A 72,089-nucleotide genomic window follows, 5' to 3' on the forward strand; every position below is an offset into this window, starting at 1 on the left:
ATATTATTAAGAAGCTTTTAAAATGTGGTGCTACAGAAGAATTCTGAAGATTATATGGGTAGAACACGTAACTAATGATGGCGTACTGAACTGAAGAGAGGAACTTGTGTCACAACTTGACTAGAAGAAGCGATGGGTTGGTAGGACAAACTCTTAGGCGTCAAAGGATCGCCAAAATTAGTATTGAAGGGAAGCATGGAGGGTAAAAACCCTAAATACGCTAACCAGCATCAGAAGGATGTAGGATGCAGTAGTTACTCCGAGATGAAGATGCTTGCATGGGATAGAGTAGCATGGGGAGCTGCAGTAAACCAATATTTGGACTGAAGGCCACAACAGCATATTCTTAATAAAAGACAGAAATGCGAGGCATCTTAGTTACATAAAGTGGTAGTTAGGCACGCCACAACTTTGGAGAATACTGCGACCCGCACGGCTCCTGTGGATCGTGACAAATGTACATGAACTGAGACAGAAACACATTAGAAACAATGGTCTCTTCTCCAGTCCCTAGTGAGAGCACCGATCAAAAAGTCTATGAAGGACCTTGGAAATGTAGATTCAAGAACTAAACCATTGAGGCACGCGTGTTCAAGAATATTGTGTGCGCACAGACGGGGGCACCGCGCGGAAGTTTACACCTCTAGCACTGCAGGTATCATACAGCTAATTTGTTGCAGTGCAAATCACGTATTTGAAGCTTAATCCCGGACAGATGAGCTGCGATCGTTCTGCCGCGAATGTCTTGACTACGGCTTAAGATAACTGTGTGTGTTTGCTTCCAAGGTGCTGGAAACAAAGATATACATCACGGAAAAGGCGACAGTTACTACTCTAGTGCTAGTAACGAAGTGATGCCTACCAAGAACCAGCAACGAAGAGAGACCAAGACGACGTCTCCCAATGGTTTTGTCTCCTCGGACGCCGCACAGCTGTGTGTTTGTAGCCAACCTGCCTGCGGGAATCAATGCAAGCGGTTACTTTGGATTTTTCCTGAGGGCCCTCCCGAGAAGCAGATTGGTGTTCCTGGGGAACCGACTTCGCTGTTCAGCTGCGAAGACTTCGCCACGTGCTGTAAACGTCTTCGAAAAGGCTCTATGTTGCGAGAAACGCTCAGTAAGTAGTGCAACACATTTTACTTTCCGAAAGTAGGTTGTTCTATTCAATCGTTCCAATACACCAAATGGATCCCCACTCTTTGGGGTACAATACCCAGTTTTTCATCATAATCTCAGTCCAATGTGACGGCCTAACGCCACCTTACTAAGTGGGCCTGTATACCCGCATAGTACCAGTCAATAGGTTGCCGCTGGACGCCAACGTGCTGCTGCATTAATAAGCTCCCCATCATCCACGTACTGCCTCCCGTGGAGTGTATCCTTTACTGGGCTCTCGGGCGCGCAGACTTATTTGAGGCCTTGCGTTGTCATGGAGGAGAAGAATTTCGTTTTCATTTTTGTGGTGACGAGAACTCTGAAGTATGTAACGCCGGAAATGCATATCCTCCTATTTCCATCTATTGTACTATAAATTTCTTTTCCTTATTTTTGTTACCTGAATATATGACATTTCTGTGTCTTTGTATATTGTAATTGTTTTACTATTTGTCTATATATGCATTTATGTCGATGTATAATTTGTTTGTTTTGTGAATATTATTTGTATTTATACGCTGGGTCTGGCCTAGGGAAAACTATACTGTCGAACGAATACATCGATAGGTAGTGTAGGGAACGAAAGTGTTTAGGATCTTTGGTAGTGTTAACTCTGCCGCGTAGAGCGCGGGCCGAGCAGAGGGAGTTTTGGCTGGGGCAGTGGAGTGGAGCAGGTGTGTTGGGTGACGCTCCCGCGAGTTGCCGCGCTTTCGGGGTTGGGCAGCATGTAATTGCGCTCGACATGCTATGATAGTTTCTGACACGGTGTCGCGGACGGGAAGCATTAGCTGGCGCACATCAAGAGCCCGTTTCGCCTGGTGACCGTGTCGAGAAGAAGGCGCGCCAACATCCAGCTTCTGCAACAGCGACGGCCGACAATGAGTGGCTGTCGCCACCTCCGCGATCGACGGCTTCAAACCTTCAATCAACCAACAAGGAAGACTGGAAGCACGTAAAGTTTTAGAACTGTATGGCAGACCTCAGCTTTCCAAACTGTTCACATCACAAAATTACAGCAACGTAGCATGAACCTTTGTTGCTCATTGTCCCAATTGCATTACCAAGCAGGGTCCCTTCCTTTTCCGGAATGAACCCGAGTGTCGTTGAAATTCAAACGCCAGCATCATTCGATTTCACTGCTTTAATTTCAAAGTTCAGTTAAGGAATTCATAGCTGGCTACAATATTTAGATTACACAAGCACAAATTAAAAGTGCGAGTTTTGTTACCGTATTTTAGTTACCTGTGACTGCAGCTCAGCTTGGGACGTACTAAATTTTACTATTGTTAATTGTTCCGAATCATTTAATTCAGGTTCAAAGTTAAATCTCTTATTTCTAAATTGCGTAGATTCAAGTAGCTTTTGAAATGATTGTTGAGGTAGTCCAAGACTAACTGAAATTCGATGCGCTTCAGAAAGAAAGCTCATTATTAACTTTAGTCACTAAATTAACTTTCGATTTTCCGGTTTCATTAATTCTTTTGCTAAATTAAGTCAGAGTGTAGCGAAATTTATTACTTCTGACAAACTTTCAGTTTTCACACTACACGCGTCAACCTTCAGTTGCCACGCTTCTGCTGCTAATTATATGTGTAATAACCTTTTTTTCAGTTACTATAGTAATTGTCCTTAGGACTGGCGACCGTAATTTCCCCCAAATCTCAAATATCTAATTACTGCTAGTTAATTGTTAACGTAACGGCCGCACATTTACTTTCCTTATTAACTTTACCCCTTTTCAAAATTAATTTCCAAAAGTTTCATTAGCATTTTTCCTTTCATTTAGATGTAACCCTTTCCTCCCTCTTTATCGACAGATTAACTTCGGTGACGATTGCTTTTCCCAAATTTCCATTAGGTACACGCGGTTTAATTTTTCACTGTCATTAAGGTCGATAAGTGAGGGGGAGGTTACAAGTAGTTTCTTACATTTCCTGAGAACTGCACAGTTCACTTCAAAGTTGATCGTTGGAACATCAGGGAGGACAATGAAGAGAATAATCCCTTCAGGCCCGCAGAAGACCGTCGGAATGACTACCCTCTGAGGGTGCAATTTTGAACTTTTTCTTCGCAGGAGAGGTGGTGTGGCGTCAGTCCGTAGATTGCAGTTTTGTTTCCTGTTTGAGGTAATGGATACATGTTTCATCGCCTGTAACGATGTTCGACAAAAAATTGTTACGACCAGTAAGCAATTCCACAGAGTCCATCTTTGCTCTTTATGGTCTTCTGTTATGCTGCGAGGAACCCAGCGGTCACACACCTTTGAGTACCGCAATTGCTGGTGGAGTGTGCCAACACTACCAGCAGAGACTTCCGGTTGTCTACTGACGTGTCTGATTGTGATCTGTCGACCTCCCTGAATGAGTGTGTCCGCACGTTCCAACATGACAGGATACACAAATGTGTACAGCCGGCTGGCATTCGAGAGAGCAGACAGTTTTGCGCAAAGCCATTGCGCTGACGACAGATACATCTCCCGACAACTCACGGTGCTTTGCTTTACTGCAAGGTCTCCGTAGACCCACTGCAAGTGCCTGTGAATATCTGCGTCGTTCCAGTTTTCCTTAAAAATGAACACAATGATATCTCTCTGCTTGGAACTTACCTCCGTTACAGACGCCACTTTGAAGGGTACGTATAACGCTTTCACCGATCGGAACTTCATGAAACTGTTGGGGCTAAGGCGGGAACATTCTACGATGTCTCACAAGTAATTTCGCATTTTTAAACCAACACTGGCCGAGAAAAGAAGGTGTTGCGTTACTAACTGAACGCCCCATGTCAGTGCGTTACGGCAGCCAGGACTTGTTAATTTGGTGTTGGAGAGAGATGCGGTGGAAAGTAATAGTAGAAACAGACGAAGATACCATTATACACTGAAGCGCCAGGTAACTGGCACACGTATGCTATTCAAATGTAGAGATATGTAAACAGGCAGAATAAGGCGCTGCGGTCGAGAACGCTTATAAGGGAAAATAAACAGTAGATATGATTTGAAGGTTGTGTTGTGGAGGGCTGTCATCTTGCGTAGTTCGTGCAGCAATATTAACCAGAGTGCTGTGGTAGTGTAACGGTTACCATTTCTTCCAAACAAGCAATAAGACGCTGTTTCGAGTCCCGGCCGAAGTACAAATTTTCATTCATTTGTTCTGTTTCAATCATTATGGAAGACAACAAGTGTCTGGCGCAGTTGTTAGATCGGTTACTGCTGCTACAATGGCAGGTTATAGAGGTTTAAGTGAGTTTTAACGTGTTGTTATAGTCTGCGCACGAGCGATGGTGCACAGCATCTCCGAGGTAGCGATGAAAGGCGGATTTTCCCTTACGAACATTTCACGAGCGTACCGTGAATATCAGGAATCCGCTAAAACATCAGATCTCCGACATCGCTGCGGCCCCAAATAGATCCTGCAAGAAAGGGACCAACGACGGCTGAAGAGAATCGTTCAGCGTGACAGAAGTGCAACCCTTCTGCAAATTACTGCAGACTTCAATGCTGGGCCATCAACAAGTGTCAGTGTGCGAGCCATTCAATAAAACGTCATAGATATGGGCCTTCGGAGCCGAACCGCCACTTGTATCCCTTGATGACAGCATCAAACAAAGCTTTACGCCTCGCCTGGTCCCGTCATCACCGACATTGAACTGTTGATAACTGGAAACATGTTGCCTGGCCAGACGAGTCTCGTTTCAAATTGCATCGGGCGGATGGACGTGTATGGAAATGGAGACAACCTAATGAATCCATGGGCCCGGCATATCCGAGGAGACTGTTCAGGCTACTGGAGGCTCTATAACGGTGTGGGGCGTGTGCAGTTGGAGTGATATGGGACCCCTGATAAGTCTGGGTATGACTGACAGGTGACACGTACGTATGCATCGTGTGATCACCAGCACCCATTCATGACCACTGTGCATTCTGACGGCCTTGGGTTATTTCAGCCGGACAATACGACACTCCACACGTCCGGAATTGCTACAGAGTTGCTCCAGGAAAACTCTTCTCGGTCTAAACACTTCCTCTCGCCACGAAACTCCCCAGACATGAACATTATTGATCATATTTTGGAAGCCTTGCAGCTTGGTATTCACAAGAGATCTTTACCCCCTCATACTCTTACGGATTTATGGACAGCCCTGCAGGATTGATTGCGTCACTTTCCTCCAGCGCTACTTCAGACGTTACTCCAGTCCATGCCACGTCGTGTTGTGGTATTTATGAGTGTTTGCGTGGGACTTGCACGATATTAGGCTGGTGTAGCAGTTTCTTGGGCTCTTTAGTGTATAAAACAATTGATTTCATCTGACAGTGTTTCATACTCCTGGTCCAGTCGGAGTTTTCACACACAGAACCGACGACGTATAGTCGGACTGCGTCGCAATCGCGTTGACACACGGCTCGGTGGGGAGTGGTGACTGGCATGGAGGTGGGCGTAGCTGTCACTGCAATACCGCTTGTAACACTGCTGCCGGGCGCTCTACACGCAACCTTGGGTGTTTTAGTTATCTAGAGATGAAACTATTAGCACAAAATACGAAAACATTAAAGATGGTATCAAATAAATAGCAAGTTATCGACATTTGTAACAAGTGCGTTGTCATATACGCTACGAATGTGCAAATCTCCTTCGATAAACGATATCTATCAAAGATTTTCAGTTCTGCGTGTGCGCGTGACATATGGACCATTGAACTCTTTCAAGTATCTAATACTACATCTACATACATAATCCACAAGGCACCGTACCATGTAAGGTGGAGAGTACCTTGTACCACTATTAGTCATTTTCTTTCATGTTCCACTCGCAAATGGAACGAGTGGAAAATGACCATCTACATGCCTCCGCACGTGCAGTAATTATCTTATATAATCCTATTGCGTCTCCACACTTGAAAGGTACGTTGGCAGTCAGCTTCAAATGCCGGTTCTCCAAAACTTCCTCAATAGTGTTTCGTAGAAACAACGTCCTATTCCTTCCAGGGCTTCACATGTGTGCTCACGTAGCATTTCGTGTGCTGATCAAACCTACCGGTCTCAGATTTAGTAGCACGCCTCTGAATTGATTTGATGTCTTCCTTTTATTCCAGAATGGGTCTCACCTTGTTCTATGCACGGAATTCTTCATAGAAACTGATCGGCATCGTTGGTCACGGTCCTAAAGCAGTTACTGTTGATATAATTTGTATTCACATACAATCATTGATAGTTTAGGATTCACATACAAAATACGTGTATGAAGATTTCCCAGAAACGTATACAAGCCAAGTTACATTATATGCCACAATGTTTGAAGTTCTGATTGGAGTACACAGTGGCTTCACAACAAAAGTGGTATCTCAAAGTCTGATTTCATGTTAAGGATGATAATCCCGATAGTACACGTAAGTGGTGCTACGACGTTACTTTCAGTCATATACATCACCCCAGTAATTTTGTGATTCGTTGGTGTATTTCTAGCTGCCGCTTGCATTCTCAGAAAAACGAGCGTACGGTAAATCAAAACAGATGTCTGATTCGATTGGAGAGTTTCTATGATACGGCGTGTCCATACTTTCTTGTAATTTGGGTCCTCAGTTTCTATAATATATTTTTTTTAAATGATGTTAACTCGCTTTAGGCTTTTAGAATTTTATTTTAGGATTGAAATTTCGTCATTAAGCCATTTTCAAACATAAGATTGTGACGTATGCCATTTTGACTTTGGTCAAAATGTTATGCCGAAATTGCAATGGTAAAATGAAATTGCAACAACTGAGAGCAAGATGTCATTATTAAAAAAAAGACAGTACGAACTCTCGAAAGAGTAATTTTCAGCCTTAAACAGTAATTTCGAGTGTGGCCCAAAGAAGTGTTACAGGACCAATAATTTTCACAATATAATACTACCAGCGGACCCATGCGAAACTTTCGCACTTCTATGGTTTTAAATTATGATCGTGTTTGGAGTACGTGTAGTCGTTGGGATAAGGGTAGCTCTGGTAATGAAGAGAAAAAATCTTTAAAAATGAACCGAACGACTTGAAATAATAATCATGGATTTATGATACATCCTTGTAAATAAATTTCCATGTTACCAAAAATATGGCTGTTATTCGAAACTTGCGCGGGATTAGGCGAGAGGTCTAGGGCACTGCAGTCATGGACCGTGCGGCTGGTCTCGGCGGAGGTTCCAGTCCTCCCTCAGTCATGGGTGTGTGTGTGTTTGTCTTTAGGATAATGTAGTTTATGTAGTGTGTAAGCTTAGGGACTGATAACCTTAGCAGTTATGTCCCATTAGATTTCACATCCATTTTTGGACATTCGAAACTTTTGTAACGGCTCGTAGGACGGTCGGAATTTAGAGACGTTCAGCAGAGCAACATAACCTGTAACATGACAAACATTTTCATTCTCAGTGAACACATTAGACCGTAGCAGCAACAGGTAAATTACAATTCAAAGCAACATTGACAAATATGTTTGTCATTTCGGAAAGTATATTCGCTTAGGAAAGTCAGCTTGTACGACGGGCAGTGGCAACGGACTACCGCAGTGTTATTATTTATGACAATTGTGTATACGAAGTAAGCAGTTGATAAGTACTATAAACAAATAAAATGGTATTCTAATAAGTTAATATGAAAAGGGAATCTCTTATTCGTGATTAATATGTTAGCTTCTAAAAATGTAGGTATGAAGCTGGGCGTCCATTATGCCCTTTTGCCTATGACGTTAAAAGTCTGTTTTACGATAAAAAGTTTCCGCAAATAGTCAGTTTTAGTGCAAAATTGGTATGCAATATTTGAAGCCTGTTAAAAAACCTTTACCTCATTCATTCCTGTACGATTAGTATGTGTTGAGAAAAAGGGATTTTGCCTTGAGAAAAATATATATGATATATAAATGGCATAGTGGGTAACATCGGAAGTTCCATGAGCCTTTCACAGACGATGCTCGTGCATACAGCAGAGTCACAACGCAAGAAAGTAACAGCGATATGCATGAAGACCTGTATGGATGACAGTTCACTTGATTCTCAACGTAAATAAATGTAATGTATTGAGCATAAATATACAGAAAAATCCGTTACTGCATAATCACAGGATTGTAGAATAATCACTGGAAGTAATCACATCGCCTAAATAGCTGGGAGTATGGGCATAGAGCGATTTAGTGTTGAACGACCACATAAAATTAATCGTAGGAAACGCAAATGTCAAACCAATTCTTTAGGTAGTATAGTCCTGTCACGAAGGAGGTAGTATACAGAACTACAGTTCGGTCAGTACTTCATTGTTGTTCGTCAGTGTGGGATCCGTAGCAAAGAGGACTGAAAGAGTAAATAAGGAAAATCCCATAAAGAACAGCGCGTTTCTTTTCAGCTTCATTTATGAAGCGCGAGAGAGCTACGAGGATGTTCAGCTAACTGTTACCCTAGATGAGAGGCTCGGGCATAGCGGTGTGGTTTAGAGCAAAAGATTCCGAGACCACACGTTTCTAAAAGATTCAGTCAACATATTCCTTCCTTCTACGTATACCTCTCGAAAAGACCAAACCCATTCATTGACAAATAGCACGGATTCAGAAAATATCGTTCTTGTGAAACAGAAATAGTTCTTTATTTCCCCGAAGTGATGAGTGCTATCAACATGAGATGGCAAAGTGATTTCATACTTTTAGATTTCCAGAAGGCTTTTGACACCGTTGCTCACAAACGACCTCTAATCAAATAGCGTGCCTGTTGAATATCGTCTCAGTTGTGCGACTAGATTCATGATTTCCTTTCAAAAATATCACAGCTGGTAGTAACTGACGGAAAATCATCGAGTAAAACAGAAGTAACATCTGGAATTTCCAAAGAAAATGTTATTGGCCCTCTGCTGTTCCTGATTTACAATAACGACATTGGAGACAATCTGAGCAGCCCTGTTAGATTACATGCACATGATGATGTTATTTACCGTCTTGGGAAGTCCTCAGACGATAAAAACGAATTGCATCACGAAATAGAGCAGAGAGTACTACGTACGCGAATTACGTAACAGTTATTAAAACATAGGCGTCTTTCATTACCGCAGGATGTTCTCGTGAAATTTGAATCAGCAACTTTCTCCTCTGATTGCGAAAATATTTCGTTGGCACCCGTTTATATAGGGAGAAATGATCATCATAATAAAATACGAGAATTCAGAGATCGCATAGGAAGACTCAGTGTTCGTTTTTCCCGTGCACTGTTCGAGAGTGAAACGGTAGACAGATAGCTGGAAGATCGTTCGATGTACACTCTGCCAGGCATTTAACTGTAAACTGCAGAATAATCATGTGGCTGCAGATGCAGAATCTGAAATATTCCAGTTCACAAGGACGCTCACAGGCAATAGTTCTTCCCGGTGATCATTCACGACTGAAGCAGCGGAGGAGGGCATATTACAATGGTGCATATGGTATACTCAGCCACGCATCATGAAGTGAGATGCGGAGTAGAGATGTAGGTGTAGAAGTACATGAATGATTTCAATAAATCTCTTACAGGGGACAGGCTAAATAATATGAACAGTGATGGTAATGGGATGGTTGTGTTTGAAGGTCAACAATTCAGTTACGTGTGTGTGCTCAGTACCGACTACGCGTCAGCGGAGGTTGTTTACGAGTAGCGCTAACTTCGTGTTGGCATTCAGAGGCCGAGGTCGTCGTGCAATGAAAGACTTAGAGTTGCAAAGAGGACAGATTGTGGGGACCCGATTAGCTGTAACATCAATAACTAAGAAAGCTAACTTACTGAATGTTTCGAGAGTAACTGTTTCAGCAGTCTTGACAGCCTACACAAAACATGGTAAGACGTCATCGTGTAAACGTAGTAGTGAGCACAAATCAAAAACAAATGACAGATATCAAAATGGCTCTGAGCACTATGGGACTTAACATCTATGGTCATCAGTCCTCTAGAACTTAGAACTACTTAAACCTAACTAACCTAAGGACAGCACACAACACCCAGCCATCACGAGGCAGAGAAAATCCCTCACCCCGCCGGGAATCGAACCCGGGAACCCGGGCGTGGGAAGCGAGTACGCTACCGCACGACCACGAGATGCGGGCTGACAGATATCGTCGTACGCTAACACGAATTCTGTCCAAATATACAAAACTACGGCTGCTAAAGTGACTGAAGAGCTCAACAACCATCTACGAGACCCGTATCTATCGATACTGTCCGCAGAGAACTCCACAAAGCGAATATTCGTGGACGAGATGCTATAGCGCAACCATCAGTGACGATAGTGACGACAACCAACGCAAATAAGCGTAAGAGATGGTGTCAGGAGCAAAAATGCAGGGTGCCTGATCAGTGTAAACACGTCATATGGTCCGATGAGTCAACATTTCTGTTATTTCCAATATGTGGCCGGGTTTTCGACTGGAGAAAGCAAAAAAAAAAATAAATAAATAAATAAATAAAAAATAAAAATAAAAAAATAAAAATAAAAATAAAAAATTATAATAATAATAAAAATAAACGGTTCAAATGGCTCTAAGCACTGTGGGACTTAACATCTGAGGTCATCAGTACCCTAGACTTAGAACTACTTGAACCTAACTAACCTAAGGACATCAGACTCATCCATGCCCGAGGCAGGATTCGAACCTGCGACCGTAGCAGCCGCGTGGTTCCGGACTGAAGAGCCTAGAACCGCTCGGCCACAGCGGCCGGCTGAGAACATCAAAAGAAGAGCTTGATCGGTTGATTCCAATGATTAAGCATGGAGGTGCAAGTGTGACGGTGTGGGCAGCCATATCATGGTATTCTGTTGGTCCCAACATTACTCTCAAAGGCTGTGTTACAACCAACGATTATGTTAACATTTTAGGTGATCAGGTGCATCTCATGATTGAAATGTTGTTCTGCAACAATGATGTCACCCTTCAGGACGATAATGCATCCACTCACACAGCCAGGACAGCACAATCGTGGTACGAGGATCATGCAATTGAACCGCAGCGTCTTTCCTGGCCAGCAGAGTCTCTTGTGGGCGTTATTGGAAGGCAGATTCAGGGGCAGATTTCCGCTTCCCTCGTCCCTGCAGGGTTTAGAAGAGGTTCTGATCGAAGATTGGCATAACATTCCACTGGAGACTATACAATCATTATTTGCCAGCATTCCAAGACAAATCGCAGCTTTATTACGGGTAAATGGGGCCCAACCCCATATTAATAAACCATTTCCAAGTACGTACAGGTGTTCACATTACCTTTCCTATCCCCTGTATCATCACTGTAATATTCGCTGCAGTGGAACGTCATTCTTTTCCTAAACTTCCGCATCGCAGATTGTAACTCTGGCTGTGCCTCAACTTCTACACGGCGGTCCTAAGGCGCGAGCTCCGGCTAAGCGTGATGGGCTACCGTCAACCAGCGGCTGCAGTATACGGCGAGTGTAAAACGGACGCCGGCCACTGTAAATCAGGGCGGAGCGGGCTGCCGCCGGCGAGGCGTCGTAAAGACCCGCTAACGGCGGCCGCTGCTGCCTGGCGCTGACGCCCGCGCCCCAATGCCCGCCAACTTCGGCCTCAACTTCACCGCAGCACTTCGCAGTTCGACACCTCACCTGACAACTTGCCGAGTCGGACTTTACGGACTCGCTGACCACCAAGGAATTCGTTTAACTGTTCCTCTACCGTCAGGAGACATAAAATACTACAGACATTTGACTTCGTAGCTAAGGGCCTGAAAGGAAAGCAGTGGATGAGACGGGAGAGAGAGATATATTTTATTCAATGTGTATGTTGAGCAAATAGTAAGAGGAATGAAGAACATATTTGTAAGTGTAAAAAGAAATTACAAAAAAATTGAGATTTGCCTATGGCAATAGATGAGATGGGAGAGATGAATACAAAGAGAGAGAGATGTTATTCATTGTGTATCTAGAGCAAGCACTAAGGCAAATCAAGAATAAAATTGGTAAAGGGAAGAAGAACTTCAAAAGAAAATATTTAGATTTTGCTATTACTCCGTAATTCTGCCAAAAATGGTAAGGGATTTGCAACATCAATTGAACGGAAAGAATAGTTTCTTGAAAAGACATTAAAAGATGAATATCAAAAAATGTAAAATCAGGTCTTCTGTGCTTCTTTGTGGTCATCGGAAGGTTTGAAAGTGCTGTTTCATAAGGTGACATCGCACTTTGCAGCTCTTCATAGAACTATGAATCGAAATTTTCAGTAATGAATCGGCGCAGTCTATTCAGCGAATCTTAACAGTTGGTTTTTAGTGCGATGTGCCTGGGATTTGTCTCACATAACGATAAATGCATGGCTAAGTTTTAATACACTGAGGGGATAAAAACCATGAGTTAGCGATATGCATTTATACAGTAGCGGTAGTATCGAGTTCACAACATACGAAAGGACAGCGCACTCACGGAGTTCTCATTTGTACTCAGGTGATTCAAGTGAGAAGATTTCCAACTTGATTATGGCCGCACGACGGGAATTAACAGACTTTGAACGCGGAATGGCAGCTGGAGGAAGAAACTTTGCACATAACACTTGGGAAATCGTTAGGAAATTCAATACTCCGCTATCCAAAGTGTCAAGAGTTCGCCAAGAATGCCAAATTTTAGGCAGTATTTCTCACCACGGACAACGCAGTGGCGGACGGTCTTCACTTTTTGCCAGAGTAGCGGCGTTTGCATAGAGTTATCATTCCTAAGAGACAAGCAACTCTGCGTCAAGTAACCGCAGAAATAAATTTGGGACCTAGGATGAAAGTATTTGTAAGGACACTGGGGAAATCTGCTGTTACTGGTCTATGGCAACAGACCACCGACGCGAGCGTCTTTGCTAACAGCACAGTATCGCCTGCAGCGACATAGGTTGAACCGTAGACGACTGGAAAATCATGTTCAGTTCAGATAAGACCGGATTTCGCTTAGTAAGTGCTGATGGGAGGGATCGAGTATGCCTCAGACCGTACAAAGTCAGGACCCAATTTGTCATCAAGGCACTGTGCAAGCTGTTGGTGATTCTATAATGTTGTGGGCTGTGTTTTCATGGGGACTGAGTCTTTGATTCAACTGCACCTATCATTGACTTGAAATTGTTATGTTAAGCAGGTTGGAGACCATTTGCTGCTATTAATAGACATCATGTCCCCAAAGAATGAGGATGACAATGCTGCATATCATCAGGCAACATTTGCTCGCGATTCGCTTCAAAAATGTTCTGAACAATTCGATGGAGTGATCTGGCGACTCAGACCCGACCCGACACGAATCCCATCGAACATTTATGGGACAAAATCGAGAGCTCATTTCGTCCACAAAATCTTGCACCGGTAGCACCGTCGTTATAGTGGCAACGAGTTGTTGAGTCCATGCCACGATGAGCTGCTGCACTACCCCGATCAGAAGGAGGTCCGACCTGATGTTAGGATGTATCCCACGGATTCTGTCACCTCAGTGTGATAGTTCAGTGTGAGCTACATCACTGGTGGTTTCTCAAATCAGTCTCCGTGTATAAAGATTAGTTTTCAGTCTAGAATGCAACCACGTTAGGTTTTTAGTACGAATGGCGTCTCCTGCTAGAAAACGGAAAAAGATCTGAAGAATCATGTGAGAGTGTATTATCAGTAATATACCGTGGGTATATACCTTCAACTTTAGCACGCTGCTGCAGTTCGTGAGTATAATATGCTGCAAGAAGGATAGGACTGACATAAGGTTCACTGGAGTCAATAGAAGAGTTGACTTGATTATGTCAGGAGATTGCTAGAAATCGTATCTCACGACACAAATGTGAGTCATATCGGAGGGTGTGAAAGAAGCCTTCAGTCAGCGACAGGCAGATGACTGCAAAATATGAAGCTTCACAGGGTAAGTGAAATGTCCTGACATTGTTAAGGCAGATTTGATTTGTAGTTGTGTAGTTTCTGCTTTTCCTAATTCATATTTCGTTTTGAGTCTCTATCGTAGTGACCGACCGGGACAGTCTAACTGAAGAAAGCGCATGCCGTTTGTGTTAGTTAAATGGTTTAAGTGATGGATGCAACGCATTGTAGACCAGTGGTGTTAGGGTCCGTCTGTTGGAGGATCATAGGACTTACTATAAACTGCACTACTACGGAGATCACAGGACATAATATACTCTTTTAAAAAAATATACGCAGATGCAGTAAAAACCACATGTGTACCAAATCTCGTGTTATATACACATGATATCTAGCATTCAATTCATGTAAGTGAACAGACTGATTGCGTGTGCCCAGATTGCAGGAGGGTAATCGACTGCACTACACTGACGATAAATAACCAAAGTACAGAGCACCTTAACAGGTATGCGGATGGATAGATGAAACTTTTACTAAGAGAACCTAGAACCTTATGTGGGATGGAGCGTGCTCAAAATATACAATTCTAACTTTTGGTGTGTCCCCAAGAAAGCGTAGTATGGTAAAGTATTCGTCAAACTGATACAGCAGCACCAACAAATTCTTCAATAACAACGCAATTCTGTACTGCGAAAAATCTTTGTTAGGTTATCATAGGAAATGGAGAATGACCAAGACGAAATTTTTCAGAAATGTGAAGACTGTTAAACGTCATTCTATGTCTACAAGTTTTAAGTAATGCCAGTAACGTAGAAGAAAACAAGTCAACTGATTATAGGCGCGTCCCATCATTAAAATACTCAGAGGTCGGGCTTAGAAGCGTTCCCAACCTCTGCTGCAGAGGTCACTGCGCACGCCTATGGGCTAACGTCCGACTCAGAGGCATAGGGTTAGAAATAAACTTTAACCGTCAGTATTTCGCCGGCAAGGAAAGGAGAGGTGGTGGTGTAATGTTACTGACCTTCAGAATTTGGGCCAGTGTCCTGGATTAACGTTCAAACCTCTCTGCAGTGTCCCACAACACAACAGATGACCGGATGTAACGAGACATATAGGAAAAAGGTAGTAGTCCTTGACACAAACCTACGTACGGGTGATCACGATAGTGACGATGAGTGTACAGATAGTGATAGCAAAAAGAAAGGTGACGACAGTGCAATAGGTAGTGTAAACATAAGAAAAAGTAATGGTGAAAGAAGAAGAGCCGCAGGTAGCAGCTCATCAGCCTCACCACCATTGAAGACGGAACAAGACACCACACCGGTGACATCTGCACTTCGAGATAAATATAGCGGAATCATCCCATATGTAGAAAAAGAGCAGAAGGGAAAAGTCGGCCAAACACCATGGCATGCTGACTACAACAATGTAGAACTAAACTTAAGACTAAGTAGGCTAGAATATAAGGATACTTTCATCACAGCACAAAGACTGCTAACCAGACTACTTCCCCCACTAGGCAGCTATGTATGCCTCCCGACCACTGAACAATCTGACAGAATGACTTTAAAGACCGCAAACATACCTACAGACCCAGCAGAGCTAGGAAAATTAGTCATACTAGCGTGTAGTCGGAGGGGGGAAACATATAATCCACACCAAGTGTACAAGGACCAAGTGAGGGCACATGGCAGAACTGACTTTGACTGCTCGAAAACAGGACACAAATTCTATCTTCATGTGAAACACCCATGAAAATAATACAACTTAATGCTAATAGAAGCACACTCGTTAGAGCAGAACTGCCGCGAGTAGCTCTGGACTTGCAGGCGGATATTCTCTGCCTGCAAGAACCTTATGTGACAACCCAGGGAAACTTAACTAACCTACCCTGGGACGCTGTCACAATCTCAGACTGCCATAGTTGTCCTCAGGCTGCCATAGTTGTCCTCAACAAAACTTTAAATATCACTAAGACTACGCAGCTATGTAACAGTCATCTGGCCACGGCAGAAATAACTAAGGGTCGAGACACATGGGTGGTCTCATCACTATACGCACAGTACAGTGACAACATAGAGCCATACCTACATATGATACAAGACATTGCTGAGTATTCTAGAAATAAGAACCTAATTATATGTGCAGATATCAACGCTAAATCCACACTATGGCACTCGGACAGAACGGACGACAGAGGACGGAAAGTCAACGACGACACCAACATACAGAGGTGCAGACGGATCTGCCACCAAAATCGATATTACTCTGGCGAATGAGAGAACATTAGGACGACTGCAAAGATGGACCATACACGACTCTTTGACCACAAGTGATCACAACATAATAGAAATAAGTCTCACAACAAACAATTATCGCACCACACACAATACAACACACTTCAACTTTAAAAGAGCAAATTGGGACAGACTACAACAAATTGTTCAAAATGAGAATATATACAACATACAGGGAAGCGTGGACTACAGAGCACACAAACTGACACAAATCATCCAAACAGCACAAGAAACAGCAATACCTACGCACACACACAGCAAACAACGGGAAACACCATGGTCAGACGAATTAACCAGACTCAAACGTGACATGACAAGGAAACGAAAACTATACCAGAGGACATGGATACAAAGAGACAAACTACTAAGACTAGCTGCATATATGGAAGCCAAAGAACTCTTCAAAAAGACATTATTTCAGACCAGGAAACAACATTGGGAGAGCTACCTGACCATACACACACAACAGAATATTTGGGGGGAACAATACAAGATCCTGACAGAAAAAATAAAGACCCCATTGGCATTAAGCACGCTACGGCAGGATGACGGCACAATGACAGTGGGATGGAGAAACACAGCACAATATCTGCTGAACAAACTCCTCCCGGAAGATGCCACAGACTCAGACACACAGGAACAGATCACACTCAGACAAGAACTTCATGAACAGTATAACACCGACGCCGTCACCTGTCCCTTTGCGCACGAGGAAGTTGCGGTAGCGATAAGAGAGCTAAAGAATAAAAAAGCACCTGGACCCGACAGGATCCATGCAGAAGTGCTTAAGAGGCTAGCACCACAGATCACCCCATACTTAACAGAACTACTAAACGACGCCTTAAGGCTAGGCCGTGTACCGACAGTCTGGAAAACCTCAAATGCAGTCATCATACGAAAATCATCAGACCAATATGCCTCATAAACACCATGGCAAAAATCCAAGAGAGGCTACTGTGTGACCGCTTGCAGGCTCACAGAACCCTACGTGGACTGAATCCCCACCAGTTTGGATTTCGGAAAGGGAAAAGCATCGATGATGCAATAAACAGAGCTTTAGAAATTACACAAAACACAGATAAAACATACTCTTTGGCAATCATGATAGACATCGCAGGAGCATTTGACAACCTGTGGTGGCCAGCACTGTTTCTGAGGTTACGCCAGATGGAAGTACCCGCAGCCCTATACAACAGTCTTTTAGACTACTGCAGAGACAGAATAGTGGAATGGCGCGTGGGCAACCGGAAGGTAATAAGGAAAATTACCAACGGATGTCCGCAGGGATCGATCTGTGGACCCATCTTCTGGGACATAATTTTTGAACCTCTCCTGCAACTGCTGGAGAAGGATATGAGGACAAACGGTGCTGTCGCCTATGCAGATGACCTACTGGTGGTTATCTCAGCAAACACAAGAGCCCAGCTAGAGGAGAAGGCGAGTGGCACACTGCAAACAATAACACAATGGTGCAACACAAACAAGCTCAAGATAGCGGGCAACAAAACAACATACACACTGCTCAAAGGGCAACTCAGACGCAATCCATCTATTAAAATACAGAACAACAACATAAAGAGAATGACGGTAACCCGCTACTTGAGCGTATACATAGATGAGAAGCTGAACTTCCATGAACACATCAGAACAACAACAGACAAGGCAGAAAAATTACTACATAAACTGGCAAGGATTAATTCAGGACAATACAGACTTCCTCTGTCAGTCACACGAACTTACCACTGCGCACTCTTCGAATCAGTGCTAAGCTTTGCGGCCAGTACATGGGCGCACAGACTCAACCTCGCCACAAACAGAACAGCGGTTAGGCGAGGGCAGAGAAGCGTCCTTCTGCGACTATCGGGAGCCTTCGGCACTACATCAGTTGAAGCACTGTGTGTCGTGCTAGGAATCTTCCCGATAGATATCACAATCAAATATCGGGCCGCTCTGTACTGGTTAAAGATGTTTAGACTAGACCAGGTCAACATATTGACTGGTTCCCCGCTGAACAATAAGCGGGACCTCAAAAAATGGAAAATCGACACATGGCAACAGGAATGGGGCACAAGTGATAAGGGACGGAGAGTCTATACATTTTTTCCGAACATAACGGAAAGGTTAAGAATGAAACATGCCGATCCTAGCCGCGGCATGGTGCATTTCTTGACTGGCCACGGACCTTATCCCACGCACTTAAATCGCGTGAGTCTTAGAGACACATCAACGTGTACATGTAGAGGTATGGGAACCCCCGAACACACAATCCTATTCTGCGGGAAATACAGACAGCACAGGAACACACCTGGGATACAACACCTACAGACAGAGGAACACATATACGATGCGATCAGAACACCTGAACTTTGGGACATACTCAACGCACTAACAGACAAAATTTCTGACGAATGCCACAAAGAGTACAGGAACAGAAGACCACACAGACAATAAACCTATATGCAGCACCCAGACAGACACCATAGTGTGGAAGAACTAAACTAAGTCTCAATATAAAACAACTGACATGCAATAGACTTACATAAGTAGACCTAAAACTGACAATAGATTAATGTATAAAATTAGACATAAACAGTGTCGGCGCACCGTCGCAATAGCCATCAGCTACTACGGCACTCTAAACCTGTATACAAGTAACCAGACAGAACATAAATAGAGATATCAAACGCCATAAATAGAATAGAATAGAACTTCCTAGGCTAAGGTAGGGGACTGAGGATCAGAGGCTTGAAGATAAATCCCAAGGCGCTCATCCTCAGTCCCCTACGGTGGTGGAACTATCATCTCTTCCTTTCCTATCGTCTTTTCTCCTCTTCAGTCTAAACTATTCCTTGTATTTCCTTCTTCTAATTCAAAATTTAATTTTGTAAAAATTTTGTTAAATCGGTTTTGAGAAAGCTGCCAAAGGAAAGAAAGAAATAAGAAAAAAAAAAATGCACAGGCCCGCCTCCACGTGGCGGGACACGGGCAACGGTGCGACCGGATGCGGGAACTGGTGTGAGTTTCATCAACTACATCATCCGCACACCGGTCGTAGCGGCCAAGTGGTCAAAATAGACCCACCTTAAGCACTTAGGTGGTGGGTCGTAAAATCAGGGCGGCAAGTGAAAAAAAAAAAAAAAAAAAAAAAGGTGTCCCACAGAGCGAGCGCATGCGACGCTAGTTGATGTTCGGTGAGTCGTATGGGGTTGTGAAGCCTGATGGTCCCACTCGCGCTAATCGAGAGGAGTGGAATATACACCGGCACGAGATTTCGTCCTCTACTTGTGCCGTCATCACATGAGCCTAACGTGACATCACACTTAACTCTTACACAGTGAGAACGGTGGCCATCGTGTGGGGAGGAAGGAAATCTTTCCCATTACGCGGATGAATCCCGACAGTATCATAAGGTTCCCTTGCATCACTGAGAAGAGGTGTGCAATAGGGCGAATGCGAACAATATGTAGCAAATTAGGTGAATGGAAGACTTGGATCTGTCCTGGGAAAATACAGTGAATCTGTAAACGAAATCACGTGCAAGACTATTGTGACCAATTTTAGAGAAGTGTTCTGGACTCCGCATCAAACTGGCAACAGACGCGCGCTTAAAATCATAACAAGTTGTATGAAAATGCAAAAGAGATGGGAAGTTAAACACGAACATTTGAAAGACCAATTTGTTCTCAGAAACCGTGATGGGCGAATTAGGAAGCCTTCATTCATGGAGGACTGTGTGATGATAGTACTGCAACCGTCCTTGTCCCGTGAATGACTATCAGGGGATTATGCTACTTCCAAAACATCCCTCGCTCAGTACACGAATGTAAACGCCTCCCCGCGCTGTACAGTGGCTTTTTGAGTAGACATACTGCTGCGAAATGAGCGGGGTTTTTCCTGACCCCAGCGCGGGTGTCCTAAGCCCCGATCGGACGGCAGCCCGCGCCACACGCGCTGGCCCAGCGCCCCTGCCCGCCATGCAAACTGCATGCGTCCTCCTCCCACATTACACGCCTTCCCACCGGCCGGAGACAAGTAGGCGGTAACCGCACTGTACCAGCCTCATTCACCATCGACACACCCAGACTTGCGTTTGGACTTCATGTTTCAAGAGGGACACATAGACCCATAAAGGATCATTCATCTAAGGTATTACAAACTAGTGGGAAATAAATATAACACCCCCAAGGATTAGATAATTTTATTGACAAGTGAAGTTATAAGATGGTTAATCGTTGTAGGAGGATATGATAACACATTCAGATCGTATGAAACACAAATGTCATAGTAAAGGGTGTCAACACAGTGGAAAGGCATTGACAGTCAGTATCCATTACACTTTACACAAAGCTCTGTGCATTAGTCAACTTTCTGCTCACAATGGTGCGATGCTAGTAGACACTTTACAAGATATGTTCAAATGAAAGTGATTCTAAAGCTTTTTAGCTTGTTTAAACGCAATTACAGTACTTTTCTCTGATGCTACATAGCAGTAGATGAAGCAAAGATGCACCATTATAAACCAGAAACAAACGTGCACTCCGCACATTGTATGACAAGCTGTGGCAGTGTACAAGTGAAGCAAGAATAATTATCGTTCCATGTGCTAGACAGGTTATGGCTACCGTTAAATGAAAAATTTTTCATTCGATATTCATGCTGACTAGACATTTCTACAATGGCTCAACCATCACTGATGACTTACGTTTCACTTCCACATCTTGAAATGATTAAATTTTTTTCTATTTTCTTGTATCCTTCTGCAGGAGTGATGCTCACATGGAATCTACTTCACGTTCGCCTCTGTGACAAGGCCAAAAGTTGTTGTAACGAATGTGGATTTGCAAGTGACTAACTCCAGTCAAGCAGGTAGTATTCAAGAACAGACTGACACTACAGGTTTATGGAAGGTTCTTTCGCTTCAGATAGAAAACTGCTTTGAATTGCAGAATTTGTAATATACAGGTTGATTCACCTGCCCCTACCGAAGTCGTTTTATGCAATGCAAAATGTTATATCTGTCCTTCAAAAACCACGTGCGAGGTTTTCATCTCTCTTACTTGTTATGCGCGAACTATTTATCGTACAGGAGAAAAATGAACTGGATCTTTTTGTAGGAAATTTAAAATAGTTAAGTTTGGTAAAGGTATACATTTGCATTAGAGGCCATACTTTTCGAGTTATTCAAGAAAATCATACAGAACTGACCTACAAACGCACCCCGTCTCCCCCAGTCAGGCCCCACCGGTCATAACTTCACGTGTGTTTTTCATGGTAGTGCCTCTTACGATGAGCCTAAACGTTGCGACTTCACTAATTATTTCCGACATTCAACTTATTTAGTCTTCACTGATTGGCCTTACAGTGCAGTTAAAAATTGTAAAATTGACATTTGTGTTTTACCTAAGATTTTGTGAATTTGAGCAGCATAAAATAAACAATCAGATTGCTCTATTCGTGAGGCCATCTGACTACAAAACTATTGTCTTTGTGAGGGTTAGGTTTGGACTGATGTGTCAATGCAATTAGTTTTAGCGTAATGTTAACAAAAGTCGTTTTTTCTTTCATTACACTCATGGCCACGCTTAAATTGATTACGTTGACAAAATAGCTTATTATGCTGGTGGCATAATTGTCCAGTCGATAGTGACCAAACAGGTCAAATATCGTGTATAGTTCACGTAGTTGGCAATTTTTGCACGGTTGTAAAAGTAAGTGCCGCCGTCAAGATACTAGAAGTCCTGACTTGTGAAGGAAGAATGTGCGGCTGGAGACGCATTTGCAGGTCACTTCTGTACGTTTTTGTGGAATAACTGGAAAACTGTGGCTCCCGGTGAAGACGCGCCCAGTACAAAATTTAACTACTTTAAAGTGAGAGGTTGCAGGGCTCTCTCACTTCCGATACGGTGTTACGGTGCTTAATGTTCTTAGGGAAGATAATCTTTATTACTTGGTTGCTATATTTGACCTCATCCATATGATTAAATGGTTGGCAGTAGTTAACGCTCTTGCTTGTGTGCTATAGTGAAGGAATAGTAGCAAGCTTTACCTGTGTTCGAAGGAAGAGGGTGCCGAGTTAATTGGCTGCAGTAAAAGCGTACGGCGGCTGAGCGACGGGGCGAGCGTTTCTTCTGTTGAACCTGGGCGAAAACGTTTGTGCACTGCACAGTCCCTTGGTCTCGTTGTGCAGACACATTGGATGGCACTGGTAAGTCGTCAGCCACGCCCATGTAGGGTGACCAGCGCGGAGGGGTCGCTGAAGCTTTGAACAGAGCATTGATGACCGGCAGTAAAGCAGAGGATGGGCCCTTGTTACGTAGGAAGCCGATGAGATGGCTGTGAGTGTCTGCGAATTTACGTGGGACAGGTCAATGGTACCCAGCTTCCAGACACTGACACAAAACGTATTTGTGAAGGCACGAGTTTATGGCCGTTCTTTGGAAAGTTCGAAACAGACGAAACAGGGGAGATAACGATGTCTTTATGGAGTGCTGAGGTTCCAACCAGGTCATGCTTTTACAAAGACAGGGTGTAAATGCAAGGGAAGGAGGCCACGAAGCTGAATCTTTTTTTATTTTCTTCCCAATTAATTTTTAAAGTCGCAGGTTGGCAAAATATGTGTATGCAGAGCAGGGGGCGGTCTCACAGCTTCGAATGCCACGCTCCAGCTAGTGATTGGCCGAGCTGCCGAGCTGGCGAGGAAAGCTGAGAGAATGAGAATGACACTCTTGTACAGGCGCTTCGCTAGTAATAAAGGGCAGGTCTTTACCTAAACAATGAGAGTTGTGTCCTTTGCTAGTGTGCCACTTAGAACCTGTGCCAATCACCAGTATGGGTGCTGATTCTTGCATCATGCACACAGAGAGTGCTGTGTTGATGTACTTATTTGTTTTGAGTCGGCTGTCTAAGCGTTTGAATTGTTCCGTCACTCATAGTCATGTCACAGTGTCAAATTTGTTTTGCAAACCAGCAAGTGGGTGGGTCCAGCTGCACACTGGATTCCACCAGGATTTCAGAGGCTCATAGGGAAGTACCTGCATTCCTAATCAGCCAAACCGAGACCGCATACTTATTTTTTTTTTTTTTGGGTGCGCGCCATTAATATAAGATTGCTGCCATCCATGACAGCAGTGGCCGAGCGCATGTTGGTGTGCCGCCGTGACCATCAGAAAGATAAAGTATTCGCTGCTATGGCGTAGGGCTCCAATATATGCGTCTCAGCACCCTGTTCTTTAGAACCATATTTTTATTTATTGAATAGTAGAGTACAGATACTTGATAGCAGTGTAGTTTTTAGGCCATACCACGGATTCACGTATATGAAGTCAGGTAAAGCGATTAGTTCTGGGGTTAATGTTGTCTGTTGATCACCAGCTGATCACTTTGTTCACTAACGACTGCATATCATTTAAAGCGTTTGTCAGATAAAAGCAAATGTTTGTGTGGTGTTTCTTTAGCCATCTTTTGTCATGTGATGTTGAGAATGAATAAATCAATTTTTATTTAGACCACAACTCCTCCCACTGATTAACATTACCTTTGCATTTTGTTATAACATTGATTTCTATAGAAAGATGGAAGCTTGCAAAATTTTCTACAAAAAGGTTGTGTTTACTATTTCTGTAGGACAAATAGTTTGCATGTAACGAGTGAGAGGGTATTAATGACTCGTGTGGTTTTTGAAGGCCAGAATTAACATCGCAGATCGCATAAAATGGCATCGATAAGGGGGGGGGGGCAGGAGGGCGAGTCACCCTGTATACCTGTATCTTACACCTCACACATTTTTCCATCACTGTATTAGTACAGAAAGTGGCAGCTCATTGTAGTATTAAGCAGACTGTACTGCCGAAGTAGTACTGTAAACTCTTAACACACACCGGAATATGTGACAGATGACAAGGAACCTTCCGTAATCTCGATGTAGTGTCAGTATGTGTTTTTATTTCGGTCACCAGAGGGATACTAGTTGGCTGTGAGTAAATTTTTGTTTCAACAACTTAGCTTTGGAGGTTCTGTGACGGATTCCTTAAAGTATTTTGTTCTGTTTTCTCTGTATCTCGATAATGTGCCACTGTACAATTTATGGATCTTTGCCGTACGAAATGCGTGTGTTTGTTGGAAGGATGTTTTACAGTCATCGTATCGGTCTAATTTAGCCCCTTGAGATTATACTTTCTGCATTACTTGAAGAAGTGGCTATGCATTCTTGGGAAAAATCAAACCATGTCTGTCAAGGTGAGTTGCTTATTTTTTCAGTTCGACAAATCGTCTTTTACTGTAGCTATTAAAAATTAGAAAGACATGGGATTTACCGGCTTAGTGACTTAAAAAAGTAACAACTTTTTTTCGTACGCAGAACTTTTGTTTGGTGTTCCTCTCATAGGGTACAGGGAAATAAACATCACAACGGTTTGGGATGAATAGTATTGTTTCTCGTCTAGTTCATATCAGTCTGAAGCAATGAGATGCAAAGTAAAGCTGCTCCGGAGGTCCAGTCTGCAAGTTCACGACACGTTCAGGAGAATACAAGTAGAGTATTGGTTTCCGTGAATCCATCACCTATCGACGCGGCCCAGCATGGGTAACTGACGCTGAAGTTATTACCAGCAGCAGAGACGTGGCAGGGACGATGAGATCGGACAGTGCGGCTAGCGTCCTCAGAAGCTGTTCGGGTTCGGCAGCGCCGGGGAACCCTCTAGGTCGGGGCGCGACGTAATTACGCAGCGCGCATGCGCCAGTCCGCTCACGTAGCCAATAACGAGAGCGGGCGTCAGCTGTCGCGGCCGAACGGCGCCAGGTTCGCGGGCGTCGCCGCCGCTTTGCATAATCCAGCCAGCCAGCCGACTGCTGGGGGCCCGCCACCGCAGAAGCCGCGCTACGTGCAGAGCCACGGGTTCTGCTGCGGCCGCAAATGTTTGGCCCCTGGCTGCAGATATTGGCACCGATGCTGCGTCTATTGCGCGATTTTAGTTCTTACCGGTACCGCAGAAAGCACCAGAATATACAGTGTTCGCTGGTGTACTAATTCACCGAAGCGTTTAGGACCACTCATTCCATAAAGAAGATGTGAATGTAGTCAGTCTAATACAGGGTGTCAAAAATATTTCCAGCGGAATTATTACACATGACACAGGATTATACATTCAGTACTTTATAGTTAACATTATAGATCCAAACAACTTGCAGCTTACACCAACATCTTAAGCTCATCGCAACTATTCTAAGCAAAGTCAGCCTCTCTCCATGCATCAGTTAATACAGTGTGTTTCGAAAACATTATTCTGAAAATAACTTTCTAAATCCAGTAAATTTAGGCATAACGAGTCTATAACCAAAACTGCACATTTCTATGGAGCAGATAATTTAATTTTGAATAGAAAGAGGGATGTTGGAGGAACTCGAAAGAAAGAAAGAATTTCAGGTAAATATTAGGCCTGAAAATTACTGATGGAGAAATTTGTAGGCTGGTAAGTTATAAGGAATTAGAAGAACACACAGACGTACATGGTAACAGGAGGAAACGAAGACTTAAATTTTATGTGCGCTTTAAAAGAATGGCATCCACTAGGTTGACAAAACAAATAGTAGAATTCTACCAAAACAGAAGTAAGGCAAAAACTGAGGCACTTAAATGGATCACTGTGATTAAGGAGGATCTTCAAGTAGCCGGTATAACTCAGGCGGGAGTTACACATAGAAAAAGATTCACACAAAAGATATTTGATTCGTAAGTTGATCAGAGGGAAATTAGAAAATAGACTGTAACACAGTGTTCTCAAGAAAGAAAGAGACTTCATTCTGAAAGGATGAAACAAATTTTGGACGCAAAGGAAGGCCAACCATCAAAAGCGACACCGATGGTTTGTATCTCGCGTGGTCCTAATGGGCCCATAGGTGAATAACAGTAATTCTGATTTCGCAAGGCTGTATCTTCTACATTAATGAAGGTGGATTTTTAACTTGTACATTGCACTTAAGGTCACTTGTCTGTAAACTCCTGGAAAAATACTAACAACTTTCATAAAGTGTACAGGGCTCTAAAGTCAACAATTAGTAAGAGTTAAAATTGTAGGAACTAGGAGTGTTTCTTGCTGAACAATTCGACAGATAATTACATTATTGCCACATTGACTTTATCAACATCAGTAAAATACATTTTTATATATTGGTCGATACTTGGAATCTTGAAACTTTAAATACATATGAAATACATGCTTATCTGAAAAGGTAGTCGTTTTAGCCGTAACTTCTTATTCTATAAATATTTACATGCGACAAATAAAATTAAAGTTTCATTTTATTATTAATTAGTACGTATTTTCTTCCTGTTGATAGTATATTACTGACTGTAATTTGCTTTTCTTCAAACAGTACCCTGAAACGTCCCATAAATTTCAGATCTCTAGCTGAAATAGATTTTCTGTTCGTAAAATGAACATGTCAAAAAATTTACTTCTCAGGAAATTCAAGTGAGTTATTTTTGACGTATAATTCACGTATGCTTTCCCCCAGTGGACATTCCACTTGCATAATCTCTTGGTTTACATGTTCATCATCCTCTCTCTTCCTTTGTTTGTCTTTCCTTTGTCATTCTGGCGTGTTCAGTTGCCTTAAAGACCCACTGTTCAGCTTCCGCCACTCTCATGGAATCAATTGCCAACACTGATTGTCTCGTATTAAACCCATAGTATATTCCCAGTAACTCTAGAACTTCACAGTTGCTAACTGCGCCACATTAAAACAAATTACAGACATAATAACTTTCAAGAATGAGAAAACAGCAGCAACTCAAGCTACAAGGAAAACAACGCTCTAAAACCGAAGATATACAAGGCAAACATAAGATCCAGGTTCGTAAACTTGAAAAACAGTTGTATAACAGGAGTTAAATGATAATGATAACGTATGAAAGCAGCGGAAACATGGGTGTGGAAGAACGCGGATAGATATTTAAGTTGAGGTGTGAAAGACGTCCTGATGTCCAGTTCAATTATTTTTAACACCACTTTGTTTAAAAAACTCAAAACATCAATTTAAGATGAAAAAGGGAAAATCTATTTTTACGCGCATTCACAGACAACTTACATTAAAGGCTACCTTGCTGCCACTTCTAAGTGTGAGGTTCGTGTGGTTGCTGGAAGATGTTTCTCCGCTGCTGCTACGCTGCTCGCTCGTTGAGTCAGGTTGGGGACAACCACAGGAACTAAAGCGTTTTCCATTGTCCGTTCTCCTTTTCAATAGAGTACAGCACTGTTCGTCAAGCGACTCAAAGCGCGGGATGACGCCACCAGTGGTTTCAGGAAACTGGTATTTTGTGTCAAAGGATATCCACAGCCCCCGATGTTTGCTCGGTCAAGAGTAGTGCGCAACAGTTTGTTGCACGTAATGCACAACAAGTCTTCTGGTCATTCTGGCTAATAGATAGCCATTCCTGGCGTATTCTGCTGCAACTTTTCTCTTTCGAACCGTACAGGGTTTATTTACTAAAAGTCCTTTGCTATAGTGATAATCAGCAACGCGTAAAGTTTTTTTCAATTCATTAAGAGTGTGGAGATAGCAAATAACAAGTTTCAAGTTTAGTGTTCAGTGATGAGCCTAAGTTCCATTTGAATGGAAAAGAGAACCTCCACAACGTAAGAATGGGGACAACATAACCACTACACACTGTAGTCGAATAAGACAGATATCCCGTTTTGGTTCTGGACAACACGCTTACACAAGTCATGCGGCTTTATCCAAAATTATGAGAAAGAAACGGGAAGAACGCCAATGTTCGAATACCGTACACCAAAGAAAATGAGAAACAGAAAAACTTAATAGTGTCGTACTGTAACAGAGTGAGAGGAAAGGATGTCGTCATGAGCTCGCAACAGGATTCTAATCCGATCTGGTGAGAAAATCGAAAATAAGAGGGACACTGTCTTTCAAGGAACAATATACGCAGCGACATGATAAGGGAAATGTACAGCAACGAACCGACTTGGCCACAAGTGGAATGATCATATACTCTGACACATACAAAGAAACGACGCTCCACAAAGGAATTATCCGAATGGAGAGGAAATCGGTAAATGCGATGTACATATACAGAGAACAGATTATACGATATCAGAAAAATTTGATGATTTAGTCAGGAGAGAGAGCTCGATAAATTCAGCAAGTTAGTAACTCGTTTGTCCACCTCTGACCCTTATGCAAGCAATTACTCGGCTTGGCACCGATTGATAGAGTTTTCAGACGTCCTCCTGCGGAATATAGTGCTAAATTCTGTCCAATTAGAGCCTTAGATCGTCAAAATCCTTAGGTAGTTGCTGTTCCGTGTCCATAATGCTCCAAATAATCTCAGCTTGTGTGAAATTCGGCGACTTTCCTGGCCAGTATAGGGTTTTGACAAACACAAAAAGCAGTAGAAATTGTCGCCGTGTTTCGGCGGACATTATTCTGTTGATATGTAAGCCCAGGATGGCTTGCCAGGAAGGGCAAACAAATCGAGGTGCAGGATATCGTCGATGTACCGCTGTATTGTAATGATGCCACAGATGACAGCCACAGGTGTCCTACTATAAAAAAATGGCATCCCATACCCCGGATGTCGGGATGTATGGCGGGCAACATTCTGTATGGTATTCCACAACTGTCCAGGTATATCAACCTGTGAAGCTCTTTCTCTTCAAGAAATGAGCTAATTTTGCTGCAATTGTAAACATTTGTTTGTCTATACATGTACATCACTTCTACAGATTTCCATCCCATTCGGATAATTCGTGCGTCGTTTATTTTCTTGACTTAGAGTGTATTAAAAGCTGATGTTCTGTTGGAGTTTGTGCCCATCTGACTTCTGACTGTAACACAGGTAATCGTAAAAATGATCTGTGTACTGTATGTGTAGTTCGTGTATTGGTATCGGGGCTATTGAATCAACCCCATTACCAGTACTTGCAGGTTGGCCCCTCCGACCACAGAATGGCATTTGCAAGATCTGCAGGTAGGATATTCCTGTACAGCGGTCCAAGTCAAGCCAGATTTCCATCTCTGTGTCATCCCTTAGCCCGTCACTGCTTATGAGCGGGTGCAGTGGATGAAACAGGATACAGCACTTGTTGATTACACTGGTTATGTAGAACCTGGAAATCAATCTCTTTTCTGTGGTGAGTCCAAGGTATTTGCCTGAATAACACAAAGTCATGTTCCTGCCACCATTTGTGAGTTAGCCATTGGGAAGTTTATGCCTGGTAATGAACATAGCTGTTTGGCACTTGTCACGATTAATTTTCACCTTCCAGACAGTACAACATCAAGTTATTCTGTTCAGACGCCACTGAAGGTGCCTAACGATAATGCTCAGCTTGTGGTAGCAGTTGGATGGCGCAGTAACCTCGACGTACAGGGCTTTTTCGCCTCCCACCTTTTTAGCGATGTCGTTAGTCTAAGTGGAATACATCACAGGAATCAGAATCGAACCTTGCGGCAATCGAACTATACCTGAATTCGTGCTGCTGCATGAATTATCATTGCCGCCGAAAAATCTCCTCCCCATCAGAAACGAATCAGTCATCTTGGGCCCATATCCTAGACAACCTATGGAGGGTATTTAAATAATAATCCATTATATCAGACGCTGTCAAAAATGGTTCAAATGGTTCTGAGCACTATGGGACTTAACAGCTGAGGTCATCAGTCCCCTAGTACTTAGAACTACTTAAACCTAACTAACCTAAGGACAATACACACATCCATGCCCGAGGCAGGATTCGAACCTGCGACCGTAGCGGTTGCGCGGTTCCAGACTGAAGCGCCTAGAACCGCTCGGCCACCACGGGCGGCTCAGACGCAGTCAATGGGCTTTTCCATAATAAGGAATACAACTCCAGGATTCTCTCCTTTAATCTTTACTGTATAAATGTGATCAACCATGACTTGGTTACTGTGAGAGCTATGCTTAAATGACAAGCTACCCCGTCCACTTCACACGTGGTTCGCTTTTGCAAAGATTTCCGTGACCCAGGCGTAAACCACAATCAGTGCAGTTCGAAGTAGCAACAAAATCTATGCTGGCCAGAAAGTTCAGCTCTTCGTCGCTGCTGCTGGCCACCGGGGAAACTATACATAGAATATACGCCGCAAAGAACCTGCACCTTATTTTCATCTTCATTGTTTCTGCTTGGTTAATTCAGTCGTCCATCTACTTTCTTTACGTTTTTACATTTTTATATATTAATTGGCACCAATATCAACTAATGCACCTTCTTGGTAGTCATTTCTTTATGTGTCACTACAATTTTGACCTCTTCTTTCTCATTACAGTGCCAACTTTTAACGTTTAAAAAATAGGTGAATGTCGACGGCGGTTTATTATTATAAGTTTCGCCTACCTATCCGTTACACGACGGGTTTCACAAAATGCCCCACCCACCACGCGGAAATGCCTGGTTCTATCAGCAATACAGTTGCTGAGAATATGTCTATCTTTTCACTTCGTTAGCGTCACTGACTCTGGTTTACCTGCCTGGTATCCTCTTAAGTTGTTTTGTATTTCGTCCCGATTGGCTTTTTCCCCATACAGGCGCAGGATTCATGTGCAAACAACGAATTATGCTAAGCTTGTAATTTTCATGCATTAAGTTGTTCTGAAAGCGGTGCTGATATTCAAGACAATAAAAGCGGGTTAAAAGCTGTGAGCTATCAGGGGAAGTTAACCTTGCATTACTGAGCAACTGTTTCACCAGGTATCCAGTCTAGCTTACCAAATTCCCAACCAGACTAACATTAGTTATAATCTTTTAATAGTAATCTTACGACAAACGGTGATGGATATATAAAAAGAGAATTAAAATAAAAAGAAATAAATCAGTTTATATTTGAACATTTATTTTAACATTGATCATTGTTCCGTTAAAATTTCGGAATATTAAACTTGATTCATAACTAAACTGGTGCCTTATTTAGGATTGTAAAAATGTGAATTTGTAATCTTACGGAACACATCAAATATGTAGCCAAGATTGGGAGACTGCATACAACACTGCATTCATAAAATAACACACGAAGAACGTTGAAACATATGCAAGAGGAAAGTAACCACAACCAACCAATTCAATTTTCACCCAAAGAAGTTACGTTCGTAGCGCAATCCTGTCCGTCATGTAATTACCACACACTGGTATACTAAATTCATACTATCTCTCTGTGAAATCTTCCCGAAAAGAATAGCTGAGGGCTACTTTGATGATCATACCACATGCTTCACGTGGTTAACTTGGTTTACACAAAGAGTGTAACTCAACAGTAATTTTGATAATTAAAATAAATTACATCGAAACGCAATTTACAAAAGAAAAACCTCAAACGAGTTACTATTGTCTTACTATTAATCTGATGGGTCAAACAATTGTATAATCACGTGGTACTGGTCTCACAAAGTACACCCCACGTGGCTTGAACATAAAGTAAAGCTGCTATAATGAAAAATATTGTCAAGAGGAAACACTATAATCTCATGCACATTCTCATTTAAGATTGATGATCTTAGTTAGAGTTACGGATCTTCAACACGTGGTTCCACTTTACTCACAAAGTAGTGAAAAAGCATCTACTGGAGGATATTCTGAACTTCACACTCGAGTTACACTGCATTGCAATTTAAGATAACATTAGAGATTTTAGATCTGAACCTGAAATAAAGGTGATTAAATTTTCAGTTAGGCTGAACTTAAGAAATTCATTGTCCTATGGACTTAGCAGAAACGTTCTTAGCCAGAGAACTTCCCACTTCAGACGCTCGCCGCGGACCGACTTCCGTGGGCCCCTACCGAGGGCGCTTCACAGATACAAACGGAAGTGACCGGAGAGGCAGCTTCCCATACCAACATGACTAGGGCCAGACAGGACCATAGTAAGAATAGAAACCTGTTTGCTTTTAGAAGGCGTAGCTACCTGTTCCGACGTTGGTCCTACTGTTCTCTAGCAGACAGGCTTGTCTGCTACCATCAAGCATGCAACTAGAAATACATTTGCTCATTCATTCTTTCACACAAGATGGAAGGTGGATGACAGTATCTTCTCATATAGAGTATATAAAAGAAAGCGGATGTAGGTTCTGTATGAGACTGTTTGACATGAATTACATATAAACTGTGTTTTAAAGTGCAGTAGTGTGACAGATCGTTCTTGTTTATGTGTAAAAGTAACACGTTCCACTGCTCAGTCTCCTCCCAGATAGAGTCAGAAACACCACAGTAAATTTAGAAGTGGAATGTATTCCGTAAATGATAACAGATTTAAGAAACTAACATGAAAGGAATCCAACAGAGACCTTTCAAGCTGAAGTGTCAGAGCGAGAAAAAATCTAGTGCTACAGAACAATGTTATCAAAACATAGGGTGGCATTTGATTTTTGTCCATTATCATTTAGCGGTGATCAGGAAACGTAAGTAAGAGCATGATCATGTTGTCATTAAATGAAATTCCGCGGAAGCTAACAATGTTTAGAGCAACAGAACAAGACACAGTCTAATGTGTTCACAATATTACAATACATTCAAATTTTCACACAACCCTTTCACCAAAGCACTATTCAAAACGATAAATGACTTTCGGTAACTCTATAGACTATACAGTCCAAAGCTCGTGTGGCGTTTGTTCATACCTGATCTAAAACTTGTAGTCAGTTGTTCCACACAAACGTTTACCGAGGTACTGTCAACTGCGACGAATAACTACTGGCATCGGAATTTAGCTTGACCATCTCAATACGTGTTGCCTCACTCGTACCAGCTAGGAGACTCCTAGCGCGTTGCAGCAACAGTATGGCGCCTCCTTATTCAATGTGCATCTCTGATAGGTCCATGGCCATCCACTAATAACGACTAACTTAACACGTTCTTCTCATTTACTTTTTACTTTTGTTCATGAATTTATTAAATTATTTTTAGCAATCTATCAGCGATACTAACGTTGACGGTATGGCTGGATGAGCGCAGCATTGTTCATATAACAAACAACGTTAATGTGTGATTCCCTGCTGCCTATACGGTGCTCCAGCACGATACGGACCCCGACAACAAGGGCGCCCCACGCTCTAAATGGTTCAAATGGCTCTAAGCATTATGAGACTTAACATCTGAGGTCATCAGTTATTAGGAAAGAGACATGTATCAAGCTATCAGGCATCATCCAACTGGGAACTAATTACATGTGGGGTCCCACAAGATTCCATTTTGGGGCCCTTACTTTTTCTTGTGTATATCAATGATCTTTCATCAGTAACATTACCAGATGCCAAGTTTGTTTTGTTTGCCGATGATACAAACATTGCAATAAATAGCAAATCAAGTGTAGTCTTAGAAAGATCAGCCAATAAAATATTTGTGGACATTAATCACTTTGTCACTAAACTTTGAAAAAACACACTACATGCAGTTCAGAACTTGTAAGGGGTGTCCCAGAAGTATATGTCTAACATACGATGACAAGAAGATAGAAGAAGTGGACAGTGTTAAATTCTTGGGATTACAGCTTGATAATAAATTCAACTGGGAGGAGAACACCACAGAACTGCTGAAACGTCTTAACAAATCTCTGTTTGCAATGCGAATTTTGTCAGACGTGGGGGATATAAAAATGAAAAAGCTGGCATACTATGCTTACTTTCATTCCATAATGTCATATGGGACTATTTTTTGGGGTAATTCATCAAGCCAAGCTAAAGTTTTCTGGGTACAAAAATGTGCAGTAAGAGTTATATGTGGTGTGAACTCAAGAACATCCTGCATAAGCCTGTTTAGGGAAATAGGGATACTAACTACTGCTTTCCAATATATTTATTCCTTAATGAAATTTGTCATTAAAAATATATCACTTTTTCAAACCAACAGCTCAATTCATGGAATCAATACTAGAAATAAGAATAATCTTCACAAGGATTTAAAGTCACTTAGTCTTGTACAGAAAGGTGTGCATTATTCAGGAACACACATTTTCAATAACTTGCCAGCAGCCATAAAAAGCTTAAATACCAATGAAATTCAGTTTAAGAGAAGCCTAAAGGATTTATTGGTGGCCAACTCCTTCTACTCCATTGATGAATTTCTTAGTAAAACCAACTGATTTGTATATAAGTACAACATAACTTCTGCACAATTTCAGTGCAGTAATGTGTTTATTGAAAATTTGTGTGTGTGTGTGTATGTGTGTGTGTGTGTGTGTGTGTGTGTAAGTATAATCCAACTTCTGCACCATTTCAGTGCAGTAATGTGTTCATTGTAAATAAGTATTGCAGTAGTTGTATTACATGTATATTACCTTATAAATAAATATAAAACTTTTTTTTTTAATTCAGTGCATTAGTATTTGTAAAGTGACTTAGTGTTCATTAAAAAATGACGATCATTCCACTTGGGACCTGTAGAATGGTACATTAGCTTATTTGTTTTAGTTGTAAGTATTTGTCATGTATTGTTGTTTTTCTGACATATTCCACATCCTGGAGGACCTCCTCACTACGGATCAATTGGAATGAAAGTAAATCTAATCTAATCTAATCTAATCTAGACTTAGAACTAGTTAAACCTAACTAACCTAAGGACACCACACACATCCATGCCCGAGGCAGGATTCGAACCTGCGATAGCAGCTTCAGCGCTGTTCCGGACAGAAGCGCCTAGAACCCCTCGGCCCCGCGTTCTGAAACCGTCTGCCGCACGACTTAGTGGCCGCCACCCTTTACCTGCCTTGCTGCTACTCATTGTTCGTGTTCGACTTAAAGCAAATGGAAGTAAAATAAAAATGAAAAGTTTGCGAAAAATGTGGCAGAAATGCCACACACTGATCTCATAAATTCCACAACTTATCCCGTAGCACCAAATTTCAAACGCTTCCAGTTTTGTCTTCTTTGTTTTCCTCGCGGTTTAGATGTAACATTTTACATCAAACGTGAAGTTTCGTCGTGCATTTCTCCTTCTACGTCACTATTTGTTGCTCTAAGATGAAAAAAGCGTTCAAAATCTGTACAGATTTGCTTCTTATCACTTTCTTAGACTTACAATTTTATGTAGCTTTGTGTTCCACAGGTACAATATTTTTTGAACGACTTTTCTGTTTAATAGGTCGTTGCGATTCTATTTACAGCTTTCCAATATTTGTTTGTTGGCGTTGTTAAACTGCCTGTCAATTCTATTCAACACATCTTCCAAGTCTTTCTTAAGGTCATCTAAATATTATACCGTGTGGCAATGTTTTCGTGTGTGCTATGCTATAGTACGTCTAACTGTGGGTAAACATCTAATAAATTTAAATCTCCACACAGACATTCTAGCTTCGGACACAAGTAACCTTTGTAAAGGGCATAATCCAATAGATATTTTACGTCAGAGAAGCATAGGATTTTTATTCTGTAGTTGGATACACGAGTCGAGTCAGCAGACACGGTGGTCTGCAGCGGTCGTTTCCGAATTCGCAGCTGCATATTGGGAAGTTCATCAAAGGAATCCGGTCATGCGGGTGATATAATTTAACGAGGTCGTTTCCAGCTAAAGCCAATTATTGGCAGTTTAATTGCTGAAATATTTGTCAGGTGATTGGCAAAATGGGCTCATCGACTGCGGAAATAATTGCTAGTCAGTTGGCACCTATTGCTGGCAGGTGGACACAGAGATAATGCTGCTAGGAGTAGCAGCTGCTCTTACTGCGAGATTATTGATGTCAAACAGAGAGATTGCGTGACACTACGTAGTATGGTAACGCAGCCAGAGCTATCGGGACGTCGCGAAAGCTGAAGATATTGCACGTTTTTCGAACTCTTTTTCTTCTAAGAGATGCCTGTGTGTGACACATGACAACTGCACTCAAAATCTTAATTAATCTCAATTACTTAATGACAACCGAGCGAGGTCGCGCTGTGGTTCGTTGAGTGGAGTCTCAATCGGGATTACAACGATCCGAACCCGCGTCCAGCCATCCTGATTTAGGTTTACCATGATTTTCCTAAATCGCTTCAGACAATTGCCAGAATTGTTCCTTTGAAAGGGCATGGCCAATTTCCTGTCCCATCCTTCCCTAACCCTATAGGACCTATGACCTCGCTGTTTGGTCCCCTTCCCAATATCAATCAACCAATATAATGACCCCTTCATGTAGGATCTGGGCGTTGTTCTCACAGAGTCGGTCATTGTTGTATGTTTCACACAATAAGCAAGGGTATTTTAGTGGCTACTAGACCGGTCAAATGCTATGATCCTTAACCGTCAAAGCCAGATAAAACCAAAGTTTGCTCCAGAACATTTACATAGTGTGTCGAGTGTCATTTCCTACAAATGAGAAGGGATTGTTGGATATGATCGAGTATGCAGTGGCTTGGAACTGTGAGAGTCTTGGAAAGTAGCCACTGCCTGCCAACGGGCCAACGCTTCATAGCAACATCAGCAGCAGCTTTCGGCCGTTTCCGCGAGCCTTCGGCCAACTCCAGCACAGTGAGTGACTGACGCATGACAAGAGCCGGACCCCGGTCAGTGGCCGATCTTCGAAATGTTTCGAAGCGATACAGAAACACAGCTCTTCCCCAAACTCATCCCCGGGCACTGGCTGTTTTTCTTTTTTCTAAGGACGAACCTCCTGATTTCTTACGATGAGTCTCGGTGGGCTTCTAACTTGTCACTCTCCCTTTGTGATCGGTGTCCAAGGCTCCATGGGCACAGGTTACGGTTCCCTCCAGCAGCCACATTCGATCGTACCGTTGTCCGTGTCCCACACCGTGGAGGTGTGTATCTTTTATTACCTTTCATTTTAATTCCTTTGTCTACAGAATTTTTGAAACTGATCAAAACAACGTAGATCTGAAAGAGAAATTTAAATTAATTTGTTTGTTTCCAAGAAGAATAAACCAGAAAGTTGGCTAGATGTCGATGATTTGTGACTGGCGGTAAATACCTCGGAATAAAAAAGAAAACAGTTAGTAATACAAATTGGACAAGCAGTACACAGAATCTGTTAAGTCAAACTACACTGCACTGCTGGATGGGAAACTGATTGGCCGCCACTAACAATTCCTTGTATTCTATTAGTAATTGGTTAATGATAGTCTCTTTCCTGTATTCCTGTTTTATGCCAGTGTATGTAATTTATGCGAAAATACGCTTGCATTTCCTCATATTGTCTTAACACAGTTGGGAAGAACGCGTTGCTTCTAACGCTCTTACTACTAGTAGTTACTTTCCTAATGCAACGATCGGTAATTTCTTAAAGTAATTATTTCCTGAAAGTTATTTTTATTGGTGACAATTTAATGAAAGTGTCACAACTTTTTTATCACAACTAACATTTTGTTGCGACAGTGTGAAGACTGTAATACAAGCCATTAATTCTTAAAAGAAAGTGTTGAAATTAAATCTTTTCAACAGTGAGCGCGTTGCACTTCACTAAAACTCTCATTTCCATGAAATGTATTCGAAGTTTAAAATACGGACAGCCATCTGCCGTTAATCGAATGACGATACTGAAAATTTGTTCCAGACCGAGTCTCGAACACGGTTCAATGTAGTCAAAGTACACTGCACTGCTGGAAGGGAAATTGATTGTTAAGAGAGTAGATGTGCCTGCACTTACCTGGGCTCAAAAAATGCAGCTGTTGAAATTTTCCCCAAAAGATTATTAATTCCTTTAACTTTACATACATGAAGATTTCAACACAACCACTTTATTGGCTCTGAGCACTATGGGACTTAACATCTGTGGTCATCAGTCCCCTAGAACGTAGAACTAATTAAACCTAACTAACCTAAGGACATCACAAACATCCATGCCCGAGGCAGGATTCGAACCTGCGACCGTAGCAGTCGCGCGGTTGCTGACTGAGCGCCTAGAACCGCGAGACCACCGCGGCCGGCACAACCACTTTATTCGTCGCAGAGTAACAGAGGGATCTATACGCTGGTGTGCGTGATATATTTGATTGTTCTACGTGCACTTCGTCCATTAGTCCGTACGGCTAGTTTTTAGAGTATGAGTTTTAGTTTGACATTTATTTCTCATACCTCTATGTCGCAGAACGACTATGTAAATTTTTCATACGTGTTAGGAGTGGTTCACTCGTTGAATCCTTCGTCTTAGAACTGGTTGTTACTTGAATCGTATTGTGTTACTGAATATGTTGCCTACTTTCTTATAGCTGTGTCAGTGCTGTTTCTGATGTGACGCCTTTGGTTTGGAAATCAAAAAGCTCAAAGTGTCTTGTAAAAGGAATGAGGTATGCTTTCATGGAAACGGGCATAATAATTTGCAGGGGAATGATAATAATCAGACACCAGGTCGTTCAGTTATAAAAGTCAAAACTTAATTCACTCTTGAGGATCTGCGGCGATAGTGGAAATATGATCTGTAATATAGATTTAATTTTTAAGGAAATAAAAAGGTGTGTAGATGGATTCACACAAAATGCTACTGCGTCAGTCTGCACGTAAATTTGGAAGATACGTCAAAGAACCGGATTTTTCAGAAGAAGAATAGTGCAAATAGGCAATATTGAGATTATACAGCCCAGTTGTCAACCGTGTGATTATTAGATTATAGCCACAAGACGTTTCGGGACAGCATTATCCCATTTACAAGTTGTGACGAGGCCTAATGGCATATAAAAATTTAAGCTCTTGAAAATGGCATAATATTGTCCCAAAATTTGTTGTAGCAACAATCACACGAGTGACGCCTGGGCTGAATATCCTCAATATTGTGTGAACAACAGTTGTATTGTGGCTTCACATCAGTTATAGTGCAAATATGGATTTGTGATACTTTAATAACTTTTAACGATGGAATGGAAGACAGATTAAAAGTTTGTGGGAGACTGAAAATACTTGTAGGGCAAAATATGAGATTTTGTTTCAAGGATAAACACACGAAGAGAACAAACTTTTCCAAGAACAGGGCAGAGTGATCCACCAAGGGGGCAAGGAAAGCAGGAAAGGAGCCAAAACTACAAAAAGAAGTACGCAAGCCAGGAGTATACTATTCACCTTGAAACCTTCCCGTCTCCTCTAGATCTCTTTTGTTACGCCACCTTCCCTAAAAGTGATTTGCTGATTATTTCGACGAAACATAGAATGTATCGTCGTCGTGGCCGTCAGTCGTTACCTGCAATAACCCAAAACTGTTTCTTACCTTTTTTACTGTGACTGGATTGCCATCCGACTGCTACATCGAACTGCGACATGAATATACTTTCAGTGTTTTGCTATACTCTATTAGCTGCTGGTGGGCTGCCATAATAAGTGGCTGTATTTATTACCAAAGCTGACTTTATTCTTTGATAGCAAAGCTGACGTTATTCTTTAATTAATTTGACTGAAGTTACGTAATTCATAGTTAAACTCTTTCTTGACAACAATAAAATTTTGCAAAATTTTTGGGATGGATTATAATCAGTAATGCAATATTGCTGGCAAAAATTAATTATATTCTGAATGAAATGATTTTACAAACGTTCAAATGGGACTTACTTTTTACAATAATCTTACAACTAGCATTGCGCAAACATACTTTCAGCAGACTTGAGTTTCTCAAAAAAATAATTCAACAGTATTAGTTCCTCTTATTATAATAGTTAGCTGATGTCTCTGTACATCCGTTTATAATCTCTTGTAAATCATAGCTAGTGGCTGGCAGGCACACCGCTCCTCTCAACCTTTCGCTTCAGACCTGCTACCGACTCGCTTCACATCTCGCTTACTACTGATTTCCTACGAACGCTAAAGTGCGGTCTCTCCTGCCAACAATGCTTTCTGGTGTAGACAATCCCTGCTACCATCACAAAATGTATCAATGCACGGTCTTTCCCGCTCTTTTCTTAAAATGTATCCATACGCGTTCTCTCCCGCCGTTTTTAAAATTATATCAATGTGCGGTCTCTCTTGCCAAAAATACTTTGGTGCAGACATTCCCTGCTACCACAATTATTTCCAACATGACATATATTAATTATTCCTACTTAACCCTATCAATAAAATATAAACATCTTTCATAAATTGTGGTTTGACAATAGACAATAGATATATACACGTCTTACAACCTGGGCAATTTTCGTCCACAGTAACATTAAAGCAGTTTTCAAATTTTAGAACTAATTTTCTCAATTCGTAAGCTCATAAAATGAATTCCCTGGCAACGTTTTGTCCAGTGCATGAATTATCCTGTAATTTTTATCCAATGCTCTACTTACGATGCTTTACAGCATACAGTGGAACTGAAGCTGAAGGCTGAAAACTTTTTAATTTGTGAATATTTAATGGATATAATTATGGCGGAAGTGGTTAAGGAATTCGGTTTATTATAAAACTATTTCCAAAACGAGTGACTCGGTAATGCTACTGGAAAGCTCTACCTATGTACACTACTGCCAAATGAACAAAGAACACTCTGACGCAAGTCACAAAGACATTCCACGCTTCCACGGGACAGTGTGGGAGGGCAGTTAATACGATGACCAAACGCGCAGCGCTGCGGGCAAACCAGAAACAGCACTATTAGCCGTGGAATGTTTGCGAGCTTCGCTGAAGTTCTTCACCGCCACAGCCAGCAGCAGCCGGTTTGCCACGGCATGCAGAGCTCCGCCTGTGTCTGCAATGTTGCTAGCGCGCCGCGTCAGAGTGGTTTGTGCAATTAACGGAATTTGAGCGAGACCCTGCAGTGAGTCTGCGGAAGACTGGATGGTCATACCGCAAAACGGCGCTACACGTAGGGCGAGAGGTCTCCATAGATGTCGCCACTGGCCAGCAGAGGTGCAGGTCTTACCCACAGAACGCACGCTGTGGCCGTCACATCTTACGATTTTCCGTATCGGAACACACCGTGACTTCACAACAAATTAGGGACACTGTTGCTCCATGGGTGTCCTAGCGAGGACCATTGGCAATCGTGGAGCAAAGCTACGCTACTGCGTGCCGTCAGGGCCTCTTCGGCTAAAGCCCCAGCATCGTGCATCCCGCCTCCAATGTAGTCGAGGTAGGTGCTTATGGATGGACGAATAGACACTTGTCTTCAGCAATGAGAGTCGCTTGGTGCCGAGCATGGCAGCCTATAACGTTAACATCACTTTGGTGCAGAGTCCCTGAATGTATTCTCAGTTCGAATACAATATACAGGGTGTTTCAAAAATGACCGGTATATTTGAAACGGCAATAAAAACTAAACGAGCAGCGATAGAAATACACCGTTTGTTACAATATGCTTGGGACAACAGTACATTTTCAGGCAGACATACTTTCGAAATTACAGTAGTTACAATTTTCAACAACAGATGGCGCTGCGGTCTGGGAAACTCTGTAGTACGATATTTTCCACATATCCACCATGCGTAGCAATAATATGGCGTAGTCTCTGAATGAAATTACCCAAAACCTTTGACAACGTGTCTGGCGGAATGGCTTCACATGCAGATGAGATGTACTGCTTCAGCTGTTCAATTGTTTCTGGATTCTGGCGGTACACCTGGTCTTTCAAGTGTCCCCACAGAAAGAAGTCACAGGGGTTCATGTCTGGCGAATAGGGAGGCCAATCCACGCCGCCTCGTGTATGTTTCGGATAGCCCAAAGCAATCACACGATCATCGAAATATTCATTCAGGAAATTAAAGACGTCGGCCGTGCGATGTGGCCGGGCACCATCTTGCATAAACCACGAGGTGTTCGCAGTGTCGTCTAAGGCAGTTTGCACCGCCACCAATTCACGGAGAATGTCCAGATAGCGTGATGCAGTAATCGTTTCGGATCTGAAAAATGGGCCAATGATTCCTTTGGAAGAAATGGCGGCCCAGACCAGTACTTTTTGAGGATGCAGGGACGATGGGACTGCAACATGGGGCTTTTCGGTTCCCCATATGCGCCAGTTCTGTTTATTGACGAAGCCGTCCAGGTAAAAATAAGCTTCGTCAGTAAACCAAATGCTGCCCACATGCATATCGCCGTCATCAATCCTGTGCACTATATCGTTAGCGAATGTCTCTCGTGCAGCAATGGTAGCGGCGCTGAGGGGTTGCCGCGTTTGAATTTTGTATGGATAGAGGTGTAAACTCTGGCGCATGAGACGATACGTGGACGTTGGCGTCATTTGGACTGCAGCTGCAACACGGCGAACGGAAAGCCGAGGCCGCTGTCGGATCACCTGCTGCACTAGCTGCGCGTTGCCCTCTGTGGTTGCCGTACGCAGTCGCCCTACCTTTCCAGCACGTTCATCCGTCACGTTCCCAGTCCGTTGAAATTTTTCAAACAGATCCTTTATTGTATCGCTTTTCGGTCCTTTGGTTACATTAAACCTCCGTTGAAAACTTCGTCTTGTTGCAACAACACTGTGTTCTAGGCGGTGGAATTCCAACACCAGAAAAATCCTCTGTTCTAAGGAATAAACCATGTTGTCTACAGCACACTTGCACGTTGTGAACAGCACACGCTTACAGCAGAAAGACGACGTACAGAATGGCGCACCCACAGACTGTGTTGTCTATATCTTTCACATCACTTGCAACGCCATCTGTTGTTGAAAATTGTAACTACTGTAATTTCGAAAGTTTGTCCGCCTGAAAATGTACTGTTGTCCCAAGCATATTGCAACAAACGGTGTATTTCTATCGCTGCTCGTTTAGTTTTTATTGCCGTTTCAAATATACCGGTCATTTTTGAAACACCCTGTATATCCTTCAAAGGGAAAATCTTCTGTCCACAAATCAGTACGGTGTCAAAAAGAATCTCTTGTGCGGCATTCGTGCGAACTATGGAGGAAGAGTTGCAGGCGTATGCCATATTTCTAGATTTCTGCAGAGCATTTGACACCGCGCCACACTGCCGACTGTTAATGAAGCTACAAGCATGCGGAATAGGTTCCTCGATGTATGAATGGCTCGAAGACTTCTTAAATAACAGAACCCAGGACGTTGCCCTCGACGGCTGGCGTTCGTCAGAGACAAGGGAGTGCCCCAGGGAAGTGTGATAGGACCGCTGTTAGTTCTATATACAAAAATGGTCTGGCGGCAGGGTAAGCATCAGTATGCAGCTGTTTGCTGATGATGCGCAGGTGTACAGAAAGGAGTCAGCGTTTAGCGACTGTAGGAGGATACAAGATGACTTAGACAAAATTTCTAGGTGTTACGATGAATGGCAGGTAGCTCTAAATGTAGAAAAATGTAACTTAATATAGAGGAGTAGGCAAGATAAACGCATAACCTTCGAATACAGCATTAGTAGCGTGCTGCTCCTTAAGTCACTGAGATTAAGTATCTAGAAGTAACGTTGCAAAACAATGTGAAATGCAATGAATATGCAAGGATTTTAGTAGAGAAAGCGTATGGTGGACTTCGATCCATTGGCAGAAATTTAGGAGAGACCCGCATATGGGAAACCAGGGCGACCCAATTTTGAGTTATGTTAAAGGGTTTAGGATCCGAACCAAGTCGGATTAAACAGTTTAGAAGTGGGCTGCTAGGTTTGTCACCGGTAAGTTTGAACAACACGCAAGTATTACGGGATACTTCAGAAACTAAATGGGAATCACTGGAGGGAATGTGACGTTCATTTCGAGGAGCACTGTTGAGAAAATTTAGAGTACCTGAGTTTTAGGCTGACTGCAGAGTGACTCTACTGCCACCAAAGTACATTAAACATAATGACCCAAGAAAATAAGATTAGACAGATTACGTGTCGTACAGAGGTATTAGGACAGTCGTTTTTCCCTCGCTCCATTTGTGAGTGGAACAGTAGTGGTACGGGGTACCCTCCGCCACACACCATACGGTGGCTTGCGGAGTTATCTGTATGGATGTAGATGTAGATGGTCGTGTGTGACGTCATGCAGGTGAGCACCAAATGTAATACTGCAACCCAGTGCCTCATGCACTTTTCAGCTGATTCATATCACGAGTTTAAAAACATTTTTTGTAACTATATGTAATTATGAATATTGTCAGTGATTAGTGATTATGACAACGTTATGCATCCTGAAAGAATAAGTAAGAAATTATGTCGAATAGTTGTTAAATTCAGGTTAATTTGTGTTCTACGAAATACAAAGAATATCTTTCGTTTAACAGTAACAAAGTTGGGGCGAGTGCGTGCAGTCGTAGTGGCGAGAACAGAGAGCGAGTAGCAAAACGTCTGTGGTGTGATACAGACGTGTGTGTTGGAGCGCGAATGCTAAATGGGGATTGTGCTGGAAATAGTGTTGTAACATGGGGCAAAGCAAAATATTAGTGATCGGGGAGTTAAAGTAGAGGAAATTTGTTCAAGGTGCTCGGTAATCTAGAGGAGCCTACTGACAAAAGTGAGTTGCATAATAAGTATTACATTGCACCACAACTAACTCATCCCACAGTAAAATTCAGCCAGTTTTTATAGCTGTGTAGTAGGCATACCAGCGTGACAGTAACTTTTTTGGATCATTAGCGTGGGTTTAGTCACAACAGAAACTTTGCAGTCCATGCGAACTGCGTTGTTTCGGAGTATGTATTTTCTTATCTGTAGAGGCGCGTTTCGCCGCACGCGCTCTCGCGGCAGTTTTCTGAAGCTTGGAGCCAACTGTAGATTGGCACCGTCTGCCCACGTAAGGGCTGTGTGAACGGCTCGGCCGTTGGTTTCTACACGCTTCTTATGGTGGAGGTAGAAAAAATGGTTGATATGGCTCTGAGCATTATGGGACTTCTGAGGTCATCAGTCCCCTAGAACCTAGAACTACATAAACCTAATTAATCTTCGGACATCACACACATCCATGCCCGAGGCAGGATTCGAACCTGCGACCGTAGCGGTCGCGCGGTTCCAGACTGTAGCGCCTAGAACCGCTCGGCCACCCAGGCCGGCGTGGAGGTAGAGCCACAGCTAGTCTGACTCAAAGTTTCACGTTCTTTCCACCAGAGAGCAGTAAAGCGCAGGATCTATAGGAGCACGATCTGCCATCTAGTGATCACATTAGAATACATCGGGGCACAGATTATTTACAATCTAGTTTGACAGTCTTCCTGCAAGTTATTGCTAATGCATTCCTAAACGCCAATTATGCGTAAGTTATCGAATTCAGAAATAATACACTTCAATATCTTTATAGATAGCTATATGTAATTTGAATATAATTACACCCTTAGATTTTGAAACTATGTGGCGTTACATAAGTATTGGTGTATTTCACAACAGCAGGGCTATTGCTACAGAACAAAATAATTAACGTATTCAACACATGTTGAGCATCTTTTTTCCACAAAAGGACACAGTATTTCTGTTTATACTCGTTATGTTCGTGTAATATAGTTGTGTACAAACACGTTGTAGTTATTGCGAGGTTAGGTAATTGACCTTATATAGCTATCTGCACATTGTTATCTGGAAGGGAAAAATTCAGTTAACTGTAAAAAAAGCAAACACGAACAAAGTAAATGACTTACTAATAACGCCATTTAGTGACAGGACCCTCAGGTAAAAAACACTAGGTAGGCCACTCCCAAATCCGAATCTGTAGCAACAAACAAATAATCGATGTTGTAAGTTCATTCCAGAAATTTACTAAAAGGAGAAATGGATTTGTGGTTGTGAAGAAAGGAACGTTGCTTTTTGTTTTCCATGTGTGTTATTTGGGGGGAGATGTTCATCAGTGTGAGACAAGAATCACTAATATTGGGCATACAAGGTCTAAAATGAAAGTACATGCAATGTCAAAGCGACACATGAATAATATGCTTAGTCTTTCATTTCTAGGCCAAAACCAACATTCAGTAGAAATTAGATTCGCAATATAGACAAGCAGTTGACAGCCACCTTGCCCGTGTGTGTGTGTGTGTGTGTGTGTGTGTGTGTGTGTGTGTGTGTGTGACTGGATAGAATTACCATTTGCGAGCAGTAAAATATGTTTTTGAAAACAGGGAAAAATCTTATTAGTGTTGTGGAAGTCACTGAAAGAAGTGAGAGCATAATTATATCCTACTACTGAAAAAACTTGTTCATAAAATCAAAGACAGCAAGATAATGAATTCATTTTCTGGCTATCATTTCTCTATAAGGTGTACTTTTTAGTCAGCTTCAGAAGAAGATAACCGAACCGACCACAGCAACGCCAGACAACCAGAACTCTTAAGTGGTAATTTGAATCAGAGATGACACTGACTCCATCCTTAATGAGATTGGTTTCGAAAATGATGAAACGATTCCTGCTAAGAAGCCACGGATTCTTGATGAGCATAAAAAAAGAGGTGCTTTGGAAGTGTGTGATGCCATCCTTTCTGAAATAAAACTACGTTTTCAGTTCACTGGACACATCAGTGCAGTCAACTTATTTGACGAATTGATAGTTTTCTCAAAGAACGTTGTAACACGGGCAGCTCCAGCTGTTAAACTTCTTAATGAAGGAAGAAAAATAAACCACATGACAGTTGTAGTTGGTGATTTCTTTATTGTCACAACGGGTTTCGCTGCATTAAAGTATCATCCTGAGGTGAACTACATAAGAAGAAAAGGATTCCATGCAGTACATGTAATTCAAATACTGTAAGAACCCTTTAAAAAGTTAGCTCGTTTGAGGACCCAATTTTGATATTTCATTATTTATGTCTTTAATTTTGATTAATTGTACTTGTGTACAGTTTTTTTTTCTCGTAGTGAGACACCGTACTATTCAACTCCATGTCCTTTTTTATTTATTTTCACGACTTCGCCTCTTCAGGGGTTTGATTTTTGATTACTTGGTGAGCTAATGTGACAGTGGTGCAAGTACATTTTAATTTAGATTTTCGCTGACTGTATTAATACTTTACACAGAGTCTATAACAATATTTTAAAAAAATTCTTAGAAGCGTCGAAAAAATTTAAAATTTTTTACAAAATTTTTAAAAGATTCTTGTATGTATTACATGAGATGCTTTCCTAGTTCACCTGAGGATGACATTTTAATCCAGCGAAATCAGTTGTGACGATAAGGAAATCATCAATTAGAGCTGTCTATTGGTTCATTTAACTTCCATTCATTATAACATAGTGTTGATTCTTCATAATGCGGTAGTGTATTGTAGCACTGTAATTCAACGGGAATAAATCGTAAATCGTAGATGTCCATCTTATTGCATGGACGAGGGACTTCAGCTGATGGTATATATGAAAGAAAGCACCACCACAGGTGTATCTGGAGAATGTATTACTTTTTTCCATCAAACGACAATTCCGGCGGCACATTACCGCCATCCATGGCCCCACCACTGCCAAAAGAATAATTGATTTCCTTGGCGCATTTACTGTGGGATCTTTGCTACTAGCACACGTGGGCTAGTTTCGTCAGGAGTCTATAATCGGCAGAATGTCCAATGGGAGACAACACTGTGTCGAGCATTGACTCCTGATGAAAGCTAGCCCATCTGTGCCATGCGTCAGTTGGAGACAACACCGTGTCGAGTATACATTGCCGATGAAAGCTAGACCTTGTGCGCTAGTAACAAGGACCCTACAGTAAATGCGGCAAGGAAAACAAGTACTATTTTGGCAGTGGCGGAGCCTACAGATGGTGGTAATGTGCTGCCGGAACTAGCCGTGTGACAGAATAAAGACATTCTCAAGCTTCAGCTGTGGTGGTACTTTTTCTCAAATACTTCGAAAATGTTTGTTTTCTGTTGACTTATCAAGGACGCTATTGAAACCAACGTTGTTGCAAGACCAAATTTTAATCGTTAACTAAGACATCTGTCTTTCTCATTAGGTGTTTGCACATTTCATCCCACAATAAATCATCATCATCATCATCATCATCATCATCATCATCATCATCATCATTTAAGACTGATTATGCCTTTCAGCGTTCAGTCTGGAGCATAGCCCCCCTTACACAGTTCCTCCATGATCCCCTATTCAGTGCTAACATTGATGCCTCTTCTGATGTTAAACCTCTTACTTCAAAATCATTCTTAACCGAATCCAGGTACCTTCTCCTCGGTCTGCCCCGACTCCTCCTACCCTCTACTGCTGAATCCATGAGTCTCTTGGGTAACCTTGCTTCTCCCATGCGTGTGACATGACCCCACCATCTAAGCCTGTTTGCCCTGACTGCTGCATCTATAGAGTTCATTCCCAGTTTTTCTTTGATTTCCTCATTGTGGACACCCTCCTGCCATTGTTCCCATCTACTAGTACCTGCAATCATCCTAGCTACTTTCATATCCGTAACCTCAACCTTGTTGATAAGGTAACCTGAATCCACCCAGCTTTCGCTCCCATACAACAAAGTTGGTCGAAAGATTGAACGGTGCACAGATAACTTAGTCTTGGTACTGACTTCCTTCTTGCAGAAGAGAGTAGAACGTAGCTGAGCGCTCACTACAAAGCTTTGCTACACCTCGCTTCCAGTTCTTTCACTATGTTGCCATCCTGTGAGAATATGCATCCTAAGTACTTGAAACCGTCCACCTGTTCTAACTTCGTTCCTCCTATTTGGCACTCAATCCGTTTATATTTCTTTCCCACTGACATTACTTTCGTTTTGGAGATGCTAATCTTCATACCATAGTCCTTACATTTCTGATCTAGCTCTGAAATATTACTTTGCAAACTTTCAATCGAATCTGCCATCACAACTAAGTCATCCGCATATGCAAGACTGCTTATTTTGTGTTCACATATCTTAATCTCACCCAGCCAGTCTATTGTTTTCAACATATGATCCATGAATAATATGAACAACAGTGGAGACTGGTTGCAGCCTTGTCTTACCCCTGAAACTACTCTGAACCATGAACTCAATTTACCGTCAACTCTAATTGCTGCCTGACTATCCATGTAAAGACATTTAATTGCTTGCAAAAGTTTGCCTCCTATTCCATAATCTTGTAGAACAGACAATAACTTCCTCCTAGGAACCCGGTCATATGCCTTTTCTAGATCAATAAAGCATAGATACAATTCCCTGTTCCACTCATAACACTTCTCCATTATTTGCCGTAAGCTACAGATCTGGTCCTGACAACGTCTAAGAGGCCTAAACCGACACTGATTTTCATCCAATTGGTCCTCAACTAATATTCGCACTTTCCTTTCGACAATACCTGAGAAGATTTTACCCACAACGCTGATTAAAGAGATACCTCTGTAGTTGTTACAATCTTTTCTGTTTCCATGTTTAAAGATTGGTGTGATTACTGCTTTTGTCCAGTCTGATGGAACCTGTCCCGACTCCCAGGCCATTTCAATTATCCTGTGTAGCCATTTAAGACCTGACATTCCACTGTATTTGATAAGTTCCGACTTAATTTCATCCACCCCAGCCGCTTTATTGCACTGCAATCTATTGACCATTTTTTCCACTTCCTCAAATGTGATCCTATTTCCATCATCATTCCTATCCCATTCTACCTCGAAATCTGGAACATTACTGATCGCATTTTCACCTACATTGAGCAACTCTTCAAAATATTCCCTCCATCTTCCCAAGGCATCCACAGGATTCACCAGCAGTTTTCCTGACCTGTCCAAAATACTTGTCATTTCCTTCTTACTTCCCTTTCGAAGACTGCTAATTACACTCCAGAATGGTTTTCCAGCAGCTTGACCCATAGTCTCCAACCTGTTTCCAAAGTCATCCCACGATTTCTTTTTGTATGCTGCAATTATCTGTTTGGCTTTGTTTCTTTCTTCAACATAACTTTCTCTGTCTACCTGGGTTCTGGTATGTAGCCATTTTTGATACGCCTTCTTTTTCCTTTTACAGGCTGCCTTGACTGTATCATTCCACCAAGCTGTTTGCTTCTTCCTACTTTTACACACTACTGTTCCAAGACATTCTTTAGCCACTTCTAGTACTGTGTCCCTGTACCTTGTCCATTCCTTTTCCAATGACTGTAATTGGCTACATTCAACTAACTGGTACCTTTCTGAGATCGCTGTTATGTACTTGTGCCTGATTTCCTTATCCTGAAGTTTCTCCACTCTTATCCTCCTACATATGGACCTGACCTCCTGCACTTTCGGCCACACAATCCCGATTTCACTGCAGATTAAATAATGATCAGTGTCATCAAAGAATCCCCTGAATACACGTGTGTCCCCACAATAAATTCCACGGAATTATATTTTAAATTTTTTGAGCAACAAAAATTTGAATACTGTGCGATAACTGTATCTACAGCTGTAATCACCGAGTTCGGCAGCTGCGTGTTCTTCCTGGAACCCCAGAGCCCCCAACAGCAATCGCTGTCTACTGTTTCGTTTGCACTGACCGACTGTTCCTCGACATCCTCGAAGCCGACCCTCACGGAGATACGGCAGGACTGCCTGCCGGCCGGCCGCCACCTCGCTCGGCGCGTCATTACTCTGGCAGCGACCCTGCACGGCGGTAGCCCCCCTCCCCCCTGCCCACAGCCCTTTCTAGGGCGGCGCCCTCCGCAAGCCGCCGAGTCGGCCGCACAGTGGTGCGCGCGCCTGCAGCAGCAATTCCGACGTCGCGGCTGCTCGCGAGCGCACGGCGAAATCTTATCTGCCTCTCCCCGTTAAATTGACTGTGAAAATCACATGGAAAGTGGAAAATTGTCTTTTACAGACGCCTGCCTGCCGCCCGCCTGGAGATAGGCTCGGAGCAGAGTGCCGAAAGAAAAGAGGAAAGCTTTGGAAAAGGCGGCACGGCGAGTGTAAAGGGTCCAGGGGAAGCTCGGAACAGGGTGCCGAGAGGAGAGGAGAGGAGCGGAGTGAGTAAAAAGAAAAGGGCCAGTCATCCTTTGCGGCAGTTTCATCAGCGCTCCCGCGGTAACGCCGCTGCCGCTACGGCGCGCGTTCCATGAGTGGGGGAAGTTGCGGGCGGAAGTCATTTGCTCTACAAGTGTGCCAGCTTAATGCGTCAGCTGTGGTCTAACTTCTAGGCCAAAGTTATTATAGTTTTTACACTGTAACGAAACAATTTATACCACAGGCAGATATACCCTGAGATAAAAGTTATGGGATAGTTACACTACTGGCCATTAAAATTGCTACACCACGAAGATGACGTGCAACAGACACGAAGAAGATGCTGTGATATGCAAATGATTAGCTTTTCAGAGCATTCACACAAGGTTGGCGCCGGTGGCGACATCTACAACGTGCTGACATGAGGAAAGTTTCCAACCGATGTCTCATACACAAACGGCAGTTGACCGGCGTTGTCTGCTGAAACGTTATTGTGATGCTTCCAGTAAGGAGGAGAAATGCGTACCATCACGTTTCCGAATTTGATAAAGGTCGGATTATAGTCTGTCGTGATTGCGGTTTATCGTATCGTGACATTGCTGCTCGCGTTGGTCGAGATTCAATGACTGTTACGAGATTATGGAATCGTTGGGTTCAGGAGGGTAATATGGAACGCCGTGCTGGGTCCCAACGGCCAGTCGAGGTGACAGACATCTTATCCGCATGCAGCCACGTCTCGATCCCTGAGTCAACAGATTGGGACGTTTGCAAGACAACAACCATCTGCACGAACAGTTCGACGACGTTTGCAGCAGCATGGACTATCAGCTCGGAGACCGTGGCTGCGGCTACCCTTGACGCTGCATCACAGACAGGAGCGCCTGCGATGGTGTACTCAACGACGAACCTGGGTGCACGAATGGCGAAACGTCATTTTTTCGGATGAACCCAGGTTCTGTTTATAGCGTTATCATGGTCGCATCCGTGTTTGGCGACATCGCGGTGAACGCACATTGGAAGCGTGTATTCGCCATCGCCATATTGGCGTATCACTCGTCGTTACACTTCTCGGTCACCTCTTGTTCGCATTGACAGCACTTTGAACAGTGGACGTTACATTTCAGATGTGTTACGAGCCGTGGCTCTACCCTTCATTCGATCCCTGCGAAACCCTACATTTCAGCAGGATAATGCACGACCGCATGTTTCAGGTCCTGTACGGGCCTTTCTGGGTACAGAGGACGTTCGACTGCTGCTCTGGCCACCACATTCTCCACATCTCTCACCAATTGAAAACATGTGGTCATTGGTGGCCGAGCAACTGGCTTGTCACAATGCGCCAGTCACTACTCTTAATGAACTGTGGAATCGTGTTGAAGCTGCATGGGCAGCTGTACCTGTACACGCCATCCAATCTCTGTATGCCCAGGCGTATCAAGGCCGTTGTTACGGCCAGAGGTGGTTGTTCTGGGTACTGATTTCTCAGGATCTATGCACCCAAATTTCGTGAAAATGTAATCACATGTCAGTTCTAGTATAATATATTTGTGCAATGAATACCCATTTATCACCTGCATTTTTTCTTGGTTTAGCAATTTTAATGGTCAGTAGCGTATATCGTCGTGTACAGATGGCGGTAATATCGCGTACACGAGGTATATAGGGATAGGTGGAGTTGTTATTTTTACTCAGGTGATTCATATGAATAGGTTTTTGACGTGATTTTGGCCTAGTTACGAAAATCAACAGACTTTGAACGCGGAATGGTAATTGGAGCTAGACGCATAGGACATTGCGTTTCGGAAATTTTTTGGGATTTCGTTATTCTTATATCCACAGCTCTTAGAATGTGCCGAGAATACCAGATTTTAGACATTAGCCCTCACCACGGTCAACACAGTGGCCGACAGCCTTCACTTAACGACGGCGTGGTGTTTGTGTACAGTCGTCAGTGCTAACAGACACGCAATATTGCGTGAAACTACCGCAGAAATGAATGCCGGGCGTGTGAAAAACGTATCCGTTAGGTCTCAGCGACGACATTTGTCGTTATTGGGCTATGGCAGCGGACGACATACTCGAGAGCCTTTGATATCAGCACAACATCACCTGCAGCGCGTCTTCCTGGGCTTGTGACCATATCAGTTGGACCATAGACGACTTCACAACCGTGGCCTGGTTAGATGAGTCCAGATATCTGGCAGTAAGAGCTAATGGTAGGGTCGAATGTGACGCGAATCTCACGAAGCCATGTTCCCAAGTCGTCGACAAGGCACTGTGCAAGCTGGTGGTGGTTCCATAATGGTGTCGATTGTGTTTACATGGAATGGACTGGCTCCTCTGGTTCAGTTGAACCGATCGTTGACTGCAAATTCTTACGTTAAAGCTACTTGAAACCATTCACAGAAGACAACAATGGAATTTTTTTGGATGAAAATGCGCCTTGCCAATGGACCAAAATTGTTCGCGATTGGCTTTAAGAACACTCTGGTCAATTCGAGCGAGTGATTTGGCTTCTCAGATGGGCCGACTTCAATCCGATCACAAATTTATGTGACGCAATCGTGAGGTCAGTTCGTCTTCGAAATCCTTCTCTGCCAACACTTTCGCTATGATGGACAGTTAGAGAGGCAGGACAGCCAATACTCCTGCAAGGGACTTGTAACCACTTGTTGAGTCCATAACACATCGAGTTGCTGCCCTAAGCCAGGCAAATGGAGGCCTGACACGACATTAGGAGGTGTCCCATGACTTTTGTCCTCTCAGTATATCTTCACCCATGAATGGCAACAGCTGTTACATAACAGCGACCGGTTACGTTCCTTATAGTTTCATGTTAAGGAGAAGAAAGATGGGAAAAAATAAACAGTGCTGTGTATATCTGAAGCTAAAACGATTGTAGTAAATAACAGATAAGAGTACTCACAGCCAATTCATATAAAAGCCAGACTGGGGTTAAATGGACAACTCAACACTCTCAGTCAATCGAGATAAGATGTCTGTGGAAGGGAGACTGTAGTTTCAATAATGCTGTGAATTTACTTATTTAATACATTTAATAGGAAAAATATACATGTTGCATTTATGGCGTGAAGTCCCCTTCTGTGTAATTCGGCCACATGCTGGAAACTCTTTTTATTTGATGCCGCATTGGCGACGTGAGCTTCAATGACGATGAAATGATGAGGAGGACAAAACACACACACACACACACACACACACACACACACACAGACAGAGAGAGAGAGAGAGAGAGAGAGAGAGAGAGAGAGAGAGAGGAGAAAAAAGAGATGAGAGGAGAAAAAAGAGATGAGAGGAGAAAAAAGAGATGAGAGGAGAAAAAAGAGATGAGAGGAGAAAAAAGAGATGAGAGGAGAAAAGAGAGAACAGAGGAGAAAAGAGAGATCAGAGGAGAAAAGAGAGATCAGAGGAGAAAAGAGAGATCAGAGGAGAAAAGAGAGATCAGAGGAGAAAAGAGAGATCAGAGGAGAAAAGAGAGATCAGAGGAGAAAAGAGAGATCAGAGGAGAAAAGAGAGATCAGAGGAGAAAAGAGAGATCAGAGGAGAAAAGAGAGATCAGAGGAGAAAAGAGAGATCAGAGGAGAAAAGAGAGATCAGAGGAGAAAAGAGAGATCAGAGGAGAAAAGAGAGATCAGAGGAGAAAAGAGAGATCAGAGGAGAAAAAAGAGAGTAGAGGAGAAAAAAGAGAGGAGAGGAGAAAAAAGAGAGGAGAGGAGAAAAAAGAGAGGAGAGGAGAAAAAAGAGAGGAGAAAAAAGAGAGGAGAGGAGAAAAAAGAGAGGAGAGGAGAAAAAAGAGAGGAGAGGAGAAAAAAGAGAGGAGAGGAGAAAAAAGAGAGGAGAGGAGAAAAAAGAGAGGAGAGGAGAAAAAAGAGAGGAGAGGAGAAAAAAGAGAGGAGAGGAGAAAAAGAGAGGAGAGGAGAAAAAGAGAGGAGAGGAGAGCAGAACAGAAAAAGAGAGAGAGAGGAGAGGAGGGGAGAAAAAGAGAGAGGGGGGGGGAAAAGAGAGAGAGGGGGAAAAAGAGAGAGAGAGAAGAGAAAAAGAGAGAGGGTGGAGGAAAAGGGAGAGAGACGAGAGGATAGAGTGAAACGATAGAGAGAGAGAGAGAGAGAGAGAGAGAGAGTAATGTAATGCTAATCATCTCTGTCTCCTGTCGCTGGTGGCATGATCCGTTCTTTTCCACTTTTGCACTACCCGATACGGCAGTATGTACGTCGGTAAACGTTGGTCAATTTTTTGTGTGCGACCACTTGTTATAATTATACTCGCTACTAATATGCCTGCTACAAACATTTTTGTATCCGTGTATTTATTTTGATCTCATGTGTTAACGAAGTTTACAATTCTGTGGTAGCGGCGAAGGTCGCATTTTACCAACGTAGGGTAGGTTATCTGTCATCATACTGTACTGTAATCTAGTACCTTCTGCAGGATTTCCGTGGAACAATTCAGTTGTCTTACAGCCTCTTTTTACAGTTTCCTGACTCATGTGGTTTTACCGGCTGTAACTTTTACATTTTATGACTGGCTTTATCTGAGCAGGACGCCGTTTCAAGTGAGCGACACGCCCCGACGGGGAGGCAGACTGCGTCGCTTCGGCTCGCGAGATGATGCCGCAGGTACGCAATCGTGAAGCGCGGGGAAACTTTTAAGAATCCATTGGCTGCCGCCAGCCGCGGCGGGTGTCCGCGCATCCGGCGCAGTGCAGCGACCTTACGACCGGCTCTCCATCGGCAAACCTGTGTACCCGCCCCTCGAAGGCCTGCCATTTGCCAGAAGCCAAAAGCATGAAGTAAATAGCGGGACGAGTTCCTGTAATGGCGCAGTAATCTGCCGGGGCACTTCCGCTTCATCTAAAATTAAAATCTCTTCAGAATGCTCCTTTAAAACGCGCGGCGGCCTGAGGGAAGTCGGCGGCTGCTGGGGCCTCAGGGCTGAGGGCTGCGACGCGGTGCCAATCTGCGACCGTCGGCGGCGGCGGGAACGGCGGCGGCGGCATCCACAAACTGATAGCGCACCCCCCGCAATTAAAGAACTTGCCCGCGCCGTATCGCGACGCGCCAGATAAAGGCGAGTTATTCGGGGATGAATAAATTACAGAGTCGTCGGTTTCGACGCCACTTCTGGCAGTAGCACCACTACCGTGAAGTGAACTGGCGGCGGAGCGGTTTCTCTGTGCGAGCTTTCGTCTCGCCGATGGGTGCACGCCAGTCAGAGGACTAACTGATAGATCTGAATCTTGGTGCCCAACGCTCCTGTAGGGTAATGGAGGAGGTCGGCGCACAAAAACCCAAAACCAGGAAGGATAGGAAGCCAAAAATAAATTTGGAATAAGACAGCCATTTTTTGATGATGTTATTGGAGGTGTTAATATTGATGAAGGAAAATGATATATTTCAAGAACTGTAGTCAGAGAAACAGATTTTACGCAACAGTATCTCTGTCTACAGGTCTCTGGAGTCGTAGAATCTTTGACAGTCAGTAGTGGATACCTGCAGAGTGCAGCAGAGGCGGATTTCTTTGCGTGTACAGTGCAGTGCGTAGACGCCCTTTTCGAAATATGCGAGTTCCAAATTTATTATGAAGAGGAATGATTACTCAGAACAATGGCTTGATATAGCATACGGACATAAAGTTTCTTAATGAAGAACAAGGCGTTATTTGATAATTTTTATTATTGTAGATTTCTACTGTTAGTCCACTTCACGCTCGTCATAGTCGAACTTTTGACAATTATTCTGTTGACTGATCTTCCGAGTTAATTGACTATTGTACCATGGAAGTTAATAGATTAAATGAATTTTCCTATTAGAGTCTATAATTGTTTTCTTTGATAAGTTCCCCCGTAACAGAAATTTTAATACTTAAAGGTTGAGTAATGTGTTTCATTGGCATTCTATGTCAAGATTATGAACCAATTTCCATGTACCAACAGTAGTGAGCTTTTAGCAGTACTTCTTAGCTGTTGCGGAGTATTGCTGTGTTGCGGTTTGCAACGGGACATCATCCTCTAGCATTATTTTTCCTCGATAGTAGTTGTCGATTCCACTATTAATTTTCGAATTTTGGTCAGGTCAATATTATCTCAGCTGCTTTTCTCAAAATTTTCAAGTCATTTTGTATACACTATGTAACATTTCAAGCTAAAATTTATGAAAACCAATTACTTTATTTTCGATGTTACAATCGATACGTACTAACTCTGAATGTATATTTAGAAATATTTTTCTCAGAAACACTTGAAATTATGAATTATATGCCGCATTTAAAATTTCTATTTTTAATTACGCAATTTAGTACTGTTTATTATATTTATTTCTGGATTCATTTATTAAACAGTAATCTAAATTAATAGACATTTATTTGTCAAGAAAAATTTCAAACCCTTTGGAATATTATTATTTCCGTTGAGTGAAGCAATAGCAAGCAGGCCTCTGATTTGATCAAACGCATTTATGAATTTTATGCGAGCAATGTAACTTCAGCTTTGTTAATGTGAAAATTCAAAAGATTGTATGATATACTAAAGTGTGACAAAATATATTAACGTATCAACAAAAATTCTGCAACAACAATCTTCAAATATATTTAGATCAATTCAACCATAAGGACCTAAAATGTGAGAATTTCAGCTTCAAGAATCAGACCGCTAGGCAAGAAAAACTCTACACGGAAAGCTAAGTAAACTAAAACGTTTATTGTAATCTTAGCTCCTCTCAAATTTTTCATAAAAGACTTTGCTTACTGTGGACAATAACTGGGATTAGGAACAAGGGGAGAATTACACGTTTCTGCCAGTACTTCACTTTGCAGGTGCAATTCGTAATACGTGATTATTGCGTTTCCTTTGCACAATGTAGGTTCTGTAATTTTTCTATTTTACGAGGGCCATATGTCAGTTCAGAAATTTTCTTGTGCTTCATGATACAATCTTATACGGGCTGGTTTTTTTTTCTTTATGTACAGTTACGTTTTTTTCCAAACAGTTTGCACTGACCAAGTCTACTGAGCTTGAAATAGATTGTTTGATTATTTATTTGCTTATGAATGACATCGGTTTTCACACAAACACAGACTTACTTTCAATTCCATGTAAGTGAAGCGGCTTTGAGCTCAGTAGCAGATTTAGGTTGTCAGTTCCCATTCCCAGTTTTGTATTTAATTATGATGATGATTATTAGTGTTTTAGGGCACACAACAGCTAGGTTATCAGCGCACGTTTCCAAAAGTTCAATTCAGAGCCGAATTGTGAGCGAATTGGTATTGTTTTAATTGCAAGATTGGACACAGCACATCAAAACAGAGAGATAAAACTAAAAAGAAAATAGCAGTACAAACAGGTAAAAATAATTAACGGTGGCTGAGTGACCACTTACAAATAATGGGTGACCAAACCACTGGACAGCACATTAAGACGTCAATCCCAATATTTTGGGAAGAAGGCCAGACATCACACAGAAACGTAAAACTATAGCGACACTCGCCTCATTATTAGTTAAAAGAGAGGGTAGGTCTGGTGGGAAACTGAAATCTTCCCTCAAACCCGCATATAAAACACACTCAGTTAAAATATGTCGTATCGACAGCTGTGTCCCACATGTGTGACACGTTGGTGGCTCCTCACGACGTAACAGAAAACCATGTGTCAAAGGACAATGTCCTATTCTAAGCCGTGTAAGGGCTACTTCCTCAGCGCGTCGTTGTCGGAAGGAGGTGAGCCACGGTCGGACAGAATTCTTCACCGCTCGTAACTTATTATCCCTCACGTCCAGCCACTGAGCCTCCCACCAACGCATGACCTTCCGAGTCACGAAAGACGTAATGGCCTGCAGGGGGACGGAACAGCGAGCAGGAGGTGGGATGGAGCAAGCCTCCTTGGCAGCCGCATCTGCAAGTTCATTTCCAGTAATCCCTACGTGCCCTGGAACCCAGCAGAAAATTACAGCCTTACCCTGCTGTTGCAAGAGCAGGAGTGCGTCCTGCACCTCTTGCACCATCCGATCTGCTGGGTACATCTGTTCAAGAGCGTGTAGAGCACTTTGGGAATCGGAGCAGATGATGAATTTCGTGCCACGATGTCGGCGCATATGCTCTAATGCTTGCAGAATGGCAAACAATTCTGCATAGTAAACTGAGAACTGCTCTGGGAGCCCTATCCGATGGACAGTATCGGGAAACACAGCAGAGCAGCCCATAAAATCCCCCTGTTTAGACCCATCCGTGTAAACAGTAATAAAATCTGAATGGCGTTCTAAAATCTCAGTAAGTTTAATTTTAAAAAGGTGGTCCGGGGTGCAATACTTCCTGTAAGCAGCCAGTTCAAGAAGTAATCTTGGCCTTTGTAGTCGCCAGGGAGATCCCCTACTCCATCCCTGGTGGAGTACCTGAATGCCCTCCAGGTGTACTGACTCGAGACTCTCCTTTGCACGGATGCCAAACGGCTTTGTTGCCGCCGGACGGTGGCGGAAGAGACGTGCCAGTGCCGGCTGGGAAAAAGTGTTGGACGCCAATGAAAGAGGAGTGGATTTGGCCCTGTACGCGTGCCGTACCACGAGGAGAAGACGCCGAATGGACAGCGGAGGCTCTCCCGCCTCGACACACAGACTAGCAACGGGACTCGTGCGATAAGCCCCCGTTGAAAGCCTAATACCCTCATGGTGAATCACGATAACACACACACCGTAAAGGTTACTCACGAACACTGATTATTTTGCGTGTACAGTAAATTAAGAAGGTAAATGATGAAATTAGACGGTACTTTGGAGCCGTGTGGGATGCAAAATTTAGTGTGATTAGGTACCACCTCTAGCAGCAACAATAGTACCTGGTAAAGTCGGCACAGAGCCCTTAGCTAAAGCTAAAAAGAAGCCCTTGGTTTGCTTTAGGCCTCGAAATGTAGGGTATACTCTTGAATTTAACCAGCACTTTACTTTGCTCCCAAAATATTATCGTCATTCAAAGACTGAATGAGGCACTGAAGGATCAGAAATAACAGTTTAAGAAAGTAATTATGTCCGATAGCAAAGTAAACGGATAAAAATAAAGTCCACAATCATTTTGATAAAGAAATTACCGTTCTGTAAGTATTGTACACCCCACATTCAGCTTACGAGCCTAGATGGTTCAACTGGTTCTGAGCACTATGTGACTTAACATCTGAGGTCATCACTCCCCTAGAACTTAGAACGACGTAAACCTAACTAACCTAAGAAGACCACACACATCCATGCCCGAGGTAGGACTCGAACCTGCGACCGTAGCGGTCGCGCGGTACCAGACTGGAGCGCCTAGAACCGTTCGGCCACAGCGGCCGGCTACGAGCCTAGAGCCTTGAACATTATACAACTGAGTTGCAGGTCAAGGTCGTATTATTTTTATTGGCTTTGTGTCTCAAGTGAAGTTATTTTCGTCGCATTCTCGCAAACGGAAGTCCCCCAGCGTGGATGGCTGCACCGTGTGAAACCTGCACCACTGTTCGGTTGGTTCGAAGTGAGTTCCATCTCTAATCTTAGTGGCAAATAAACCTTCACTGTATTCGTAGCTTATATGAATTAAAAGGGGCGACCGAAAATTTCCGTTTGACGGTGTTGCAGTGGCGTATATGCAACGTAGAGCGACTTCCTTGCAGGTATACAGTGACTTGTTGCCAGCGAATTACGAGTAGACTGGCATTCGTGTCTTAGCAAAGAGTGAGCGGTAAATGCAGCCGCGTAAACTATTGCGATTTTACAACAAAATGCGTCCAAAGAGGATCAACGAGCTGTTATTCTTTTCTTTGTTGCCGAAGGACAGACACGGATAGACTTCCATAGCAGAATGAATCTGTGTCGAAAAGCACCGTTGCAGACTGAAAAGCACGACGATGGGGGCTGCTGTTGCTTCATGATGACGCACGTCCCCACATCGCGTATACCGTGACGCAGAAGTTACGTAAAATGTTGCTTTTTGAATAAATAGAATATGCGTCAATCATTTGATTTAGGGTACAATCCATTACGAATAAATATTTTCTGTATAAATAAATCTGTAAAGATAGGTGAAAAGGTCACGGTTTAATATAAGGATTTTTTTTCTGTTCCGTTAGAGAATGTTCCAGAGAAATGATTATGTATCAAAACTGTAAAGCAAGTTGAAGGCAGTCGCCGTAATTTGTTTTTGGAGTATATAATAGCAGCGGCTGTGAGTTCACTCCCTCTCTCGTTTGTTATCGATGGCTGTTTCACAAAATGTGTCACTCTCGTATCTGTAACTTTTGGCAAAATAATTACGCTAATGTAATTACAAAGGTCGGGTTGGAATTAAGAACCTTCATTCCTTTTCCATTAACTACACATTTCAAATTATTATGCTGCATTTTAGAACGTTTTTAGGCTGCAGCCGAACGCTACTGGTGTTCAATTGGCTATTACTTTATCAAACTTTTATTTCAGCGTCTGTTTTACCGGTCTTTTCTATCAGTATCAGGGCAATGAAATTACGCAAAATGCGTAATTCTGAGATCGGTCACTGGCCTCAAAACAATGTCGTCGGTCTGATGGAAATTTGATACTGGTTGGCGGAATATACAATTTCATTATCCACAAGTAAAAAGTTTCTATACACCATTGTACCATTTCAGAAGCTTTGCCACCAGCAAAAGCTATAAAATATAATATTACATTATCCTTATTTTTCATAAATACCAGTAATACTGTACTGGCGCAGCCAACGTGTGGCTCGAACAAAAAATTTATTGATGTCAATTGATGCTTGTTTGTTCTCTTTTTCACGACTTGACTGATGTTGGGGACAAGAAAAAGTGATGGCAGCTACACGAAAACTAAACGAAATTACCTGATGTAACGGGAATCAAAGCACACTCCAAATAGTAACAGGGAAAAAAAAGGTATCGTTACCAGTTGCCTCTGCTTTCGTAACCTGCAACGCTAAAGCGAGGCAGCCGTACCGTAAGAGAAGATGACTAACAATGAACGGGATGAAAACGAGCCGCGCATCCGCTCAGTTCCCGTTTCGATTATTTTTAAAACCGGAATGGTACTGATTAGCATTTCGTCTCAGCTTTGTGGACGACCATTGTTGCCGTTCTGATGTTTTGCGACGTCCCGCATTTACTTCGCGACCCGCCGTTACGGCTATTATTGTGGCCGTGTACGTTGTTGCCAGTGCTGCTTTTCGCACCTTCTTGTATTAGGTCCATGGTATCGAGCACCGACAAAAATGTTCAAGGTCAACATCAGGGACTGTGATTGACCTTTCCCTTACACGCACAGGCAACTTTGCCTTTACGATGCGTAACACATCTTTCTGCGCGACCAGCTCGTCCCAGTATCTCGTTAAATTAATGTATTTTTCGAGATATTTCCTAAGTCCACCCTTCTTTGGGTCGTAAATATCTGGGCTGAAGACCTGTTTTCTAAGGCGTTCTTGTATGCCCACTGACCAATACTTAGCAATAAAAGCCTTTTCAAATTGTTCATAATGTATATAGTTCTGTCTGGGATAAAGACCTGAAATTGTCTGTGTTTTTAACAGGATTTCTTCCTGAAAGAACTCTTAAGGTTACACCTGCCCCCATCTCATGACGGAAGTGTTGTACAGCGGGGTTTTCAGGCTGATACCCTTGAAAGTATGCCCTCAGCTTTGTGGACGTGCAGTGTATGCATCCTGTATATCTGTATCGAGAGACGGTGCTTCTCGTGACGGCTGTGTTATTGTTTCCACCGCACGACGTACTTGTTTCAACTGTGACGAAACTTCGTCTCGCCACTATGGAAAGTCGTGATGTATATTTGCTGTATGTGGTCTATTTGCGAGCGGAGCGTTTGTTTCGCCGCGCCGAGTTCGGCCATCGCTTCGCGCCTTTCCACTCTAAATTTATTTTATGGGTGAGCATGTACTCTTTCTGCGCAATCCACTTGGCGAATTCGGCATTTAATTTTTTACTCTGCTCATATATCCGGTATTTTAGCACTACTTCTTCTGTTTCTACGGACATACTGTCGACACTTTGTGTTAATCCGCACATCGTATCTTCCATCGTCTTCTGTGCTGATTGTATTGTTTCAACATCTTTTGATAGTCTGGAACCGGTTTCGGGTAATTTCCCACACGCCTTCGCAGGAGAGCTTCTGTGAAGTTTGGAAAGTAGGAGACGAGGTACTGGCAGAAGTAAAGCTGTGAGGACGGGGCGTGAGTCGTGCTTGGGTAGCTCAGATGGTAGAGCACTTGCCCGCGAAATGCAAAGGTCCCGCGTTCGAGTCTCGGTCCGGCACACAGTTTTAATCTGCCAGGAAGTTTCACATAACATACGGTTGGGCCAGTCAGTGTAAGAGATGCAGTCGCTACACGTTGGCGGAAATTGTCTGCCTTGACCAGCTGCACCGTAGGAACGCAAACAGTTCTGCATTAATATGGGTGGCAATGCGACACGTAACCGGACCACAATTGTTCGCGACTGGTTTGAAGAACATTCACGTAAATTAGAGCCACTCAGATCGCCCGACATGAATCCCATCGTAAATTTATGGGACATAATCGAGATGTCAGTCTGTGCCCAAAATCCTGCAGTGGCGACGCTTTCGCAATTAAGGTGGGTTATAGAAGCAGCATGATTTAGTATTTCTGCAGGGGCTTCTAACGACTTGTTACGTCCGTGCCCTGTCGAGTTGCTGTATTACGCCGGGCAAAAGAGGGTCTGGCGCGATATTAGGAGGTGCTTCTGACTCTTCTCAGTTCACTGTTAATTTTCCTTCATTGGCAAAGTTATTTCGTGCAACATTTTAAGTGCCTTTCCCACAGCAATATCATTGCCCTGTTCCTTGTTGTTCGTGTGTGTCAAATGACCGTTCTGTGTATTGACACAACATGAGCGGTCTCGCTTCCCACGCCCGGGTTCCCGGGTTCGATTCCCGGCGGGGTCAGGGATTTTCTCTGCCTCGTGGAGGCTGGGTGTTGTGTGCTGTCCTTAGGTTAGTTAGATGTAAGTAGTTCTAAGTTCTAGGGGACTTATGACCATAGATGTTAAGTCCCATAGAGATCAGAGCCATTTGAACCACAACATGAGCAATCTTCGGCCTAAAAAAGAGAGAGCTCGAATGTTCGTTTATGAATGAAAGAACCGTAGTAACAAGAATTCGTATTTGAGATTTGAGGCCACAGTGCAGTGACGAACAACAGAATATCGGATGCGGATTCCTCCACAATCTACAAGTGTCACAGCTAAATAATAAACGACCGTCCATTCTAACACTCTTCTCGCTAATCTTCACTGCAACTTTGAAACTACTTTAGCAAAATTCTTTCTTTCTTCTATTGCTGAATGAAATGGGAAGTTTAAGCTTCTACATTATTTAATTCTGAAACAGCTGAGTAAAACTGAACGTACTGAGCCTACTTTCTCTTCACTTATTCTCATCATGTCAACACTGACCCGCGATATTCTGGCGCAACGGTATCTGACTACTCAAAAACAATTACAACCTGACTTCAAATAATTAATACAAAAGAATGGCCCTGACTAAAAGAAATCTTAACAATAAACAATACATTTCATTAAGCACTTACCTCACAAAAATTTTCATTACGCGAGGTACTGCAATACAGAGAGTGTCAATGCTGCCAGCTAAATAAAAGATTCTAACTACTAAAGCCACTAACTACTAACAGGCATGTGGTTAGCAAAGGAAAGATTTTGCTGCAAACCAAATAATGTGTGTTTTTACCTTAATAATCTGACATCCAGTTCAGACACAAACATAAATCGTCATTGACATCCAGCAGAGAGGTATATAATCTTGAATAATGTTCAATTTCCAAGTCGAACATGTGCAGATCGTTAGCTTACGCTAACACTTCAGACCTCTACCCTCCATCAGTGCTAACTTCTCACATCTAACATCCATCACTGTTGGCTGCTCACCTGCAACTGCCCAACAGTACATCCATCACTGCTGACGACTAACTTCCAACTGCCCAACACTACTGGCGATTAACTTCCAACAACGAGTCCGGCCAGCCACAGAGTCTCTTACAAAGAAAGCGCAGTCACAGATCCAATGCAAAGCGCTACACAGCGCTGCCAACACAAAAGCAGCCCGCTTACAACTCCTACACAGCCATTACTCTGGCCCTCTCTTTCCTATTCTCTCAATGCATAGTACCACATATAACACGAGGTATTACGATACAATACGCATGCTTAAATGATCGCTTCCTTGTACACCATCTGGCGTAACATTTTGCCTTGTATATCTAATCAAATGAAAATATCTGTGCAACAGCGAAAATACCGAAGGTATGTGTGTGCCTTGTTTTGAAACTGACTTGTTCCGTCCATAAACGGTACTTGCGTTTGGCAACAATAATACTCCCTCTACTCATAGCCCTGAAACTTGAATGCAGCTTTTATCGGTTATATCTACGACTGTCTCAGCGCTTCCAGTAGCTCTTCAGCCATGATACGCAACAAAATCTATATGTTTACTGTAGAAAATTTGGCAGACATGCATCTCGTGTATGAGTTCAACAAATGCAGTGGAAGAGACGCAGAACGGCGCTGTGTTGAGGTGTTCCCTCAGCGACGGCAACCTATTCACAGAGCTAATTTACCAGAAAGTAGATGCCTACGAGAGACGGGGCTTCTTTCGCGCGTGTGTGTCATCGTATTACCAGCAATTTCACTATGGTGGGGGTCCGAGACTGAATAAATAATACATTGACGGGAAAAAAAGCGTAACAACAGTGAGTTGTGTGACAAACGAAAGCTGGCAGGCGTGTTTCTACATCTGAAAAGATAAGTCTACTCCGATTTCGCGCCAGTCGCTTAAGAGTGGCGCCAGGAGCGCCATTATGAGGATGCAAATCAGGTTCGCTTTGATTACACGCTGTAACGGTCGCGAGCGTTAGTTACCTCTGAGATCGGAAGTAATGAGTTGATGGTAGCCAAGGAATGCGCGTAAGGTGACAAACACCTCATTATCGACACCTCAGTGAGTTTGAACAAGGTCATGTAATACAGGTACGAGGTGCTGGATGCTCCTTCTGGGATACTGCAGTAATACGTGAGAGGAATATAGCCAATGTACATGATTCCTGGCAACGGTAGTCACGGGAATGTACGGTCGGAAGAAGACCGGGATCCGGACGACCACATGGCGCTACCGAGAGAGAAGACCATCGCGCTCGGAGAGTGGTTCTGGCGCATTGTACAGCATCTGCAGCAGCAGTTGGCACCACAATAACACAACGAACTGTTACAAATCGGTTCCTTGAAGGACATGTCCGAGGCAGACGCCCTGTTGCGTGCATTCTACTAAGGCCAAACCACCGGTGTTTGTGACTTCAGTGGTGTCAAGTGAGAGCTCATTGGAGGGCACGGTGGAGGTGTGTTAGGCTTGTAACACCATAGCTCTAATGCTCTACCGATTTATTTTGCTTTTGTTTCATTTAACGTTACATCGTTGAGCATCTGTAAATATTGTTTGATTGAATCGATAACACAGAATTGTATACTCATTTCTTTGTACAAACTTTGATGTCAGGGTTTGGTTCAATACAAAGTAGTGTATCTGTCATTTAAATGCCTTGTCCCATTTGGAGGGAACAAGACTTACTGTATATGATTGTAATTTTGTGTGAATAATTTTTGGTAGAAATGTCAATATGTGAAAATGTTCTGTTTTATTTAATGTGTTTGGTTGCTGTTATGTAAACTACTGATCCTCACTTAGGGTTCTTAGTTAATTTGTATGTAAAAGGTGTAGTGGTTCCCCTCGGGAACGGAACTGTATAGCGCGCGCAAATTGTGGTTGGCCTAGGTAGGAAAGGTGGAACTGATAGTCAGTCGGGGACGAGCTACGAGTCGGGGACGAGCTACGAGTCGGGAACGAGCTACCAAACTGTGCACTGCCATGTAAAAGATGCATATTGTGCTGGTTCCGAGAGAGGCTTTTTCTGCTACTTTCCAATGCCTCGGAACAATGGATAAATTGCTGAAAATATTCTGGGATTGGTATCAATCATCGCCACCAAGAAATGACAGAGTCCAGCAATTCTACCTGCAATTCCACCTAACAACATGCAGTTGCCACCACATTGCGCAATCATTGTTCAAATGGTGCAAATGGCTCTGAGCACTATGGGACTCAACATCTTAGGTCATAGGTCCCCTAGAACTTAGAACTACTTAAACCTAACTAACCTAAGGACATCACACACACCCATGCCCGAGGCAGGATTCGAACCTGCGACCGTAGCAGTCTCGCGTTTCCGGACTGCAGCGCCAGAACCGCTAGACCACCGCGGCCGGCACGCAATCATTGTATCGGAATACTACAATGATGTACAGTGAAGGATCAGCTTAAGGGATGTGTTAGTGTGCTCAAATATAAGGTAATTTATATCTGAATTTATGTACCTACCTTGATTTTCTCCTTATCATTACACCTCTCAGGTTCCTCTCCGTTTGAACTAAAGTGATTACCGAGTGTCCCTACTGAAAGAACATTAAAAAGCAGTGTTTCTTTTCTAATTAATTCCTCTTGAACATAGTAAAGACAAAGTTAAAGTTAATGTGGCAAAAGAGTGAGTTAAAGTCAATGATACCTGCTGAAAATAATTTTCCTAGTAAAACTGCTAATTAATGTGTTGTTGCCAACTTCAAATTAAAAGTTCTTAAGACTGAGGCTTATAAAGTTTTGCTTAGTAAATGATCACATTACTGCCTGTTGTAAATCGCAGAAGGTGAGTCAGTATCTTACATATATGTTAATTTTGTGTCTCACTGTAGTAAAAGTAGAAAGCTGCAGTTGTGAAACGTTATATACTCATGTTTGCTAAGAGTTTGTCTTTCTTGTGTATTACAAGTGCATATTAATAGTAATGTTATAAAGACCATTCACTTTGTGTAAGCCCTGAAAGTAATAGTGTGTTTCGGTATCTGTTATAATTTTGCAAATAGTTTGTGGTGCTCTAACTGTTGGTTTCAATCTTACCGTAAACACATGTATGTGTCAGATTTCACTGCACTCTCGTGTGACAAAGTATAGGTTGTGTTTATCCATTATAGTTACTTATACCTACTTTCTTAAACGAGAATGTTAATCATTCTCTTGCCTAGTTAGGCTGGCGACCGTTTTCTTTATCAGTTAAACAGTGCAGATAGGCAAAATTTTGTTCGTACTGTTCAAATATATCCGTAATTCTGACTTTCATTTCCGATAAGCCACCTCCGTTAGGTACAACACGGTCAACTTAACAAAATTCCACTCAGGGGGTAACACTGCTCTGTTGCTTTATACCATTATTACTCGAACAAAATAATTCTGCTTTGCAAATTGCCTCCAGTTTTGAAGTTATGGTATAGCAGTAGCAGTTAGGAGTGTTATAGGCTTTCCGATGAAAGCTCGTTCTACCTCGGTACCGTATGTTCATTAGAAGGAGACAAGCTGAGGGCTTGCTACTAATGCTAGAAACATTGAACCTATACCTGGAATGATGGTGTAGGAAGCGATTTCGTATGACACCAGGATCACTCTCATTGTTATGCCAAGCACACTCACTGCAAGGTCTGGTAATTCGACCTGTAGTGCTGCCATTCATGAACAGCGTTCCACAGGGTGTTTTCCAAAGGATGACGCTAGTGGGCCTGCTCGATCACCAGAGCTGTATCCAATCGAGCACATGCGAGACATCATAGGTCGATAATTTCAGCGTCATCCACAAATGGAATTGACCGTCCCTGTATTGACCGACCAAGTGCAAAAGGCATGAAACTCCGTCTGACAAACTGACATCCGGCCCCTGTACAACACAAACCATGCACGTCTGCATGTTTCCATTCAACATTCTGGCAGTTATTAATGTCCCAGCATTTCATTTTTGCAATGGCTTACCTAGCGCTTATATTGACCTGTGATCTTACTGTGTTCATCGCTTAAATGTGTAACCTAGACAAATGTATTTCCGAAATTTCATTGCTGTAGATTACTTATTTTCTGGTGTTGCAATTTATCCGCCAGTATATTTATATTATTACTCTTTAACTAGCCACAACACATGACATGTTCCGTATCCCAAAATACTCAAAATATTCCCGAACCATTTTCCGAAATTTGGCTGGTGGATTTTATATTATCTTGTGTAAGTGAAGGGTCAAAATCTGCCGAGCGGTTCTAGGAGCTACAGTCTGGAACCGCGCGACCGCTGCGGTCGCAGGTTCGAATCCTGCCTCGGGCACGGATGTGTGTGAAGTCCTTAGGTTAGTTAGGTTTAAGAAGTTCTAAGTTCTAGGGGACTGATGACCTTAGAAGTTAAGTCACATAGTGCTCACAGCCATTTTTTTATGAAAATCTGGAAATACGCCTCAAATCTATAGTACCATTTGTTACATACAAATGTTGGTAGGAATTGCCGATCTGAGACGAAAATTTGTTACGTTAGTAGTCTCCTGTACCACAGAACGTGTTGACTAAAGTTGACCAGTTTTCATTTGATTTTCAGTAAAGCTGTCTCTTTCACGTTCATTGTCAACGACAACGACAGCAGATGCCTTCCACCAGGAGGCAGAAACACATTTCTGTATCTTTTTATTTATCAGAAGTGGAGTCTCTGTTTCTACTAAACGTCAGCAGAGAGCAACAGGTTGATAGAACAGTGATATCCGCATTTATATTCACTCTGTATGCCGAAGCTTCCACGTACCCGCTGCTCCACTACTTCTACACCATATCTGCACTTTGGTCACGTTCCACAAATTGTTCGTTGGCTTCATCCGTTCACTCTCGTTTGCATTTGAATATCTGTAATAGAACTGTACTGCCTTTCTACATTCACTTTTTATCGCGTGTATGACATTGTATGATTCAGTTTCGGTATGCTGTTATCAACTAGTAATTTAGCCGACGTTAGGTACGTACAAAGCGAGAGAAGCATTTCAGTTGTCAAGGTCTACTGTGATTAGTGACCAGAAACTGACGACGCACTCAAACAATTACAATATGCAACGAATACAGTGTGATTTAGATGCCCCTAACTAACGGTATTATGCAGCCCACAACGCCTTCAGAACCAGTCATTGGCGGTGCGGGCCGTGTGAAGAGGGGCTCTGTCGTCTTGAAAGATAGCAGCTCCACGGAGAAACAAACATTGTGCAATGGGGCGGACCGTATCAGCCAAAACGGTAATATAATCCTTGTCAGTAATGCCACCTTGCAGGCTAACCACAGGACCCATGAAATGGAATGATTTGGCTCCCAAAATCATCACTGAAGCCCAGCTAAGATTCACTCCTGATACTTAAAACCCGCCAAAAGTTGGAAACAGTGTTGAACAAGAGTTATCCGACCAAATACACTACTGACCATTAAAATTGCTACACCAAGAAGTAATTAAGAAGACAAACGGGTATTCATTGGACAAATATATTATTCTAGAACTGACATGTGATTACATTTCCACGCAATTCGGGTCCATAGATCTTGAGAAATCAGTACCCAGAACTACCACCTGTGGACGCAATAACGACCTTGATACGCCTGGTCATTGAGTCTAACAGAGCTTGGATGGCGTGTACAGGTGCAGCTGCCCATGCAGCTTCAACACGATACCACAGTTCATCAAGAGTAGTGACTGGTGTATTGTGACGAGCCAGCTGCTCGGCCACCATTAAACAGACGTTTTCAACTGGTGAGAGATCTGGAGAATGTGTTGGCCAGGGCAGCAGTCTAACATTTTCTGTATCCAGAAAGGCCCGTACAGGACCTGCACCATTCGGTCGTGCATTATCCTGCTGCAACGTAGGGTTTCGCAGGGATCGAATGAAGGGTAGAGCCACGGGTCGCAACACATCTGAAATGTAACGTCCACTGTTCAAAGCGCCGTCAATGCGAACAAGAGGTGACCGAAACGTGTAACCAATGGGCCCCATACCATCACTCCGGGTGATACGCCAGTATGGCGATGACGAATACACGTTTCCAATGTGCGTTCACGTCGACGTCGCCAAACACGGATGTGACCATCATGATGCTGTAAACAGAACCTGGATTCATCCGAAAAAATGACGTTTTGCCATTCGTGTACCCAGGTTCGTCGTTGAGTACACCATCGCAGGCGCTCCTGTCTGTGATGCAGCGTCAAGGGTAACCGCAGCCGGGTCTCCGAGCTGATAGTCCATGCTGCTACAAACGTCGTCGAACTGTTCGTGCAGATGGTTGTTGTCTTGCAAACGTCCCCATCTGTTCACTCAGGGATCGAGACGTGGCTGCACGATCCGTTACATCCATGCGGATAAGATCCCTGTCATCTCGACTGCTAGTGATATGAGGCTGTTGGGATCCAGCACGGCGTTCCGTATTACGCTCCTGAACCCGCCGATTCCCTATTGCGCTAACAGTCATTGATCTGGACCAATGCGAGCTGCAATGTCGCGATACGATAAACCGCAATCGCGATAGGCAGCTCGTTGTAGGTGTCGCCACCAGCGCCAACCTTGTGTGAATTGTGTGAATGCCCTGAAAAGCTAATCATTTGCATATCACAGCAACTTCTTCGTGTCGGTTAAATTTCGCGTCTGTAGCACGTCATATTCGTGGTGTAGCAATTTTAATGGCCAGTACTGTAGCATTCTTCCATTGCTCCATTCTCGAGATCATATGGCTTCAGCACCACGTTTTCCTGTTACAGGCATTTACATAACTGGTAAGTGGGTTTGGAATTCCTGCTCGCCTTCCGGTTGCCTGTTCATGAAGCTCTCTTCGTGCTGATTTCGTGTCGGCGTGTTCGCAAGCGCGACATTAAGTTCTGCAGTGATTTTTTTCAGCTGTCGACCCCAAATTTTTCTTCAGAATCCACTTCAAAGATTGTGTCTCATTATCAGTCAATACACACTTTCGCCCACATTCTGACTTAGCGGATGTTGTTTTTTATGTTTCCCCGGTATGCGGTACAAATCTTTGATCTGGTGCTTCTTGAATTACTAAGCATCTCGGCTATCTGGGTTACGGAAGCACCCAATGTACGACCACTAACAATTTGCCCACAGTGGAATTCACTGAGCTCCGACGTAATGAGCTCATAGCTACACAAATGGGTCTGAGCACTATGGGACTTAACATCGGAGGTCATCAGTCTCCTAGAACTTAGAACTACTTAAACCTAACTAACC

This window comes from Schistocerca cancellata, chromosome 6 (assembly GCF_023864275.1).
Source record: "Schistocerca cancellata isolate TAMUIC-IGC-003103 chromosome 6, iqSchCanc2.1, whole genome shotgun sequence".
Lineage (NCBI taxonomy): Eukaryota > Metazoa > Arthropoda > Insecta > Orthoptera > Acrididae > Schistocerca > Schistocerca cancellata.